Source organism: Amphiura filiformis, chromosome 12 (genome assembly GCF_039555335.1).
Source record: "Amphiura filiformis chromosome 12, Afil_fr2py, whole genome shotgun sequence".
Lineage (NCBI taxonomy): Eukaryota > Metazoa > Echinodermata > Ophiuroidea > Amphilepidida > Amphiuridae > Amphiura > Amphiura filiformis.
In genome coordinates this window covers 58,234,992-58,299,272 of record NC_092639.1, presented here as the reverse complement: position 1 = coordinate 58,299,272, position 64,281 = coordinate 58,234,992, and the positions used below count along the sequence as shown (strand labels likewise).

Here is a 64,281-nt window from a genome sequence, read left to right as displayed (position 1 = left end):
AAAACAGCCCATTTGTCAGAATGGTAACTAGTCCCAAAATAGTTAGTAGGTATAAGGTATTTTAGGTTGGGGTTAAGGTTAGTGTTGAGAATAGGGTTCAGGTGAGAGTAAAGCAGTATTCAGACTTTTTATTGTACGTACAATATTGTATGCAACATATCTACGTTGTTTAATCTATTGCCATTCTATTTCCAGTAATGTTTAAGTTCTAACGAATGTTTGATGACATAAAATCGATAATATATTTCTACTAGATATTACATGTAACATATTATCGATTTTTCCTCATCAAACATTCGTTAGAACTTAAACATTACTGGAAATAGAATGGCAATAGATTAAATAACGTAGATATGTTGCATACAATATTGTACGTACAATACTCGGAGTCTGTGGAGCGCTTTAAGATTTGAGTAGGCAATAGGTTGGCGTTTCCAGTTAGGGTAAGGATTGAAGTTGATGTAACTTTTAGTGGGATTTCCGACTAACAATCCTTTAATTTGGACGATTGATAGAACCTTTGGTGTTACTAATCAAATTTTGGAGAAGGTATTTGCAAATTCAGTTTTATGATATATTTCCAGTTATTATATTGCCTGTCGGATCGACAGGATAAAGGGTAAAAGCTACTTATGTAGGTCCTAAACTATGATTAAAATAATGACATGGCGATATAATCCAATATAAAAGATCATGAATCAATATAATTCGTAACGTGCATTTGAAGAAAAAGGAAGTTTTTATTTCAAACTCTAATGGTGACCCGCAGGTCAAATTGCTAGAATTTTACATTAAACACACCTGAACAGACACAATGCAATTTGCAGGCAGCAGCTTAATCAGCGCCAAAATTGCAACATACAACTTATTGGACACAACACGTTGGCACAAGTGGGGTTCAAACTTGCAACCTATGGATTATGAATCGGGCGCCTTATCCACTCCTTCAATTATGTTTTTTTTTACATTTTGGCCAACATCCAGTGGATACGTCTTTGAAAAAGAGATTTCTGAGGTGATTAGACAATTATTCAGAGTGCTTTAGTAGAACAATATACCCAATGTTCCAAATAAGGTGAAATCACTGCAAGGTTGTGAAATTTTGTCACCAAAGTCAGCACAGCAAGACTGACGCAATGCCGACTTAAACTTGGCATTACCCGTTGTTGATTTGCGAGACTGCAGTTCAAACTTTGCCTGTTTTTGTGCCTGTGTCTGTTTATATGCACAATGATTTTCATCAATTATCCTAGTGCACTTAAATGTATTCCCATCGATCCTTGTGTTTGCAGGTTTAGCACTTCTGTGGGCCTTAGAACTGGTAACTTTTGGCTATCGAACTTTGCCTACTTCTAATGCCTACATTTTGCTGTTATTGCCCCCCCCCCCTGCATACTGTCTTGTCTGTATTTTACTTGTTTCCCCACATCAAGTTGGTGTACCTTGCTCTTTTTCTTTCCTGTTGTTCATATTCAAGGTATCCTCTTGTATCATTTATTGATCCTTGATGTGTTTTGTGTCCTCTGTTGGATTCACCATTACCCACTTTCACAGCTATATAAACTCGCTGTCAAAGTGATGTGATAATCGGATTATAACTACCATAGCAATTATAAGTGAAAACAATTTTGAATATATCGCGCTGCACAACCAGGTTGCACTCATCACCTGTGTATGTCTGCAATCATAGATTGAACACAATACCGGCCTTTTCAAAGATATTAATCTTACAGGTGCGAGTGATCAACATGATATGGTTCAATGCAGAGGTACCTCGTGAACGATACTAATGCAGCGATATAATCAAAATTGTTTGTACCTATTGCTCTGGTAGTTAATCCGATTATTACATCACTTTGACAACAAATACTGAGAGCAGATTGTAATATATTACACTAAAATACACCAAATTCTCTTTAATATAAAGTGTGTTTTATTATCTTCATAAAACCAGCATACAGACATTTATTACATTGACGTAAATTACGTAATCCTCATTTAGAGCCAAATTGTTGGACGGTCATCCGAGTTCACTCAGGGGTCATCTGAGGTTAAATTACTAAAAACTGTCGTATGGGCATGAAACTTGATGGGTACAGTACAGTCAACATTTAGAGCCAAATTTTTGGAAGGTCATTTCGGGGTCACCAGGGTTCATCTGAGGTCAAATTAGTAAAAACTGTTGGATGGGCATGAGACTTCGTGGGTACATTCACATCAGCCAGGTAATCGTGTCCAGCCGAGAACCACCAAAATTTAGGGGTCAAAGGTCAAATTTCAATATTGGTCCAATCAAGCTCAACAATTTGTTCAATTTGAACAGGCAAATCACCATGGGTTGTTGCAGGTTCATTTACATCTACCAAAAGCAGGCGGTCGAGAAAGCAGGCGAGACTCGTGGTTCAAGAACCGCCTTGTTACTGATAGTGATGAGTACTGTATTTTAAAGAGATAAGACCCAAAGAGATATTAATACTATGGTAAATCTGCAGTATTTGTTTTGTCACACATGGAGACCAAGACAGTGTGCCTCTTGCATTTATTGACAAAACTCATAATCAAAAGATAATTAAATTAACTTAAATTTGCCTCTTTAAGCTTTGATGTGACAAAAATTTGCACAAGTTTTACTTAGTGCATGTTACTGGCACACTGCATGAGACACAGAACACAAACAAACACACTTTTGATCAGAGTTTAACAGGGCCATGGTAAAATAATCCCTTGGTGTACTATTTTGCCCTCCATGCTAGAGCGACATGCAAACAAAGCAGAGTCGGTTCTCTGAGGGTATTAGTTATTAGGTGAAGCGGAGGTATAGTGCAGGAAATTATCGATGCGCTGAAGTGTCATACTGGGTGAAGCAAGGCTGAACCCAGTATGACACTGAGCGCACGATAATTTCCCGCACTATACCGACGCTGAACCTAATAACGAATTTATCATACCACTAAGTCATTCTAAATATTGAAATAATTACGTTTTTAAACATTTTAATTCCTGCTAAATAGGAAAAATATTACAAAAAATAGATGACTGTTCGCGTATTACAGGTTGCGTGCATTTTACGCGCCCGGTTTACGTGATTCGCTTTTATACGGCGTACCTCGCCCGTACGCAGCGTATCGGCCTTGCGAAATACGCTCTCACTGACTAGATATAAAGCGTAAAATACGCACTCACTGACTAGATACGAAAATATATCAGGTTAGCGGTGTTCTTTGATGTTTACCTTAGTGGTATGATAATGTAATCTCTTGAATTTTTACAGAACAATATTATATACAAACAATGTCTTTGTATTCCATAATCTTCAAACTTTTCTACATGTATTAATAAAAAGCAAGATTACCGTATTCAATCCAATAAGCGCCCATACCCCAATAAGCGCCCACCCAGGGTATTTTCAATTTGCTAAAGGGTACCATTAATGTTGAAGTGACTGATAGACGTTGATACAGTGAAATAGCTTGAGGATTTGGAGTCCTGTGTAAACTTGCAATACATTTACTGCATCAGAAAAGCTACTAGATTGTCTAGGGACCCTATTATAACATAGGTAAATTTAATGTCTAATAAACGGCCCTTACGAAAAAATTAGGTAAACAAGGTAAAAAATAAGCGCCCACCCAAAATGACTTTTGTAAAAGCGCCCTGCGCTGGGCGCTTATTGGAATGAATACAGTACATGCTTTTGAAAACAACAATAAGGCAATTCCAGTTTAATCCATCCCCCCCATCTGCTCCTTTGATAGACATGACTTCAATCTTCTACACAGGGAGTATGAATTTCAAATGTGGTTACCTGAATGGGCGACTCCATATGAAATCTACACCCCCCTGTATGGGAGATTAAGGTCATGTCTTGCAGGGGTTGTATGTATTTCAACTGAAATTACTTGATATTTTGATCTACACCATGCACTGTCTTTGTTTTTCCGACTACATACACTTACGTACATATTATAAGATTTATGAATTTAATTTGAGAACTGTTAAATGTCAAAAATTTCAATTTTAATTTGCCATAAAATTTGTATTGTATCACGAATTTCAAAAAATCCAAATTAAAAATATATGTGATATCAGAAAGACATTCCTCGTATTCAGAATGCAATTTGGTGTGCCTGATATGCTCATAGGTCCCACAAAAAGTACTGTGCAAAGGTGGGTGACTGGCCCCTTAAGTCACTTTGTAACATTTCCATAAAAATAGATTATTATATCTTTTCCATAAAATGTTAGCGTTAGCTTTTACTGTCAGATATGTCCCCTTCTAATTTTGAGCTGAACAACTGAGGTAAAGCAAAGAACATTGGTATATACTACCAGCGCCAATGCGTGTCACTCCGTCGGTTATGCTACGGCACGTCCTCCACGCCATGTACGTACTGTGTTATGAACATCGACATACGTGTTCGACTAATATATCCATTGTAATAATAAACCATCTTTTTAAGACATTTTATTCAAAATATCAGATTTTGACAAAACTACAGCACCTAAAATCTTGATTTTTGCAGGATCTCTTAGTTTACTGTAGTGCATTACAATCGTGTAAAAAAAACAAAATAAAAAAAAGTGAGGGTGTCCTCAGCAAATGTTACAGTACGGGGGATGGCTTTAACTGGAAATAACTAATGATTAATTTCAATATGCCCTCTCCTCATGGTAGGACAGTATAATGACTCAAAACTATCCTGTTAGTCATATACATCTAATAGCATTTCATGATTTTTGTTCTTAAAAAATAAAATATCTCATGAGATGTCATCTGAGCTGTGGTCACCTAGTCATGCTTGGTGTTGATGTGAAGAGATTGGATGCTACATGTTCTTTGAGGTATTCTCCACCTTTCTCTTCATATTCCGCCTTAGTTACGAAGCCTGATGCGATTTGGTTGGCATCCTGAGCCCACTTCTTGGCACCGTTCCATGCATCAAGACTAGGCTTGTCTGTAACAAGAATTAAAAAAAAAAAAAAAACATAGTTGGTATATAGTGATTAAATGGGCCATTACAGGCTTCAGGGCAATGTACAGCATCCACTGGAAACAGCATTTACGGAGACCTTCCAAGACTCTCAGAGAAGATCAGGGAAAGAAGGACACGCTTCAATGGACACTGCTTCAGGAGTAATAGCACACCTGTCACCAATCTGATCAATTGGACACCCATGCATGGTAGACCATCCCTTACTTATGTAGATGTACTCAAGCAGGTGGACTGGAAGCATTGGACCTGGGAACTGTGATGCAGGACAGGAGGATATAAATGGAAAGCTGCTGTGGTTTGGGAAACTACAAGTACCCAAAATAAGCAAGTAAGCACATAATTTAGCAGTGGGATCATGAAGCTCTTGCTGTTTACTTATTTTTAGACACAAGCTGCACTTGGATAGCACTGCCCCATTTGATATTAGGGACAGCAAAAATATATGACACGATTTGATCCACCCAAGCAAATGAAGGATATCATCAACTTACCCAGAAACCAAGCTTGCTGGTGCTCAAATCCTTACATCCCCAGCATACTATGTAACAAGTTAGGGGCTTTTACAATGCTAATTTTCCTACATGTATGTACACTACGCAAAAAAAGTTTCTTTATGGTTAGGAAATTTACCCACTATTAAAATCTAGCGACTAATTTTGGATGTTTACTAAATAATCGCACGCGGGGGATTGTCCTGCGCATTTTGACACATCAATCACTACCCTTCGACACTCCCGAGAAAAGATATGAATGTTTAAGTAACACAAGGTCCAAAAAAAAAAAGTTGCAAAAAGTCCTATTCAAGCGTATTTCGGGTAGCTATGTTTATGATGGACACATCTTGATTTAGGGATGTGACCCTTTGACGGCCACTTCTGGGAAGATTATCACAGTTTCCATAGGTTGCATGGTGGTTTCTTCACTTGGTTACTGTTGGAGGGGTGGTGCCAACACTGCGGGTGGTTTCGGCGACCATTAAACCAGCTTGTAACATACCAACAATTCTCCATCTGTCATGTTTTGATAACATGTTGAACATACAGTATCTTCCATACTGATGTAATCATGACCTGTTTTGAATCTCTTTTCCAAAAACCCATCTCTCAAAACGTTAATGTCTTAGTACCCACTCACCTTTGTCTTTGATCATTCATCTGCACAATAAGCAAAGGATTATCCAACATGCATCAAGGAAAATGCTTTAAATTCAAATTGAAAAGGCGGGAATAATGAAACTGTCTTGGATCAATGAATCAGCTCTAAAACCTTTGAATAGGCTTCTTTGCCATTTTTATCTGTCGACCTCTTGGTACTTAAACATTCATATCTTTTCACAGGAGTGTCGTTGGGTAGTGATTAAGGTGTCAAAATGCGCAGGACAATCCCCCGCATGCGATTATTTTGCAAACATACAAAATTAGTAGCTAGATTTTAATAGTGGGTAAATTTCCTAACCATAAAGAAACTTTTTTTTGCGTAGTTTATTTCATTGAATTATTTATTTTGCTTCCTATATCTGCTTGTATCTAAATTAAACTATATAACCATTTATCATGAGTTGCCTCTTACCTGCTTTGAATACTTGGAATGTTGACTGAAATGGCCTCATAGCAAGTAACTCTGTCTCCAGTCTCTGCTGTAGATTGGGGTAACTCATGTTGCCACCAGTCAGGTAAATTCTCTGTGAACAAACAACGAAGAAAATTTATTAATAGAGGCAGGCACTGTATGTGAAATATCTGACTCACATTTTTGAACATCAGTACACTAATGGTTTCATCATATCCATCACATCCTGTAGCCAATCAAAGGAAGCAGTCAGATGTGACAGGTTGCCAATCTGACGAAACCACTAGTGTAGTGGTTTAACACCTTCATTTAAATAAACATAATTTTTCACCAGGTTTGCCGTCGCTAATATTAATAGAAAAATTATGTTTATTTCTATAATTCCTGTCGATCATGCCACTATTTTCCCATACACGTACCCAGGCCCGTACGCAGGATTTTTTTTGGGGGGGTGCTGATTTTGAAAAAGTGGACTTTTTTCCAAAGGAGGGGGGGGGAGCGATTTTGTAAAAAGTGGACTTTTCCCCTGAATTTGGACCTTTTTTGACCAAAAAACCGTAAAAAACCTGATTTTTTTGATCGCTATTTCGCAAATTCTTAAATTTTGGGACTTTTTGTATACTTTTGCAAATTTGGGGAGGTGCGGTCGCACCCCCCGCACCCCCCCTGCGTACGGGCCTGCACGTACCTTCATTTCTACTTGGAATTGTTCACAAAGAACAACAATTTTAAGTATCTGATTCACTGTTTGCTAATCTTTACACAGAGTATAATTCAAAGGGTCATTTTAATGTTTGGGAAGATTTTTAACTGTGAGTAACTATCTGGAATTTCTTCGCTGCTTTTCTTTCCTTAATGCAGGTAATAGTTTGTTTTGTATGTTATGGAAGACCAAGACCTTGAGGAATTGAGGTTGAGAGCATAACACAACAGTATTCTCACTTTATTTGGTAAGGCAGAAATTGGTTATCTATTTGGCTAATCCAGCCAGGGTATACCAATGCGGGGAGGGGTACTCAAGTTTGGTTTAGTTAGGCATTTGCCTCTGAGAATGTGAAAGTAGACCAATTGCTTTTTCAAGAAAATTGGACCCATTGTTATACCAAAAGTCAATATTTTTGCCCAAATTTAATGCAAATTGCCAACATTTTCAGCAAATTTTGGTTCTAGTTAGGCAAAAAAAAAAAAAAATGGGAAAATTTTAAAATAAAATGACCCATCCATACACCAAAATCGGCCTAGAAAAGGGGTAATTGGTTTACCAAATGTCCGAAAATGTGACCCATGTTTGTGACACATCCTGTATGGTCATTTGTACTGAGTACCCCACCCTTGGAATACCAACAAATTTGAAATAAACCAGAATCCCTGCAATATTTCCTACCTGTACAAGCCTGTCTTGCATTTTGCTGTCATACTTGCTAAGTACATACTGCAATGTCTCCGCCAAGCCAGCATGATGTAAACCAATCAATGAAGGCTGAAACATCACCTCAGGGGCACGGATACGTTCAACTCCAAGATGTACTTGATAGTACTCAGCTAGGTCAAAGGTCATACGGTAGGCAGGTTGTGGACTAGTTTGTCTATGTTGGATTAATAATAATTTAAAATATATTATAATGTGTACAAGTACATGTATTCACACTTAGTTATCAGAGAACTTAAAGTATTTTTTACCACTTTAGGCTAGCCATAGTTGTGTAATCCTAATCTGACCCATTCTTTATGCTAAGCATACGCCAGAAAGTGACAAAGTTTCCAGGTTGCAAATTAAGTGTACTATAAAGCACAAGTTTATTACAATGACTTTCTTATCTCTTGTCAAGTTAGATAGATGATATATAATATATCATCACTATTTTTTGATGATAAAATCCTTTCATAAATCACAGTACACCACTCAAGGATCACTTACTTTTCAAATTTGGGGTCAAAATCTCTCAGAATCTGTTCCAGCTCTGACAACTTTTCTTGTTCTGCTTCAGAGTCACTGTCACCACCATCTTTGTTCTGCAAAAAAATCAAAGAAAATCCTAAATTACTGAATAGCATAGGGTGTATATCATGTCTATTATATATAGGGAATGAAAACTGGAGAGTGCAAGGACCGGGGGCTCTGGTACCATTTACCCCAGGGAGAGGGTTACTGTTCTTGTATGTGCAGGGTGCAGTGCTACTAAGCCAGCTCTCCTTGATATGTTTCATAAGATTCCCACAGGCTTTAAGTCTTATAAAGTCCATGATTTTTCCATTCCACTATTTTGTAAGTCCAAATTCTAGAATTACAGCCCTACATACTTAAAATCAGCTGATTATTCTTCATTATAAAGCCAACCTTGTCTTACTAACACTTAATGAACAATGGATTTTCTTTCTTTCTGTCTCTTTTACATTAATAATTTTAGAAATTTTGCATTTTCACTTTCTTTTCAGATTCATCTTGCATGATGAGATGGCCTATTAAACTTGTACATTTGTGTGATTCAGTTCTGGTTTGCCTGTTCATAATTGGCAAAAAAAGATGAGACACATAACATTGTGTAATGTATTGATATAGAATGGCGTGCATGCAATTAGGCGTGGCACTTTCGCTAGTTGAGGGTTGCATAATGTGTGACTGGCGCACACTTATGTGAATTTACGGGAGCTTAAGGTGGGAGTTTATTGACTTGTGCGGTAACAATAGCCATACAAACTCAAATAGTCACTTTGTGGGCACATGGGACTGATTACTCTCAACCTCGCTGAAGTGGTTTGTTTTGTTAACATTGCCTGTTCTACCCCCTTACCCCCCCGTCATGGGGGTAAGGTTTTGTAAGATTGTTTTCAGGGTTATATGATAGTTTCTACAAGCTCATGTACATATATGATGAGTAATTCATATATCTTTTAAAACTTTACTTACAATTTCTTTGTATACATCCCAATCTTCATCATTCATACCAAATGTATCTTCTTTGCCTTTCTTTCCACCTGAAAACACACAAACAAACAAAAATGTAAAACATCAGTGCAGTACACAAAATACATTAATATATAACCAATTAATAATGTGTAGGATGATCACCCAGTACATCTAGCAAATATCTTTTTGAAGAAGTCAAGAGTTAAGTATTATTACAGGGGTAAATTTAGTGACCTTCAGAGTCTATTTTTAGACTCGAGGGGATTCCCGAATAATTCTTCACAACTTTATAGTGATTAAAAACATGAGAGACAAATCACTCCTTGGGATGAAAACTAAGAATCAAATATTTAATGACAAACCCAAATGCCAAATACCTGATTACCCGAGTAAAAAACATTATTACCACTGGTTCATTTATAACAGCAACTAGTATTATCAAGGACTATTACTTGAATATAACAAAACAAAAGTCTGTATTATTAAAAATATGATAATATTAGTCACTGCTTTATGGACTATGAATGTTTACTATTGTGATGATCACATGACTAAGAACTTGATCAGTTGCCATTATACATTTACCAGTACAAACATATGATTGTTCGAAGTTCAAAGGTCAGAGCTGCCGATTACAATTGGGTATTCACCCAAATATATTTTCAGAATATTCATGGTTTAACAGCAAGATCAACACTAATGCAACAAATTATATCAATATCTTGACAGCTTATCATTTATACAAGGTAAATTTAAAACCATAATAATATTATGTACAGTAGCTTATTAGTATACTTCTTCAGTCAGTAGATTTCAAATTTATGTATTACTTGATGATGATTGTTGGAAGTGAAGTTAAATAAATCAATGCACATGCAATGAGAGATGTCTACTCTACACTCAGTTTCAGAGAAGAACGGCAGTCCCTTGTTCAGATTGATGCAAGCGCCCTGTTAATGAGCAATATTGTCGAAGCTTTGTTTGCGCCGACCAACGTTTTGATGCATAAGTGGCCAATCAGATTAATTGAATCAGCTAATAAGAATCCCATTTCTGTGTTTACGCTGTGTACCCTCTCAAAATGTAAACAACTGACATCCTTCTTTGGCAGAAATTGTAGTCAGCACAACAAATAAGCCAGCAGTTCATGAAAATGACCTTATATAGTGAGGGTCCAAAATCAAGGTGGTGACTATAATGACCACAAGGATGTTTTCTTTAATTTGAGATACTGCCGGCAAATGATGCAGAAATAACCAAGTTATGAAACTAAAACCAATGAAAGGCACAAATTACAAAGTTGCATTCAGCAACCTATTGGTTTATAAACATCATGAGTTTTGACTTTCCGTCTGCATGGTCAACGTTTACCATAGCAAGCCCCATTGTCCGCTGTATTCACCATGATTGATCATTGAATAAAGTTATTGTCATGGGCACAAGTCAATAAAGATGCAACTTTTGAATCTGTATTTTATATCACTTTTAGTTTCATAACTTTGTTAGTTCTGCATTATTTGACATCAATGATATCTAAAATGAAAAACAAACAAACACATTCTTGAAGTCATTATAATCACCTTACTTTTTGAAATCGACACTCACTTTGGCTATAAGTTCACGATTTATGAACTGCTATACGTGTAATATAATTCAGCATATTTCATATTAAGCTTATGGCACATTCACATATAGGGTCCACGACTTAAGTTCCCCTAATACTTTTTAAAATAAGTCGAAAAATATTTTAAGAAATGTAAAAATGTAAAAAGATACATATAACCCTATTTGTTTTACCCCTGTGGGCCAATTTATAGCGTTACACATCGTTGCGTTCAGTCACAATGGTTCATTGTGTAAGAAAAGAGGCTGTTTTAAAAGTTGCACCTGAGCCCATATAGCAGTCAGGTTTTCTTTAACAAACACATGGATAAGCATGGCCTACTGTATTGTTTGACAGTCGACTCCTATGGATTCAGATGCAACTTTAATTTTTAACACTGTTTAAATCGGTCTCTTTTTTTACATAATGAACCATTGTGACTGAACACAATGACATGTGACGCTATAATTTGGCCCATATGTGTAAAACAAATATGTGTAAAACAAAATAATAAGGCTACATATTTTTTTACAGCTTTGCATTTTGTCAAATATTTTTGATTTATTTTAAAAAGTATTTAGGGGAAAGTTGTGGACCCTATATTTTGTGGGGGTAGTAGATTTACTTTAGAATGTCCTCGCATTATTTTACTTCATGATGTAGTACATTCTTACTTCAACCAAAAAGATTATTAGACTCAAAGAAAACAGACTCCACCATGTTTGCATGTCGCTCATGGGGGGCAACACTATGCACCTGTTAAACTTGGATTTAAATTGAATGCTTGCTTGCATAATGTGTCTAATGCATTTGTGCTGATAATATGCACAAAGTGCTACATGTTTGCTACAAATGTCAGAGGTACATTGATTTTGTGACAAACCAATATAGTTTTGCCATAGCATGAAGCACAGGGCAATGCTGAGTCAGTTGTCTTTGCGTCTAATCTGTTTGACTTTAACCTAAAATACCAAATGAAATATTTACGTTGACAAAACAGTGAAAATTATCAGATCTTATAACTTTCCATCAGCTCTTATTCACATTATTCACTACTGAAACGCATAATAAGATTTTGAAATCTGCCTCCACCAGCAATTGCACCATGCAGGGACCTCTTAATTGCGCGATTGCACCAGAGTCAAAGATCTTAAGGTTACACAAAGAGGCGATATAAAAAGCGTATAAAAGGCGATAAAGTTGTTCTCTAAAACAGAGTTTTCTCAGTAATCAAATATCATGGCGAGTGAAATGTTGGTGCATTGGATGTAGCTTAACATTTTGTGTGTGTTATATACAAATTATTAGAATAAATTTGAAAATCCTTCGTTTAAAGCATTTTTACCCACCATGTTCACAAGATCAAAAACACGTTCCATGAGGTTTTTTTTCAAATGTGCGCTCCGTATAAATCCACACCCGGCGATTGTTTTCTTCTTTTTCGTATTGTATTACAAATCGATCAAAGAAATAATGTTGCCATGGGGAAGAACCAAATACAGTACCGATTAAATTTTATAAGCCCGTTTTGGGGGAAAATTTTGGAGAATTTGCTTGAGAAAAAGCTGGTTTGTGAAATTATCGATATCTTGATTACGAGACGTTAATTTAGACATCTGAATACCTACATTATTTCTCAACATTCTACCAATTGCTATTCCATTTGATTTTCACTCCAAATTGAAGCTAGTTTTGCAAAAAACGAGGTTTTCCTCCATCAGTTCGTTCAAAATTTCAGCGCCGACATGCGTGTTTATTCTAAGAGCCATAATGCGGACGCGATTGTAATCATATGTAATTGCATCCAATTATAGTTATATCATCCGCTTTGAGAACAGTCAGTTCCGTAAGCTGATCTATGGCCGAGTGGATACAGCGCTGGACTGGGAATCTAATATGAACTATTTTTGTGGGTTCGAGTCTCTGTGTGGCTGAATTTTCTTTTTTTTTTTCTCTTTTCTCATTTTTACTTCCTTTCTTTCCTTTTTTCTTTCTTCCTTTCTTTTTTCTTTTCTTTTTTTTTCATTTCTTTCCTTCTTTCTTTTTCGTTCATTTTCTTTCTCTCTCTTTCTTTCTCTTTTTCTCTATTTCTTTATTCTTTCTTGCTCCTTTCTTTTTAGTTTTATTTGATTGATTCGCTGAGTGCAGTGAATCGTGATTGATTGTTTTTCACTTTATATAATTCAGAAATTTGTAGGCCTGCTAAGTCTGTCTTGTTGATTTTCATCCCAAATTCGATTTACAAATAATTGCTTTTTGATATTGTTGTTGTTGCCTACCCTTACATTGTAATCAGGGGAATAGCAGCATTGATTTCATCAAAGATATCAAGGCTATAAATTCAAAATCAACACATTTGCGTAGCTTGACGAAGTGCCCCCAATCAATTTTAAAATTTATAAAATCCTTGTGAAAATTGCAGAAAACGGCTTGTGCCCACCCCCCCCCCCCCGGCACCCGAGCTCCGGGCACGAGCTAAGCCAAGTTTCATAGCCTTTTCATGTCTTGACCGTGGATCGATATTCTATTGTAAGTAGGCCTCACGTCCCGCACGCTTGTTCATTTTCTGCATGGCTGTTTTTCTGTTATGAACTTACGCCCCTCTGAAATCAAGCGCATGAAAAACTCTCGGCTAACCTTAACCGCTGGGCCACAGTTCTACATGTACTATAATAAACTCATATACCCTGCATAAATCAAGGCTTTAGGTGTTGTATTCAAAATGTCTTAACGCAACATTTAAAATCCCCATCAAATGATTGAAATATTAGTCAAATATATGTCTGGGATGTTCATAATACTGTACGTACATGGTGTTTGAGATGTTCATAACAAATCAAGATGACTGACATCAGTCATGGCGCTGGAATTAAATAGCGATCTTCTTTGATTTAACTCATTTTTTCAATTCAAAATTATCAGGGGACATATCTGACAGTGAAAATTAATATTTGTGTGGAAAATACAAATCTATTTTATGGAAATGTTAAAATATTTGCATTTGCAAAATTTAATTTGCATTGGACCAGACCTTTATAATCAACATGTCCCATCAACACAAAACTAATAATTTTATTATCTCTTGGTTGTCACAGATTCCAGGATGCCAGCCTTCCATCTGTGCCTGATGGTCAGCCTTCTCTGTACTACTACAGGATTAACTCTTCCACAGCAGGGGTCCCACCCTGCAGCTGAGAAACATGCAATATTTGTTGCCAAAGTGTGGCAGCTACACCTGGTATCCCAGGTGCTTCAGGAATACCCGGACATAATGGTCTTCCCGGACGAGAGCGGAATAAAGGGTGATAGAGGCGACCCTGGCTTGAGTGTCAAAGGGAAAAGGGGACACAGGATTGGGGTTTGAAGGTCTTCCCGGTCCAGGTGGTCCAAAAGGAGAAAGAGGTGAACCAGGCTTGAGTGTCAAAGGAGAAAAGGGGACACAGGATGGGAATTTGAAGGTCTTCCCAGACCAGGGGGCCCAAAAGGAGAAAGAGGTGAACCAGGCTTGATGGGGTTACCTGGAAAGATTGGCCCAAGGTCAGTAGCAATCCCTGGAAATGTTGGTGCTCCTGGACAGGAGGGTTTGAAAGGACAAAAGGGTGAATCAGGACATAGCATCAGAGGAGAAAAGGGTGACACAGGATTGGGATTTGTAGGTATTCCTGGACCAGAAGGTCCAAAAGGAGAACGGGGAGAACCAGGCTTGATGGGGTTACCTGGAAAGATGGGTCCAAGATCAGAAGCAATCCCGGACAAGATGGTGCTCCGGGCAAGATGGAAAGAGAGGAGAAAAGGGTGAACCCGGTCTTAGTATCAGAGGGGAGAAAGGAGAATCTGGACACGCTACAAGATCAGCTTTCACAGCGGTACAAACTACAGGTCAATTTGGCAATATTGGAGATGTGATCACATTTCAGGAATTCCCCACAAATATCAACAATGCCTTTAATGTTGTAACCAACCAGTACACTTGCCAAACCCCAGGTACCTACTATTTTACCTTTTCTTTTGGCGTAGCTATTGCTCATGAAACAGTGATAAGTCTTTTGAAAAATGGTGAGGTGATTGTGTCAGCATTCCCTCACACTGGCGCAACTGACTCCAATTATGATCACATCTCTAATTCAGCCATTTTGAATTTAATAGAAGGGGACCGAGTCTGGTTGGCTTTGGGGTGGAAAGGAGGCGCCACCATGGCTAGTGTGATGTATAAATATTCCAGCTTCTCTGGTTTCTTGCTCTATGAAAACTGAAAACTCAACTCGAACTGCAAAAATATGTAACTGTATATCTACTTGCAAAATTGTGTGTCAAAATTTACTTCAATTTATATGCCCATATCATGCTAGCAGTAATTGCAAGTAAAATTGCTATCAAACACTGGTAGCATTGTACTGGTAGTGATTACAAAATGCTACCAGCACTCAGTCATGGGTAGTAATGTCGTTAGAAAGTTGCTTTGAAGTCAAAAAATCTTTTATAGAACCTTACACCGAAGTCCCTTAGAGCTGGAAAAAAAGAGAAAAAAACGTAACCAAAAGAAAGTATGATATGGGTTTTATAATTACGTGACACCCAAAGGAGTAAGGCTGAATTGAGCTCGGTTGCTTTTTGCAAAACAAATTAATTGTGCATACTTGATGTTTATGTATACTTAAAGACAAAGATACAAAACTGTTATGCGTCTGTCATCACCTGTCAATTAAACTCATCACAGCTTGTGATTGGTTATTAGCATAGCGTAACCAGGGAACTTATGCAACATCATCTTCCCTGGTTATACAGTACTGATGCTATAATTAAATAATCATCGGATGTGGGGAGTTTTGGAGTATAACCAAGGATTCTCGAGTACTAATATACTATAGGATAAGCCACTCGTTTGCGCAAATGAAGTCAGTCACTCAGCCTATGCGCGATCATGTGATGGCATACCTGTGTAGGAGTGTATTTCCTGTGGAAGAGATGATGCAAGTTTACGTCATCGTTTAAAAAAAAATTAAATTGCGAAAACCGACGAACATTTGGTTTTTTTTTTCCATTACTATCATATTTTGAAAAACCAAGTAGCTGAGAAGTTAGCTCAATATGATAGGAAAATATTATCTACGATGACCCCATGTTGACTTTGGCTAAATCAGCTGTATTTTTGCTGGAAAGCGTACGTAATTTAGCACTCGACGTCCGCCATCTTGGATAAATTTGGTGTACTGAAAATGCCCAGCAACTGTCAATCAAATACGAACTTGTCAATTTAATACGGGATAAGTCTGTTCCACTGTGGCATAAGTACGCTAGCGTTGTTGTGCGAACGCATGTAAATTTTAGGCTAAGGGTGCCTGAGCGTTACTAGGACGTTACTAGTGTACTGAAAAAGCCTAGCAACTGTCACTCAAACTGCCGATATGTCAATTAAATTGCCGTAAAGTGACTTCACTTTTTATACAGGGTTTGAATACGAGTGTCACGGCCCTGGTATAACACACCCACAGGTTCAGCATAAAGTATACAGTGCATGTTAACAGGGCGTGGCAGACACAAAACAACTTTTAGTATAAAAGATATTGTAAATAGCTCCTGCTTTCTACCTACTTTTTTCTTGAGCTAATTGTGCGATGGTACGCATGCGTTGCTGCGATGCCATGCTACGTCGCTTGGTTAATTCACTCTTCAACTCTTGTCTTTGAGATCGACTGTCAACAAGCTCCTGATAAAGAAAATAAATTTTAAAACAAATAATGCTAATGAGACTGATTATCAAAAATGAAAAAAAAATATATACTACAATCCATGTCATACTATAGCAATTGCAGTGTGTGATTCGCTAGTGATTGCATTTGCACAAACGCTACCAGTGTTTAGTCGCAGCTTGCTGCATATAGCAACAAAGTTGCCTTCAAGTCAAATGCTTGTGCATTGACGCTACGGCATGCTGGTGACTTATCGTTTAGATATCGGCAGTCGCTTTTATTTTCCAATAAATGACGCAAGGTACATCAAAACAAATGCTACCATCCTTGTGATTTGTGCCATCAACAAAGGTTATTACTGGAAGAAAAGTATTTTGAGCATATATATACTTTATACATTAGAACCTGTATCTCAAGATGCATTGATTTTGATAAATATATAGTTATTATTTTCAAGGGCATGTTTTAATTGAAAATGTTTATCTGGGTTTAATCTTTTAAAGGTCCGTAACCCGATCGACAGCATCATCCCCGATTTTTTCATTGTTGATGAGGTTTTTGTATCACATAATTGATACTATTTTTATCATTACTTTCCTGCAATTTGACGCTCCAACTCGATGTATTTCCGGAGTAATCATGAATCACAGCGGTTTTTACAGGTTACCAGTTTGTAAACAATAAAAATTTCTTGGATCATGGGAAGAGAAAAAAGCGAACCACGCTAAGTGTAGTCTCGCGGCCAGACTGTATGTGGCTATCACGAGGATCGACGAGTGTCAGACCGACATAAACTGGCTGTGTAGGAGACTACGCTAAGTGCTGAGGAGACGGTCCGCCGTATATAATTAAAACAATTCCTTGATTATTTCAGTTGGTGAAATAGCTCAATTGGCTAATAGCGCCGTTCTTTTACCGAGAAGTACCGGTTCAAAACCCGGTATCGGAAGGTTTTTCCTCTCCATTTTAACCCAAACTTTTTATATTCATTTGAAATGTACATATTGCAAGGGAAATATATTTTGTTTCCTTTTTTTCTGAAACGGTACGAAAAAACAAAAAAACCAAAAAAAACCAAATATTTTCCGTTCAATACGGGCCGGGCATTGCAGCATGTCCGCATTCGTTCTACGTACGGGAATTGTTGTTGTTGCATGCCTACCCAGAATGCAATTCACGTATACAAGGTATTGGATTGCAAATTTGGCTATTTATTCACATTTACGCTGAAAATGCTCTCGTTTTTTTCACAAAGCAGCATAAAGGGGGAGATATTTGATATTATTATGTAATTTTAAAGACAATCCATATCCAAAACCAATAGGGTTACCCCCCCTTTAATGGTGAAAAAAGACTGATTGAAGTTGATTTAGGGATGACAAGCAGTATAATATAACTTTAAATTCGTCCTTTTGTACATTTTCTGTTTGAAGAAGTGTGTACTGTTTCAATATTAATATAGTGCAGGTAGTGTGAATGAGTGAATCCATTTTGAAAACTGCATCCCCAGTGGAAGATTAAGGTTTCTTATAGATGTATTTTTGTAACCTAAATCTTATAGTAACATGTGTAAAACCCAAGGACTATAAAACACCCCAAGGACTAAAACACCTCAAGGACTATAAAACACCCCAGTTTTCCAATACCTGTCGTATCTTACGAACTCGCTCCACCCACGCCTGGAATGCATCTTCTTTATTCTCCTCAAGTAACTTCAAACCCTCATCCATCAGTTCCTTGCAATCCTCATGGGTTTGCTTGGCCCGTAAACGACTATCTTGGAGATTTTTCAACACACGTTGGCGCTTCTTCTGTTCCAGCTGTTCCTCTGTTAATTGCTCATCAGGGATGCTGAGTAAGCTGAAGGATTTCTGCTGCTCAACCTGTGTTGTGGACAAAGATTTATTTAACAGGTGACAAAAGCAATATCGATAACACAGACTACTACAGACTATTCGTCAACAGGCAAAGTCCCAGCACCATCCGCTAATGAGGGCTGATCATTCCATGAAGTGCACCCAACGACACTGCTATGCATACACCACTTTTACACATAATCTATCACGTAACGCAAAGGTATGCAATGCTTGTGTGGTTTGTTAGACATGCACGATCAAACAATCAGCCCTCACGAATATGCGAGAAATCACAGCATACAAAACACAGGGACTTTTGACTTTTGGCAAATCATCTGCAGTAGTCTGTAATTGATAATTTAGAACAGATGCATTATGGGTAATATCGAGATGGGAGAATCGTAGCTCAGTGTTTCAATGGCAGTGAACTTGGCACTTTGAGGTAAACTGATTCTTTTTATACCATAAACAGGGTGCGCATATCAGTACGTGCCAGAACACTGTATAATAATCAGCTCGTAATAGGTGAGAATTATTCAGTTTTTATACTGCACAAGCCAATCAAGTCCCAAGTGTGTGTCAGTCCCACACTACTGGCTTAGGTGCTGTACCCAGCTGTAGTATGCAATTCTATAGTCCCACCTATAATGAGCTGATCATGATAGTATAGTAAAACCTCAATAGTTAGCATATGTGCTTACTATTGAGCACTTTTAAAACATGCAAACATGAAGAGCCCCATCCACAAAAGTGTAAAGGGTTTTGAGCAAATCATCGATAAATAAATGTAGATATTTATATAGCGCTTTATGCCGTAAACAGCCTCGAAGCACTTTACATTTATTCCGCTGTCATTAGAATATGTCGGAACCACCTGGGTGGGGTGAGGCAAGCAAGGCAAAGCACCTTGCCCAAGGGCGCAACACGGTGGTGGGACGGGGAATCGAACCCAAAAACTTCGAGCAAGCTCTCGGATTATGAGTCCAAGGCCGTAACCACTGAGCCACCGTGCCCTCACATAGTTATATACGAACAAGTAAACCTGCAAATGTGTGTCTCAACCCCATTAGCTCAGTTGATAAAGCGCCAGACTTCGGTTTCAAAAGCGCTCAATAGTAAGCACGTATGCTAAAACTATCGAGTTTTTATGGTATATCAACTAACCTGTGGTACATTTTCTTGGCCTGTTTGTATTCCTTGTATCTTATCCTTCACTCTCTGTATAGAAGCTGATAACTTGTTGATAGCAATCACAAGCTCCTCTGCCGAAGTGTAACCCATCTCCTCAACAGCTTTCTGAAAATATAAAATAGTAAGAAAATTGTTGATGAACAAAGAGATGAAAACTAAATAAGTGACATGGTTTAGTTCTATATCATATTTTGTCAGATGTATGCCCTCAAATAATCATCATCTGAAATACATGTATACTTAAATTGAAGTCCTTCATGTAAGCAATCATGATCATTTCAAAATGCTAGATGCAGAACTTAATTCCCAAGTAGTGCTCATAATGTCTCAAATTTTCATGTGTACAGATTTATGTCTCTAGTAATTACTGCTTGGTAGGCTCTCTCTGAGTATCCAGCTATCAAAATAAGGCAATGTTTTCTCATCTGAGATTTTTGCAAAACCCCTGCAAGTTCAGTTTTAGTGCAAGTTAAAAATATTTTGGTTTACTATAGAATCATTTATTTTTAGCTTAGTACATTTGTTGCTTCCATTTAATCATGGTGCTGGCTTTTTGTCATCACACAGTCATGTAAACTGTTGGCTTGGGCCACATGTTTATTGTCTGTTCCCTATCACCATCAATCTTTATTGTTTACAGCTGCCATTTTGCCAATAAGTCACCTTTTTGCACACTTCCGAATGGAACCCAGACAGTTATGAATAACTACAGAGAGCGATTTCTGCTTCAAAACTTAATACCTAATAATTACATACCAAGAAAGACTCATCATCATCTTCTTCCTGTAGTTCCAGAACACTCTTCAGTTGCTGTAACTTCTCTTGATCACTTGCAAGCTAGAAAAATATGCACATATAATGATAATGTATGCAATTATTAGCACAAGATTCATGATGCCTAAAACAGGAGATATCAATAATCAAAAACTACAAGCAGGCAATATCTGCTGATGAGTGCAGTAGTGTCACCATGGCCACAATATCAATAATGTGCCAATGCAGGGAACAAAATTGCTCTACAAGCGACTTACGTGACCATGTCATTTACTGTATTTAAGTGGTTATTTCCACAAACAGAGAGGTTTTCGCAGTTTCCAGCATAGGGGATCTTTGCGCATGTTGGTATTTTTGTAAAACTCATGCCTTACAGGGATGTAAGTAACCCTGAAGAAAAAATACGGAAAAAAGGGGGAAAATGCGTAAATTCAGGCTAAAAAGCCTCAAAATGGGCTGAAAATAAAAGATATTGCGTAAATCTGGACTACAAAAAAACCGGAATTCTGTAAAAATACAGAAAACTTACATCCCTGGCCTTAACAATTTAATTATATGACAACATTTCATACTAGTGTGTTGTTTACTTCACAACCTATAATTGAAGACCGAATTAAAAAACTAGTTTGTGTATGACGTCCTGTCAACAAACCAAGAATGCAGTACTGCGCAGGTCAGCAACCAATCACGTTGCACCTTTGCCCTGACGTCAGAGGCAAACTAGTCTTTTAAATTTGGTCTTCAATTATAGCCTCTTTTTGCAAAATTTGGGACCATAAATTCATTGCAAACATTAATTACCACTTACATCACAGTATTAAATATCAGGAAAACCTTCATATAATTCTGAACTTTAAAGTGGCAATTCATTTGTCGATCCTTACCCTTTCTTGTCGTCTTTTTGCGTTCACCTCTTGTAACCTTTTGATTTGCTGTTGCCGTCTTTCTTTCTTGCCATCCTCTGCAGATGACCAACCAGGCAGCTAGAAAATAAAGAAGACGATTTGAAGATTGTAAAGTTCAGGAGCAAAACTTGATTTGTTTTCATTTTTGTACGGACAACATTAATAATAGAAAGAGGCCCTGCATGCTTTTATCAACTGACTTCAAACAAGGGACTTGATGAACTAGCATCCCAATATTGCGTAATGCAGTCTATTCAATAAACTGTTAGGGTCACCCTTCTGTGGAATAAACTGGTGTGTATGTAGCTAAGTCATACCAGGGAATGAGGATCGACGCTAAGAAACTCCATGCATATGATAAGCGATGTCGTTAGGTCTGAACGCTGTACCATAGCAGCAGCTGAATTTAAGTACACTTAGAGGGCATAGGCATAGAACATTCCAATCAAGAGATATTGGTATGCTTCTATTGAACAGAGTTGAGCATTAGCTGGGATTGCGGGTAGTACTATATGTGTTAGGATTACAGTGAATATAAGGATCAAGGCTATGATTAGCAGATAGCTTTAATGGAGTTGCTGATACCATTGAAAAGATGACTTTAAACTTAAAAGTTGTTAAAGAGTTTTATTTGTAGGATTGTTTCATACGATTGGTGATTTTTTGATAGACAAACCAATGTGTTTTACTCACTTTCCGAGCTTTCCGATAACCGGTTATGTCATCTTGATCACAGATGTCCAGGCTCACTGCCCTTCCCGCTGTGGGACTTGGTTGTCTCATTCTCAACAGTTGGTGGGGAGCAAGTTATGTTTCTTTTTAAGCAGAGTGATGCACAGGATGGGAAAACTCACAAGGAAGATAGTGAGCTTTAAAGTTTAAGTAATTTTCTACTTAATAATTAACAGTAGTGGACTTATGCTATTTTTGCTGCCTCATGAATATTTTAATTATTCTTTACCTGTGTTCTGGTTAATCAAATACTAACATTTATCATTGAAAACAAATATGTGACATGATCAAGGGGAATGAGTCGGATGTCGCTAATATTGTTTTTGAGATATTGGCAGAAACAGTTCAAATTCTTTTATTTTATATTGTTTTCAGCCATCGATAAATTGCTCACAACTCAGTAATCAGATGTCTGATTTTGATTGGGGGTTAGATCAAAATGTTGCAATTGTAAACTGCTAGTAAATGATGTAAAAAACTTCTAATTGAAAATTGCCGAAATGTGAATCAATCCCTTTGATCATGTCACATATGCCTTTTTTCTTACTGGAGTATACGGCAGTTGAATTTTATGTGCATTCTTGTTGTAATATTCTGCGCCCATCCACCTATCCACCTCAGCTCCGTAGTCTGTGGCCATGTATGTGTGTTCATTCATAAGTTCCTTTGAAGAGCAACATAATTATCAATTTGTGAAAGATTATATAACATAGATGCAGAATCATACTGAACGGAAAACCTAACCTTTATGGAATTTGAGTCATGATGCTATTTTCAATGGTTCATAGTCAATGCATTTCAATATTGTCAAAGATTAGTGTAACATGATGTACAATAGCTATCATAGACAGTGTGCCAATGAAGAAAAAAATCAGGTCATCCGGTGGATGACCAGGTCATGAAATCTGGTCATCCGCCAAAATTTTAATTTTTTTAAAGCTAAATTATAAGTTTGCATAACAACCACAAATGATCCTAGCAATTATTAGCTCTAAGTCAAGGGGCACTCCAAACCTGAAAAAATAAATAACTTAACTTAAAAAAAAAGAAATTCATAAAGTATAGGTGTCCACAGATAACCTGCAGTGAATTTCTGGTTATCCGCCAGCAAATCTGGGCTTTAGGATGCCCGGATTACCACTTAATTTGCACACTTATCATAGGTTAGGGTACTGATGGTTTCCAGTTTCCACTAGTCAGTCATACCACCAAACTCTACCTTTTGATGGGAGGGGGGGGGAGAGTACATAGCTCTAGGAATGATGTGGGGATGATGTTGTTGATCAGACCATTAACAAATGTGGCTGCAAGAAGATGTTATAAGTGCACTGAAGTTAAATACATGGCACCTGCTACTAGATAGGCATACCAACATAATACTTCAAATGGGATATACGGTATATTCTCTAATAAACGCCCCCGGCGCATAACATTTTCGATAGGGGGTGTTTATTAGATATCAATTTTCAATGATAACTCACAAAATATAACATGGCTGTGCCCATGCGGGGGCTACATATCTTTGAAAAATACTATAAAATTAGATCTTTAAGTGCCCTTTTATGCAAGAATGTGATTTAGTCATGAACATTATGAACATTTTACTATAATATGGTGATGAATTAGATGGAAATCTTAGTTAAAATAGGTTTTATCCATGTAATTTGTTTTTTTGGAAAAAGATAGGGGGTATCTATTACAGGGGGCATTCATTTCACATGCATTCTTTTTAAAGCCAAATAAAAATACATCTTGTTTCAAGTACACAAGTAATCAAGTTAGTTACTTTACCTCAGCTCTGCTAAGATTCACTGCAGCAAAATGAGCAGGATATTTGAGTTGAAGAAGCCTGTGTAAGAAACCAGTTGCCTGGCATCCACCAACGTTTATGCGTTTACAGTACTGAGCATCTATACGACCCTGTACTATAGGGAGAATGTGTGTGGTCTGGTATCCTGATGATAACACTAGTCCATCTGATATAGCTGAAAAGGATTGAGATTATATCATTATCAAGATGTCCCATACCTATTACCTAACCTTATTAACTAATGCTAGGTTGACCTGTAAACGCTTATTATTATTATTGATTATCAATAGACCACCTTAGTTATTGCCATGTCCACTATGAATGTATATACTTCTAGTGCCCGTTTCTATTCATCATTATGTATTCTTCTCCCGTGCATTATTTTTGCGAACTACCCTTCATAGCCCAAATTATATAAACCTGCACGCTAAACAATGCATTATCTAAAACCCATACGCTAAACAATAGATTCTAGATAATATGTGCACGCTCAAATACTAGAAATACTACTTTCACATAACTATATAGTAGAGTTAGGTGGCGCTTTCGACACAGAGGTCACATAACTATATAATTGTCTGTTCGATATATATACCATCAAAAAAGTACGAATATACATTCTGTGGTGTTAAAATGGTATAGTTACAAACGGTGTTCTATTTTGCAAATATCATTGTCATAAATTGTGATTAATGACCTCAAATAAATCAAACATCAAATAAGAATAATTGAGCTTCTATTAATTAAAAAGGGCCAAAAACAGGTGGATCATAATTATACAAGATGACACCATTGCAAAATATTCAGCATTTTACAAATGAAATACATGTAGGCCTATATCTAAAATGACATGGCCGGGCCCGGGAAACACACACTAGCGCATAATATCATGATCATGTTTTATAATACTGAACAAATTGTAAAATCCCAATGTCGTGTGTTTTAATATAGGCCTAAGTAGATTTTAAATTTCAAATTATTGAGCTATAAAGTCCAGTTGATATTGATATGTTTCTCTCTCATCTCAATTCACCGTAGTACTAGTTGGACATCTAAATCGATCGTTTCCAGGTGAACTGGTTCAGTGCTCTCTGTGTTCGAAACCACGATATTAAATGATCACAACATAAAGTCAATTGGTTACAAACCATGCGTGAATAAAGTATGACGTATGGCGCAATCGATACCATTGATAGCTAACTTATACAGGGATTGATTTTCTTTACCAAGTAAATGCTACCTACCTGGTCAATGACCTGACGGTGTTTTTAAAATGTAAGATATTTTCCCTAATATTAAAACTAATATAATGAATGCAGCAATTAATATCGCCTATTGTTTTAATACACTCAAAGTGTATGACGGATAATGTACTCGTGCAAATGCATTCGTCAAGATAATTGCACTTGCCATGGAGTTATTGCATTTAGCTCTCGAGCCTATCGGCAATAACTCCACGGCGCGTGCTATTATCTTGACGAATGCATTGCACTCAGTTCATTATCCTTATCTTAACTGAGTAAAGTCGTATGCAGAGTGCAGACTCCAAGTATTAGATGTATAATATTGTATATAACATATCTATGTTATTTAATCAATTGCCATTCTATTTCCAGTAATGTTTTAAAAGTTCTAACGAATGTTTGATGACGAAAAATGTATAATATGTTACATATAATATCTAGCAGAAAAGTCTGCATTGCATACTGCTTAAGAACTAATATTCCGGGGGGGCCACTGTAGTGGTGAAGGGGGGGTATCAGGCGCGTCCGTGGACTCTCAAAAAGCACCCTAAACAAGTATTTCTGAGACTGAAATTTTCACCCTTAAACAAGTATAAGTAGCACGATTTGCTACCCTAAACAAGTAGTTGTCTTTCACCCAACCCTAAACGAGTAATTTATGCAATTATTACCCCTAAACAAGTAAACACACAGAAACAGGTACTTTTAACCCTAAATAAGAAGTTGCTGCCTTCAGGAGCTTTTTGTCGATGTGCCGGCGGCTCTGCATAGCCAGAGTCTTGTTCAAGAAACATGTTAAAGCTTACCTCACAGGTCATGCAGTATGTCCAATATTCTCAAGATTTTTGTGCCAATAATTTCCCCTTTTTGGATCACAGGTCCAACCCTTTGGATTGAAATATTAGAATTTATTTTTTGGGATTGGGATGTACCCAATTGTCCACATTTCCAAGAGAATGATTTTAAACTGCAAGTCCAACGCAAATGACGACCATGACGATTGCAAACCATACATATTATGAAGTTGGGAGACAAACACGGCCAGTCTCGCTTGGTCTATTTCCTAATTGCGTCTCCATTTAAAACTAGAGCATTAATTATCATGCTGGATTTAGTGGTAAATCCAACCAACCCTGAAACTATATTAAAGGAAAGCCAGCAAATAGTTCCAAATTATTCAATCGGCGTGTTTGTAAATACCCCGGTAAAATGTAACACATGTCAAAAGTTCGTTCACACAGCTTGTTTACAAAGTTCGTGGTTGCATTGGCATGATTGGGCAGGAAGCTTATCAAGACTATCATGAATATTGATGAGTTTAAAGAGGTTCCGCCAATTGGAAAGTCTCTTATATTTTTCCTCATATTGACTCCACAGTTAAGAAAAAGGCATAACGCATGCTGATTGGTTGTATGTTCTGGCCAGGTTGTGACCTTGTCCGGGGACCTCGTGTTTTATGCTAGCTGGACCAGTAGGGATCTGTCATCGCGGACAGCTGAAGGCTGGCTTTTGGGGTGTAGCATTAAAGTAGGGAGAAAAGACCGCAGATTCTTCTTTCACTTTTCAAGAATGAAGGAGAAAGCACAAAATCCCAAACTTGGCAAAATTACCCTAAGTACGTAAGAGCTCCAAAAACATACCCTTTTACACGAATTTTACATGAATTTGATACCCTATTCACGTTATTCATACGCACGTAACGCGCCTTCAGTCTGAAAAAATACCCTTTTTACGTGAATTTACGGACGCGCCTGATACCCCCCTTCACCACTACAGTGGCCCCCCCGGGCTAATATTATTCAAGGCAATCTTATAGACTGAAGATTATGGTGTGAGAACTTTTGCAAAATTAAATTTCATGCAACTTTTTGTTATTATGGTAATACAAACCTGCATCCGGGAATCTGTAGTAATAGCTAAACAAGCTGTCTACTCCATAGGCAATCTTAGGGACATGATAGCACTCAAACAGAAGCTCAGACATCACTGCAAACAAAATAGATACAAAAGTGCTTTTTTATTTACTAGATCATAGTAGATGCACATGTACTTTCATTTTACAATAAATGTCAATAATATTATGCGACCTGCGCTCATGATATGAGCATCAAGTTGCAAACTTAGCTGTTATTTCCACGCATCATGGCTTCTGCGTTGGAATTTTTTGTTTCACATGCACAGCACTTGTTCATGCCAGATGTCTGTATCTCCTTTGTGAATGGAAGCACAATGGGTCAATCACAAAGGACATGCTTGTATATATAGTTGCACAGTAAACAAAGATAGAACATCAACTCAGCAGCCAGGAAGTCTCAAAACTACCAACTTGCGACTTGTTTCATGGTAGCAGGTCACATGCAATGTCCACCCTTTTTTCTTCCTAACCTTCTCTAATTTAATTGATTTTTATTTATGATAGACATTCATTTAATACTTTAGGAGGAAGTTTTAGAATGTTATAAATGTCACCCTACCCTGAGTTACACACATTTTGAGCATTTTATCTTTAAATCATGAGCTTACGTTGTCTGCAGTAATTTGGGTTACATGCTGTTTCTGTCAATACTATTGGATGGTGTATAGCGCCCTCTGTGTTGATTCCAAGGTGTGAAAACAAGTGGTCGAATATCAGTTCCTGAGAGTCATATTGAGTCACCACATCATGGTCAAACTGCGTCTTGAGAAGCCACCTGACTACCTCAATGTTGCTGATGTCATTGCCCACCTGAGCCTCCCAGTCTTTTTTACCTCGCTGCTTGGCGATGACATTACGAAAGGTTAACCGAGGTGATGCATCTGTAGCCCATCCAGCTCTGCAGAAACATGAACCTTGAAACACAAAAGATGAGAATGTTTGGAGTTTGAATGTTCAAATATTACAACAGAAAATAAATGAAACACTGCTTTTTTTTTCAACAGATGCAGACAAGTCGGGTGTATTACATACTGATAGCTGACGAATCTGAACAATAGGGTAAAATCCATAGTGATGTTAAGAAATGGTTATCAAAGTGACAACATTCTAACATTTTGAAAATAACTTTCACATGTCTACTTTTAATTGACACAAGAATTGCTGAACAAAGTTTTCCAAATGTCCATTTCTTGATACATTTGCGATCCGCATCAATATCCCTCACTATGTAAAACACCCCAGTTTTGGCATTTGTTCCAATTTCAATATATTTTTTTTCATAAATTCTGTTTTAAACTCAATTTGGCACTCTTTCCATGAAAAACAAAGTTTACATTATTCCCAGATAATGAAATGTGACCAGCTATAACATTGTGCACACTAACATCACCAGTTCTGGTTAGTGCTAGCCAGTCAAAAACATTTTAACTATTTAACAAATCCTAATGGAGGTTATCCACTTTACTCATGCGTGACTTCTAACAAAACATGCTGGTTCCCGTAGTATTCCTCATTCAGACCAATTCAATGCATGACCTCAAAGTTACCTGCATGACTTTGGCGGGATATTTTGAAACAGCTATGGTTGCACATGCAAGTACTTCTTTTGAAAGTCCTAAACAAGGTATAGCAGTCGCTGATAGGATATGCAGCTTATAGAACATGGATAACCTCTATTGAAGGGGATTAGGGAACAAACCAAAAGATCGATGACGTCCTATAAACGAAACTAGTTTCATTTAGGGGGGAGGGGGTAAAAATACTCTATTACGTTTGTACAAAAACATCGGTCTAAAGAATGTGTCATTATTATTATTACGTCAAAATTTTCAACATTTCATTATTACGTTTCTGGCAGGGAGGGAGGGGGTCGGCTGAGAAACGAAACTAGTTACGTTTATAGGACGTCATTGATCTTTTGGTTTGTTCCCTTAATAACCTACTTCTTAAGGGATGTATTCTTATAGTTCTGGGGTCCATTCCCTTTTTGGATTGACTCAATGAACCTATTTGACACAAATAATATTTCATGCACTACATGCAGTTCAGAGCTGCTTGAAAAGAAATGTATTTGTATTAAATATGCCTATTTAGTTTGATTTTCACTTGCATATAATTTTTGTCTGGGTACCCTGATACTAGTGGGTGTACAACCCCTGTTACTTTCCTATTCGGCGAGGATGACAATTTTGTCATCCATGCATGTTTACAAACAGAGGTACATGTACACAAAAGAGCTGTCAAAACACTCAAGTATCAGAAGGATGGTCCACAATAAAGTGATCAAGCAGCATAAATAGGGAATTAAAAAGTTGCAATGTAGTATATTTCCATGTGCTTCTATTGTCCAGTTTGCCATCAAAATTTTGAAACAAAACAGTTCAGAACCAGAACACAATCATGTCAGTAAATGAATATTTTGTTCTGTGATTGGTTATTCGGATTACCCTGATACCAGGTTACTGTGGATTTCATAGCCCTGGCTTTACATGTATATGCCCCGGTCCCTAATTATTTCTTACCATTGTCTATCACAAGTGGAACAGCTGAGTTCTTCAAAGATGCAGGATAATCATGGTTAGGGTCAGGGGTTACTTTCAAGTGGTAGTCCTGGAACTTGAAGATATTATCAGCCTGGGATTCATCTTGAAAAAAAGAAATATAAACAAGAAATCATAGTATTAACTTTTTAAAACTCGTAAGGGTAGACTAGGTATTGTTGGCCGAGGCACCCAAAAAAAATCTGTCTTTATTCTACCGATCAGGAATCTGTTCAACCATTAATGTATTATGTTCTTCTTTATATATTCACTAAAAACCATGCCTCAAAGTGGCTTAAATAGTAAGACATTAATTAATTTAATTATGTCGTATTTGCAAAACTTTGAAATGTCTGTATCACAAAACGGCATATTTGTCGAATACCGGTACTTTACTACCTATACTGTGCAAGCCCAGTATGTTGTATCTGGATTTTGAAGAATTTGTTGTTTCATATAGTGACGTATTTGCACGATACATTTGCGTGACTTTGTCTTTGCACAGTAAAATTGCTGTTTTGTCCTTTTCACATAGTGACGTAATTTGCGCGAAGTATTTGTCATTTGAACCGTTTGAATGGCGAAATTGTCATTAATCATTTTCACATAGTGATGTATTTGATTTAATATTTTTTTTGCAGAATAAGTTATGCTCTGATAGTGATAGTAATATGTGAATTACATTGAAAATATTACATATTTGCATTACTTTTAACCAGGTTTTAATCGACAATAATGTTTTAACATTTAATTAAGATATGCAAATGAGAATCACTAAATTTTCAAATTTGATTTAATTTTCTCAAAATACGTATTTTGCAAATACGTCAGTATGTGTTAATCCCCATAGGAAAACACAAAATTTTGAAATTTGAACACCAGAAACATGGAGACGTAGTCTAAAAAGTGCTGGTACTTTATCCTTGATACAGAAGTCATCATGCAGTGATAGTTAGATTTCATAAAATAAAATTGCCTTTGTGTAAAACGGATCGCCGTGGTGAAAAATATTGCATTACTTGCTTTTTTGTACAGTAAGCCACACACCGACATCGCCCGGTTAAATTACATTATACAGCAGAGACACTGAAATGAATACCCGGGATCGATTCACATGAATGTGCTATGCACGATTTGATATTCAGACAATAAATCTTTGGATACCAGGGTAGAAAATGATGAATATCTCCCGTAATTTATTTAGTCTAAAAAAAACTTATTTTGTTCCTTGCACTTGAATATATTTGTTGAACGGATATGATAGTCGTTAGCTTGTGTCTTGAGAAAGAACCGTGCGTCTTGAAATAAAAAACTGATTTTATATATGAGCCTGATCAGTTAAGGGTTAGCATGGTTGAGAAAAAATAAATTTTGTTTTCTTATGATGAAACCTATCTTATATTTTTGGCACACATCTGCAGTTTATGGAACAAGAAAAAAAACTCTGAAAGTGGTTGCGTTGATTTGGAACACACCATTTTGTTCGTAGGGGTCCAGAACACACCGTGACGGACGGACATTTGCTTAATTTTTTTATGGTATGGTAATATAAAACTTGTTATAATTTTTTTGATGTTTTGAGTGTGTTAATGTATAGTTTCAATATTATTTCTTTAAAATATCAACAAAAATTGGAAAATTTTAACTCTCAATTAAACATACTACACGCGTGTTTGTATTTTGATGCTGTGCTGTCCGTCCGTGACGAGAAAAATAAACGAAAAGTTTTTTAAATCCCCCACTTAGTAATATTTAGAAAAACAAACCTGCTGAACTATCTCACCAGTACCTAGTCATCACTGACCAAGGTTGAAACCAAATAAAAATACATCCATCTTAATATAATCTCACAATATATGTATGTCACGGACGGACAACAAATTTGTCACAGACGGACATTTTCAAGCGTGCCATGGTCCTGCCACCCCTCTCAATAGTGGACAAACCCATATGCAAATGAGGAAGTTTCACATTGAGCTGAGCTTGTGTGCAGTGAAGCACAAACCCTTCTAGCATGTTCAGTCTTTCTGCCTGCAGCCATTGCCAGAAGCACATGCATGCATGGTGGATATGGAGACATTCTAAAAGCCAAAAAAAGGTTTGTTGTTTATATTACTTCATAAGATAGACCTATTTATTTAATTCCTGCTGTGAGGAATCTCTGCTTGAAACTCATTCTAAATGTTGGAAAGTAATAAATCATCATTAACAATTAAGGTGAAGGCAATGATGATGATTATTATTTGATAATAGGCCTAATTATATGTATGATAATGAAATAATAATAATAATAATTGTTAATAAAATAATGAATAGAAATAATCATCAATAAGGCCCTTTGCAGTTGTTTCTTAACTAGTAAATTCCTGTTAACATTGCCCTTCCAAATTACAAAATGATTGTTTTTATATTTATTTTGGACTTTCTCCTTTAAAATGACTTTCAATTACTTCTATTTGCCATTTTCTGACTTTATATCAACAATAATGATGGGGAAAAAAGAGCACAACTCCACCCTTAACTTATTTGTAAAATAAAATAGGCCCCTACATTGTTGTGAAATAATTATAAATGCCCGCTTTAGTGAAAATGAGTTGATAATTGGTTGTAATAATTAAAACTTAATAAAGAAAAATAATAGATTTAATTTAATATTATAATTTAAAGTCACCTTGTCCCTTTTTTGAAACCTTTTTACAAGAAACTAAAAATTAAGTGTGAAGGGCCTAATTGGTACTAGGCCTACACTAGCATTGAACATAAAATACGATATATTTAAAAGTCTAAGTCATGAATGATGATTTTTTTAAAAAATTTTCTTCAGATTAATTCAACCAAAAGATCAGAAAACTCGACAGAAGGAGTATTATAGACGGCATCATGCAAGATTGACGAGTAAAGATCGTTACCGGAAAAAATCTAAGCGAATCGATATGAAAAGAAACAATCCAGAGCTTTGGGAAGAGTGTAAAAAGAAAGATGCTGCTCGAAAAGCGAGAAGTTAGAGCCAAGGCTAAGCGTCTGCAGAAAGATAACACTGCACAAACTGGACGAGCAGGCCACCAATAATCCGGCAGTTGAAGAGGCTGGATCGGGATCAACTCCTCCCAGTTCCTATGCACATAAACCTTCACTGGTCAGAAGTTTAAAAAGAGCTTCACTTGCCCTCCCAAAAAGCCCACGGAAAAAAGCAGTTGTGTTAAAGAAGTTAGTGTATGACCTCAGTCCTGGAAAAAGAAATATGTTTTGGGAAGCCCTTGTGCAGAGAAAAGGGCACGTAAGTTGACACCAGGAACCAGTGGCAGTGCAGCGACCAATGATGATGACGATTCAGATAGTGATAGTGATACAGGGAGAAACAGTGAAAATGGAGAAGACAGTGACACAGCCATGGATGACACAGAGACCAGTGAAGTGGAAGAAAACAGTGATAGTGACAGAGACAATGATGATGATGATGATGATGACAAAGTAAGTTTAAAAACATCTTAAAAATGCAACCATTAACAATTAACAATTCATCAATCATTCATTATCATCGAATAAAAATAATAAAATGAAATAAAAATGAATTAAAATACAATAATAAAATAAAAATCAACCAGTATAAGAACTTTTTATATTATTTTGTCCAATTTTTCATTCATTTACAGACTGAGAACACATGCAGACCAGTTTGTGGGGACTTTGTTGCTGTCATCCTAGTTGGCAAGAAGCAGAAAAAACTCTATGTAGCCCAGGTAAATACTATAACTCTCTGTTCTGATTTATCCATTGTTATTTTCCCTGCTGGCAGTTTTATTTGTAAATAAGAAGTGAATCTTATGAGACAGATTTCATCATGTGCCAAAACTTCAGACAAAATTTAGCAGAATCTTGCTTTCAAAATCAATTTAGACCCTTAATTCATAGTAAACATTTTAATTGATGAGCTCTGTGTTGCTGATCTCTCATCAGGTTACAGACATCACTCCGCTACCAGAAGACTTTGAAGAATGTGTCCAACTGAAGTACATGGAAGCTGTAAACAATGATGGCATGGTATACAGATGGGCACGGGATGATGACTACTCAAGGGAACCATTACCCAGCATCATAGCTGTGCTGGACCCTCCTACAGCTGTTCAAGGATCAGCAACCAGAGAAACATTTACTTTCAACATGAAAGCAGTACTTGAGAAATTCAAGCAAACATAAACTTTGTTCAGTTCAGTTTGTCCATTTAGCAGTGTTGCATTATATGTTACATAAACTTGAACTGGACCACACGCGTCAAAGAGTTCTGTAAATAGTTTTGAAGGATTTTCTTGCATGTAGGACTTCAGCTATAGTTGTGTTTTATAAACTGTTGTGTGCAAAATACCTTTTAAGGTATTGTAAAAGTTAAAAAACTTTTACATGCACAATATATTTTGAAAGTTTCCTCAAATTGAACTATAAGGGAGTCAAAATTGAATTTTGAGAAGTTTCAACTGAGAAATATTTGCATTTCATTAATCAGAAAATCATACTTTTCTACAATGGGCTCTTAAATGAGCATTGGCATTCAAAGATTGATTAAAAAGGTACATTGTAGCACAGTAATTGACAGTAAGTATGATATAAAGCATTATTAAAGAGTTTATTAGATGTTAAAACCTATGTTGAATAAGAATAATTGGTAGGAAGGTCAACAATCTTTCTCAATTGTTCATTTAGACTCACTTGTCCGTCCATGACAAAAAGATGTCCGTCCGTGACAAAGTTAGTTTTTGCCCTGTAAACTAAGTATTCTAAGGATTTTTCAAAAATCATTCCCAGGGTGAGATGAAGGTACTAGGTGGTCTTCTATTAATAAAAAAAAAGTTCATGAATTTTGAAGTTGCCTCTCTTGTTAGCTTTGGGTGTCCGTCCGTGACGTGGAAAAATGTCCGTCCGTGACATTTTTGATTTACGTCGATAAAAAAAAATAAAGAATGTAAGAAAACTTTTTCTATCTGGCATGCAAGCCACTTTACATAGTCACATTATGTACAGGAGTAGAATTGTAAATCTGCAAAGCGACGGATAGAAATCATAAAAGAGTGGAGAAAAGTGGAAACTTGCAAATTTATCTATGTCCGTCCGTGACGCGGACATAATGGTGATTCTATTTTTAGTAACAAACGATGGCAACCCAATTTTATGAACAAATGGCCAAGTCTACAATACTCTTCAATATGAAACACCAATATGTCATGTAAATTCATGCAAATATTTTTTACAGCCTTTCAATCTATCAAAGTCTGGAAAATGTCCGTCCATGACAAACTGATCAGGCTCATATATGTGATTTTATATGTGCCGAACTATAGCGCAGCGTAGGCTAGCTGCACTCACAGTCTAAAAGCAGATGACCATTGACCTCATCATGGCGTATACATGCTCACTCACACACACAGAGGTAAATTACCAGGCTATTGTCAGTAGTCTTAGTCGGATGTCCCTCGGCTCATTATGCGTCTCAAAGGTCAGAACAAAATGGCCATGCGTGGCTGTGGATTCAACCTACCATGGCAATTTCTGCCATGAAGATATTGGGGCGATGACACTGCGAGTCATTGTAAGGCATTGTCAATGATGGCCGCAGAAAAATGCAGAATTTTTAAAAACAGACATTTGCCCATAACTTAGCTGATATTTGAGCTACAGACATGGTTGACCCCTCATTTTAAAGTTAAATAATCACCTTTTTAAACAAAATAAATGTGAAAAAACCTACTTGAAAATTTTGTGATCATGCCTAGCTAGATGTAGTGTAACTATTAAGTTAGTTCTTTATTACTTCCGTGGTCCAAGCTGTGCGCCAAACGTAGACGAGCGTACACACAGAAGAAATAAACAATCACACTGATTGGCTGATCAACAGACTTGACAACAAGCCGGTTGACCCATTCGTTGTCGGTGCAGCGCGTAGTAGGCGACCTTGTCACTTCTACGCGATCGCAATTAATTCACCAGCGTGTACTTTTAATTTATATATATCATATGAACGCAGTCGGGGATAAGCTCTCGATACGGCGACCTCGCTCAACCAGGCGACCTCGCCGAACGGGGCGACAATGTATCGCCGTATAGGGCGATATTGGGTTTGGCAGTACTTTGTCCCCCACTTCGCAAAAGCACTACGTTCTCATGAATGACATGAATGATTTGGAAAGTCACATTTTTATAAACTAGCTCTGCAACCTGTGCACGTCAAAGAATCAGAGCTATTGCAAAGAAAAGGGGGACCCTCCCCGTTTCTGATATCTGTACAATCACTTCCTCTAAATTACAGAGGGCCCTGGTATTTAGTAAGCTTTATTTATCCAGGCAGTGACAGTGACAGTGTCATCATGCCATTGCCATGATATAGGTATCCCAGGCAAACCTTAGTTAACACATTTGCTAGTCAGCGAAATTCGCCGAGACCGGGACCCAAACACAATGCATATTTACATAGAAATTTGATTTTTTTTCGAGAATAGGTCGGTGAAGGAAACCTACATAAATATGTTTTCTATACTTCACTTGACCCAAATATATGATTTTTTATGGTGATAATCAAGTCGCACATGGAATTTTGGAGGGATTTTGATAGCAGTTCCATTAAAAAAGCTGCTATCGCCATGAGACTAAGATCTAGAAACACCCCTAAATGCCGTTTTGGGAATTTTGCTATCTGAATCTTTTTGATGAAAGTCAATCTTTGACAAGATGTAACTTTGTTACGGAAAGTGCTATGACAAAAATGTTTTCAGTTTTGGCTTTCTTTACTCAAGGGCTTTAATTTGATATGTAAAATGGTGCAGTTTGATGGCAAATTTGAATTCACCTAGCATACCTACATGATATGCATGCATGGTCATGGGGCAAATAGTCAAATGGCAAACCCAAAATTCAATAGGGCCTGGGTAACGCCATTGATTAAATTCTTACCCGTACTTATGGTGGAAAATGATGCCATTTATTTGTTTCTAGTAATGCAAAATGTAAGAAACAATCTCATGATCTTGAATTACTGTTGCAAAAATATCCGCAGCCAGTCGTCCAAACGCGCGATCAATTATTACTACGAGCTGTACAAACACATGCGCGGAAGTCACGGAACTGACGGAAGTGAAAGTCCTTTTTTGTCCTTTTCCATGGTCTGCTGATTTCGTCGGTTCATTGTTCAAGTGCGTGCTGCTTGCTATTGACAGTTCAAGGGTGATTTCTGTGTTCATTGTGTGACCGATTAATCATCAGAAGTCACCGGCAGTACTTCACGGTGACACACAAAGCACATGGGAAACACATGGGAATCCACTGACTGACAGTCAGTGACACTCAAGAAAAACAACTGCATGACTTGTAATGTTTTAAGCTTACCGTCCTGAATTTTTACAATTTGCTGATTTCACTCACTCACGTTTCAATTTTCATTGCTTTCACAACTAAACTGTGGCATCGTACATCTTGACGGAGTCAATCATTGTTCACATTGTATCTGAAAATTGGTAAGTTTTCTTTTTTTTAAATGATTCAAATAAATTTGTCTTGGCCATGAATCATGGCGATCTTTTCCTTTAGACCACCCTCGCTATATAGGGACTAAATTATTACTTTTGCATCAAGGTTTACTTTTGCATCAAGGTTAAACAGCTGCCAAACACTTTGAAGTCAAGGTTTAATGTATTGGAAGGAGGGCAGGGCTTCGATAAATGAGGGAAATTATGGGGTAAAAAAACAAGGTTAAAACAACTTTTTGAAAACAAGTGAAAACAGCTATTCTGCAAAGAAGTTTTTGACTCAAAAAACAATTAGAAAATAATTGGAAAAGCAAGAAACCTACCTTCATACAATCAGCATCACTTCCGTCACATAAAAAGATGATCAGATGAGTGAAAAAAGGCAAAGAATGTGTGAAATAAGGGATTTTTAAAAAGAAAAATACATCGTGTTTTTGAAGAAATTCGCCATCTTGAATAAATGCAAAATTGCGTCATGCAAAATAATACTGTCAAACGCGCTTGAAAATGCTTGATACGCGAGCGTAAATCACCGTCAAAACGAGCGTACATCAAGCGCTCGTGCTACGCTGAAAGTTTTGGAGTTTGCATCACCGGTTTTGTATTCAGCTCTTTACGTCAAAAATTGCGATAAAAATGTGGATTTTGGAACAAAATAAAGCTTGTTCGACGAAATAAAAGGTATGTTTGTATAGCTAAGAACATGTTTAACCTTGTTGCGAAAGTTTTAATTAATAAATTCGTAATTTTAACCTTATATAGCTCGGGTGGTCTAAAAGAAAAGATCGCCTGAATCATGATGAAACAAGTTGTAGGCCATATTTATGATATTATAAACATGTTAAAAGCTACATTTTTACTAAAATTTCACATATTTTCCATGTCGTTCGGATGATTTTCTATATTGGTAGTAGGCCTACGGTCCGGTACTTGTACAAGGAACTTATGCAATGTCCTCATTCACAAACTGATACTATCTGTCCATCGTATTTACTGTTACCGTACGGCAATGTGGTGAAGGAATATTACACAGTCAAGAATAGGCTCCATCATTTTTTTTATTATGATCCCTCCCAGTCTCCCGAAACATCAAAACATCAAAAGCGTTGCACTTATACTTACTCAAGACTGTCCTTTTTCACATAACGCAGACAAAGTAGGGCCAACTTGCCTAGAAATGGTCAAATTTTGGCAAGAAATATCTCTTGTGTAATCCTATGTAAGTCCCCATATCACATTGTTATCGGCGATCAAGGTTTTTTTCTTCTGAAGTTTGGTTGGTACCCACCAGCGTCATGCATGTGACGTGACACAGCTAAAATAATCGACCGGGAATCGGGGATCGTTAAAGCGTCAACAAATTTCAAAACACAGAAAGCAGTAAACTTAATGGCGAGCGGTCCGAATTTTGAGCCATACAAGTTTACGTGGTGAACTAGGTCCGGTACACCAAGTTCGAATTTCACCAAAAGTAGCCATCTTGTATCACTTCCGTGTTGCGCATAACTACACTGTTGGGAGTGTTTTTCTTGTTATCTTGCGATAAAAATAAATGAAAGATCAAAAATGTGCCAAATATAATTGAAGACAGAGAAAACAACTAGTTTGCATCTGACGTCACTGTCAATCAAATTCCCTATGATCCTTGATTGCAGGGGCGTAGCCAGCTTTCTTGATCAGGGGGGGCAAAATCCAATTTTTGGGGCACAGACGAAAAAAATTGCAGTTGCATCATACAATACAGAGACTGTATGTCTTTGAGCTTCCCGAAAAGGGCCTTATTGGGCACGGTGGCTCAGTGGTTACGGCCTTGGACTCATAATCCGAGAGCTTGCTCGACGTGCGTTGGATCGATTCCCCGTCCCACCACCGTGTTGCGCCCTTGGGCAAGGCGACTTGCCTCACCCCACCCAGGTGCAATGGGAAGCTGTTAGGGGTAGTCACAGTTGTTGTACTGATGGACCCTGCGCCACTTGTAGGCTGCAAACATGGTTCCGACATATTCTAATGACGGCGGAATAAATGTAAAGCGCTTTGAAGCTGTTTATTCTAATGACGGCGGAATAAATGTAAAGCGCTTTGAGGCTGTTTACGGCATAAAGCGCTATATAAATATCTACATTTGGGCAATTCCGCACCAAAGTGGACATGAGAAAAAAATTGAAAAATGCTTAGAACTTTGAAACTACAAATGCTACAATGACACATTTGGTATCAGATGAAAGAGTTCAATGTGCTCTGTCATTTGAGCTATCTTACAGATAATTAAAAATATGTCTACAATGAAATTTCTTCAAAAAACCTGTTTTTTGGCCAAATTTTGGGATTTTTTAAAGAAAAACTGCCTCACTTTGGATCCAATGTTGTTACAGGTTTTTTGTACAAAATTGCTCAATGAGAGTTAAAAGTTTTACTTACTGTGGTGTTTTTCATGATTTTTGTATTTCTTATGTATTTTATTATCCTCTAAAATTTAGTAAACCTTTTGTCCTTCCGTTACTGTCCTTCCGTTACCATGGCTAATCCACTTACGGCATTGTAATTATATTACCGAAACACATAAATTCAAATGAAAAGTGATATTAAGTAGCTAACACTCAAAGGATTACATTTCCCACCTTGAAAACAATGTTGCCTTACAAAATTCACATAATTTATGCAAAAGAAATTTAGGTAAAAAATCCATGTCCGTTTTACCGTCCTTCCGTTACCGAGCTCATTAATATTCATATTTCATACGCGAAAGGTATCTCTGTGAAAAAAAAAGATGTGGAATTTGAAGGTAGCAGTATTAGTAATGAAATGGTAACATTTGTTTGATATAACTAATAAAGGTGTTTTTGATATCCAAGTTTGAAAAGTCGTTTTAGAGTGCAAATGTCCTTCCGTTACCGTGGAATTGCCCATTTATTTTATTTTTTATTTATGTAGTAATGCTGACAACAATTGTGCACAAGTAACCATGGCGTCATTGCACTAGATTCTAACAAAAAAGGCATAATGTTGTGATTACCGGAGTCATCCTTCAGGATTTTACATGTTCTAGATTATACATGCAAATATAGGGCCTATATAAGTCATAAAAAACATCTGATCATTTGATTAAAAAGTGTGCACATTAGTGTGGGCACCAAAACCCCAGAATTTTCATGTGTAGCCCCTACATTTATACATATATCTTTTCATATCGAACATTCAAATGCAGCAGCAGTGGCGCCATGAGCAGTTTGTCGCAAGTGGATTGCTGAAGGTATGACATATCAGCAAAGCTACTAACGAGTACAAAGCCCTGGGTACAAAGCTTGACTTTAGCACAATAAGATAGAGGACGCTCCCATCCCAGGGCTCCCACCCAAAGCCTTGTTGAAAGGCCACACTAAATGTAGGTCCATACAAATGCAGAGGCATCAGCAGCGACCCATATACAATTTTTATCCATCGTATGATCATACTGTGCATACGTTAGGCCTGGCATTTTCGGGTAATTTTGTACCCGGGTACCCGCCGCAATTTTCGGGCGGGTAACCGGGTACTGAAATACAAAAAAAAAAAAAAAAAAAAAAAAGTATTTTTTTTTTTTTTTTTTTTTTTTAAGTTTTTTATTTTTTCGGTTTTGTAGTGTCTCTGGACCTAGACCTAAATGCCAGGATCATTCATGGTTGACCTAAAAAAAAAAATTAAAAAAAAAAAAAAATTTCAAGATATTTTGTTATTTTTTATATGAAAATTGATAATTTGTATTCATGTCATAGTCTATTAATGATTTCAAAATGTATTGAATTTGAATGCATTTTGAAATCATTAATAGACTATGACATGAATACAAATTATCAATTTTCATATTAAAAATAACAAAATATCTTGAATTTTTTTTTTTTTTTTTTTTAGGTCAACCATGAATGATCCTTTTTTTTTTTTGAATTTGGTACCGGGAGGGTATTTCCTACCGGTAATGTAATCTCGGCGGGTACCCGTTTACCCGACCGAAAATGCCAGCCTTAGCATACGTTTATGTACTGTTATCATTCATGCAGCATGCACTACATACATGCTCTGATACACTTCCTACAATGTACAATACTAGCCAAATGTTCTCCTCATGAAATTGACAGGAAATATAGTGACTTTCAGACAAACAATGTATAAAACACTTAAGTTTATGGAAATTAATTAAAACCCTGGAAATCTACAGGAAACTGTATTTCCTGTGATAAATGCCCCTCTAAACATGCCCATTAGCCCAAATTTTTTCATGAAAAAGTCCCACCACCGTGTTGCGCCCTTGGACAAGGCGCTTTGCCTCGCTTGCCTCACCCCACCCAGGTGCAATGGGAAGCTGTTAGGGGTAGTCACAGTCGTTTTACTGATGGACCCTGCGCCACTTGTAGGCTGCAAACATGGTTCCGACATACATTTTGTATTCTAATGATGGTGGAATAAATGTAATTATAAAGCGCTTTGAGGCTGTTTATTCTAATGACGGCGGAATAAATGTAAAGCGCTTTGAGGCTGTTTACGGCATAAAGTGCTATATAAATATCTACATTTATTTTATTTTTTTATTTATGTAGTAATGCTGACAACAATTGTGCACAAGTAACCATGACGTCGACGTCATTGCACTAGATTCTAACAAAAAAGGCATAATGTTGTGATTGCCGGAGTCATCCTTCAGGATTTTACATGTTCTAGATTATACATGCAAATATAATAAGTCATAAAAAACATCTGATCATTTGATTAAAAAGTGTGCACATTAGTGTGGGGCACCAAAGCTACTAACGAGTACAAAGCCCTGGTTACAAAGCTTGACTTTAGCACAATAAGATAGAGGACGCTCCCATCCCAGGGCTCCCACCCAAAGCCTTGTTGAAAGGCCACACTAAATGTAGGTCCATACAAATGCAGAGGCATCAGCAGCGACCCATATACAATTTTTATCCATCGTATGATCATACTGTGCATGTTTATGTACTGTTATCATTCATGCAGCATGCACTGCATACATGCTCTGGTACACTTCCTACGATGGGGTACAATACTAGTCCAAATGTTCTCCTCAGGAAATTGACAGGAAATAGTGACTTTGAGACAAACAATGTATAAAACACTTAAGGAAATCTACAGGAAACTGAATTTCCTGTGATAAATGCCCCCTCTAAACATGCCCATTTGCCCCATAAATTTTTTCATGAAAAAGTGATATTTTTTCCAGTCTAATCACCCTATATTTATTGCCACATGCATGCATTTATTGTAGGTATAGTAAAACATATCCACTTGTCCTGCTGGAACTAAATAAATTATAATTGGGCGGGTTGCATGATGTTTTAGTTTCATTGATATTTGGTGTATTCCCTTTTAAATGCCTATTCTGTTTGCTCGTCCGGAGTAAACCTAGGGAGGGGTAACTCAATACAAATGACCATACGAGTATGTGTCGCAAACATGGATATCATTTTTAGTCTTATCAATGACCCCAATATGAATAAAGGTCCTTTTTTCAAATTTTTTTTGGAAAATAGCCCAATTTTATCTCAATCTAGCCGGCAATCTAGGGAATGTTTTTTAAATTTTGCTCTACATGGAGGTCTTACAACATTAATTATTTCAAAAAAATATTTTAAAAGTTGTCCTACACAGAGATGCCAGTTTCTCGAATAAAAGTTTCCTGAATTTTTTACAAATTAAAAAACAAATTTCTGAATTTTTAAATTAAAAAAAATAAAAATACAATCTTTTCAGATTTGGAGATTCCCTTGACCTAGAGCCAAGTGCTACAATAATTTTTGCTTGATTTTTTAAACAATTTGGGGAAAGATTTTAGTATCTTAGAAAAGGGACTACCAGCCGTGAGGTGCAGCGCTCCGGTACGCTCCCTATGCCTCACAATTGGAAGTCACTGGCAACTAATTTGGCTGATTACTAATATGAATTTCATTATAAAAGATCACACCTTGTGGCTGCAATATGTATTATACAAATGAATATGACTCACTGATGTTACAGATGTTTTATCTATTACAATAATTATGTAAGCCTACTTGGGCCTAATAAAAAAAGATTGTTTGATTGGCGCAACCCGACCGACCCTAAAAATATGCCCAACCCTGACTTTTTTTTTTTTACAAAAAGATTAAAAAATAAAAAATAAATAAATTTAAATTTAGTTACAAATGAAAAAAATGTGTGTATTTGGTAGGGGGTAGTGCAATAAGGCCACAAAATTATTGTTTGATTGGCGTAACCCAACTGACCCCTGGAGTTTTTTATTTTTTTGCAAGAAAAAAATAATTAATTTAATTTGACAATTAATTGATTGATTGATTGATTATAATAGGACAGTTGAAATCGATATATGTATTGTACGCAGCACAGTACACATATTGTTGTATTTCTATTCTATAACCTATAAATGTTGGAGTTGCCTATAGCCTACTATATGTGACCATCCACCACAACTGAGCCCGGATGTCGCCAGTGCCACTATTGAGATATGCTCCATTGAACTTAACAATAAACAAAGGATTTATTGACTGTTTTATTGATTTTTCACTACTTAAATGTCAAGTACTATAGACATGATATACATCATTTTAAAGCTAATGAGCAGAATATTTTGGTTGAATATCTCAAAAATGATGATTGCATGGCGACTTCAGGGCTCAGTTGTGCACATATGTTTAAAATTCAAGTTGGCTACCAACAAGTCGTGTGGTCCAATGGATTAACGCACTGGACTTGAGTATTCTGTATGTAGCTGCGGTGTGGGTTCGAGGCCCACCTCTGCCAAACTGAAATTCACTTTTTTTTTAAATTTCATATTTGGGAAATGGGACTGGGAGAATTTATGTATGACGTTGGGAGGAGTGAACCATCACTTGCCAAATATGAATTTGGAACAAGTGATTTTCAGCAAGGTTTGTCATACTGGCCATGTGTAGAGCATATATGTCAAGGGCTCAAGGGCAAATAATTATTTACTAGACTCTTGACCTGTCAAATGTCAAAGTACAAAAGTTGCAACAATCATGCCACAATTAAGATGAAAACACTATGATCCATGCAATTCATAATAGTCTGCAACCCTCTATTCATTGCCATGTTTCAAATTTGTCCTCATGCATGCTGCGGAGTATGACTTTTTCCTGTATGTTACCCTGACAAATCCATGTTTAATATTTTATGATGTGCAATATTGACTATAATGAGGATGCATGTAGCCTTTTTTACAGGGTTGAAAATTTAAGGTTAATTTCTCGGGAAGCAAGGTAAATTTCCCACAATTTATAGCATATGTTTTTAAAAAGGCACAATTTCCTTCCAAATAACAGAATTTCCCTCCAAACACCAACATTTCCTGCATGGGAAGGAGCTTCCCAAATTCCCCACTTTTTCAAGCCATGTGGTTAAAATTGTAGCATTGAGTAGTACTGAAGCAGTAAGCAGAAAGGGTGCATTATTCTTTCACCTCCCCCCTCCCCCGATACTTAACGCCAAGCTATATCTTTTTCATGTCACCTCAGCATTGACATATTTTCGACACGATTTGCAACCTTCCCATCTTGATCAGTGACCTGGATAGAGGAATTTACTTATCAAATGTTGGCATGAAATCAAGTGGTATGACAAGGGTATCATACATGTACATGTAGTAGCTTATTTATCTTGTCTTTGTCATGGTTTCAATAAATTTATTTACACCGAATATTGTGCAAATAATTGTTATTATTATGGTGTGATATTCGAACTTTGTATTATTTACATTTTCATTTTGTAGCTATGATTGTGTGGATAATGTGTGTACAGTGGTTTATTTTAAGCTCTGTCAGTAGTGATATTTGAAAGTTCAATTCCGGTTAAATGTCTGGGACAAATGAAGTGGGCCGATAAGAGACCTTTAAAATTAGATTGTTTTCATATGTGCATGCAAAAATGTCAAAATCTGAATTTTAGGGTGTGACTGAGTTCAGGCTGATGGGAATGAAGTTTCCATTTGCCATAATGTTCATTATTTTGAAAAATATGCACAGATTTTCCAGTATATTCATTTTTAAAGTTCTTCAAAGTTCCAATCAGTGGCGGCACCAGGAATTTTTTCAGGGGAATTGGGAGGTGAATTTCAGGGGGGCAAAATTGACCAATTTTATGCAAAATTGCTGCAAAAAGTGGAAATTTCACGTAATTTTGGGGTTTTGCTTCAAAAGTGGGGGGCAAACTGGGGCGGAAGAAAAATATTTGGGGGGTAATGTCCCCCCTTGACCTACCCCCACCCCTGTAGCACCGCCATTGGTTCCAATGCTATATCTCTTATTGATACACCCAAGTATGGAGCTGAGAAACCTCATCTAAAAGACTTCCAGCTTGTGCTTATGCTCCTGTCAATTGCAGTCCCGCCCCGGACCCGGGCAATAGCGGGGACCTAGCCGGGACTTCGCCTGGGATGTAAGAGCTCATTGGGTCCCCGCACTGCCGGGACATAGCCGGCACTTATACGGGGATGTAATGCATCTCGAAAAGGCCGGGGATCTACCCAGGACGTAAGAGTCATCTCAACTGTGCAGGGTCGTAAGCGGGGGAAACACTGATCTGTACTATCCATTTACCAGGGGAATCCAGGTTCTTTGATATTATGATATGAATCTCGGAATTCATGCACATTTTGTGGGTTTTTTTTCAGCGGTTGCCCCGGGGTTAGGGGCAGGAACTTGCCCGGGGGTGTACAAGAAAATATTGCCCCGCCCCGCAGGGACTGTTAAATGTTTGTAACAGTTTCCAAAATTACATCCCTGCCTAAGTCCCCGCTTAGGACTGCAACTGACAGCTGCATTATAGTAGATCTTGTGAGGGTCGAAGAGTCTGCTCCATATTGCAATTGATAGTACTATGAGCCTGTGAGGGGTACGTATAAGATCTACATTGTATGTAATTCCGGATCTTTAAAGATCTTGTCAGGTTGTGGTTGTACCAGACAGTTTATTAGCTGACCAAATTCTTGTTAAAACTAGAACTAGATCTAGTTCCTCGAGGGGGGGTGTGCGCAAAGCGCGCATGGCCGTGAAGCGGCCAGCGAGGAGCGCCAGCGCACTGGTATAGGACTGGTGGATTTTGTAATGTCAGAGAGGGGTTGTCATGGTCCCATATACTAGGCACTGAACAAGTGCTAGTTAAGACTTGTTAAAACAATTCCACATGATTTTATCTGCTGTCAGATAAAGCACGTTTTAAGTCAGTGCAACGAGTACATGTACACCTTGGACCAGTGCAATATGAAGTTTTGCCCAATAGTGAATATGAAAAGAAACCTTGTCCTTATTTTTTGGTGTATGTGGAAGCTAATGACCCATAATTTCCATTAGCTTTTACTGCAAATCAATGAGTGCCCCTTTAATATTCTCATTAGTCAATACAACCACTGTGATACAAAAGTGCCTAGCGCTACACAATTTTCAATTACTGTTTGTTACTATGGTAATGATATCTTCTTAGTTAGGTTGTTTCTTCACTGCTGTTGACTTCATCTATACATGTATGTGTTGTCATAGTAAGACCAGTATATTTCCCCAGTATATTTCTTGCATAGTATGTAATTTCTAAAGAACAATTAATAACTAAAATATCTATTTTTTGACCTGTCAAAGTAACACCAGTATTATTTCATGTACATGTCATTTCTAAAGGTAAAGAAAATAAAATTAAAACTGAATATTAGATTTTTGTTTGATGATTGGTTGGTAGGTTGGTTGGTTGGTAAATTACCTCTCATTTTGGGAGCTCTTTTTTTTTTTTTCTTCTTTTTTTTCAGATTTAGATTTGTAATCCTTGTCTTGAGTTGAATTTATGAAAACTAAATCAGCAAATGTCACATTCACTTTTCAAATGACTTAATTTCCAAAGGAAATAAGTGGGTGTGATTTTCTGTAATTTTGTATAATTCATTCATTTATAGTACACTATTTTTATAATACACCATACCTGTCGAAAGTTTTTTGTGTCATGAAATAACACATCATAAAATGCAACTCGTGGGTGGCTTACAATTTGTTCAGGGGAAACTTGTTGCTTTTTTTCCCCCCCCCCCCCCACATGTGCACATTATTACATTTACGACATGGTCTCAGATTTGAAGCAGGTTTCACTGCCAAAGTGTGTAAAAATTCACCCCAGAGTGAAAATAGCTATGTTTAATTTCTAAGGTGTCTTTTCTAGGGTAAAATTGTTTGCAGAACATGTTTTTTTTGTCAAAACGCGTGCATTGTACATCGTTTTGCTACAAAATGTTGATTTGTGGCCGATTTTGCCCGAAAAACGCACATTTTGGGTGACAAAAATTTTCACATGCCAACTTTGTATATATACTCATAGAGTCTACAATATACATAGATATGGCCCTTTAAAATGTTAACATATCAGCTGAGGGTACTATTTGATGGATTCAGGTATTTGTTTTGTGATTGACTTAATCATTTGTGCGCCAGAATCATTCAAATATGACATGCCTCGTGACAATTGACATGCCAAAATAAGCCGTTTTCGGCAAAACAATTGATTTGAAAAATCGTAACTCTTGATAGGAAGGTGCTACAGTGATGGTTGACCTACCAGTCTATGTAGTATTGAATGGGCTTTCATGTGATACCTAACTTTGTTCATTTTAGCTAAGGGAAAGACTTGCAAAATGTAAAAATGTTTCCCCTACCCCTTAAAATTTTGATGTGTGTAAAAATTCCCGCCATTTATAAAAATCAGGATTACAAGAAAACTACAAGAGCTATAGGCTTGAAAAACTAATCAGTTATGCACAGTATAAGTTCCTACTTGGGTATAACATTAATATCTTTCTCAATTTTCTTTTCTAATTTTTTTATCAATTTGTGACATCTGTAAATTACGTAAAATTTGGCATTTCGAAAAATCGCAACAAAAAAAATATGAGGGCAACATGTTTAAAAAACTAATCAGTTATTCCCATGATACAGTACTACAGGGATATAGTACCAAACTTGTGCTAAAATGCATATTTTTTGAGTTCTAATGATACGGCGACCACCGAGATCGCCACCCCATTTTTGAGCAAAATCGGGAACAATTAGTACCTGTAATATTGCGCAATCATGTGACCTATATTCAATGTGTGTGCACCAATCAGATGTCAGACTTGCACTACAACTGATGTGAGCCTTGCAGAGCCTTTATCAGTGTGCCAATAGAGTTCAAATATGTTGTGATGATGTTGTCACTTATGGATCTCATATTTTTATTTCCGTCAAAAGCATAAGCCTCTACTGTAATGCTCATATCAGGAAAACAATGATAGATTTTGCATTTCTGACTTCAGAAAAACTAATCAGTTATTCCTATGATACAGTACTACAGGGATAGTATCAAACTTGTGCTAAAATGCATATTTTTTAGTTCTAATTTTTTTATCAAATTGACTCGCCACCCCATTTTTGAGCAAAATCGGGAACAATTAGTACATGTAATATTGCGCAATCATGTGACCTATATTCAATGTGTGTGCACCAATCAGATGTCAGACTTGCACTACAACATGATGTGAGCCTTGCAGAGCCTTTATCAGTGTGCCAATAGAGTTCAAATATGTTGTGATGATGTTGTCACTTATGGATCTCATATTTTTATTTCCGTCAAAAGCATATGCCTCTACTGTAATGCTCATATCAGGAAAACAATGACAGATTGTGCATTTCTGACTTCAGAAATGAATTCTGCACAAAATTTCAGTCTAGAAAACATATTTAAAACAATATTTTTTGAAACTTTATATTTTGCCATTTTTGGCAGTCAAACCTGCTTCAAATCTGAAACCGTGTCTTACCCACTTTTTCCCATTTCTGCTATTTTTTTAAAAAGTTTTGCCTGAAGTAAAATTTTTATGGACATACTCTCACACCTGCTACTGTATAGGCCCAATATTGAATTGTTGACGGTTTCAACCTGTGCCATTGTATTCTTAAGTTTTCCACAAAATTGATCATAATGAATGAATGCCTAATATGCATACTGTCAAGATGACTTCAGGTGGATAATAGTTGATTTTACAGGTTAAATAAAACAATTAAAATAATTTAATGATAAGAATCTTATATCGCTTGGACTGATTTAACATTAATTAGAATACATAATATTGAAAATATTGATTGTGATTTTTTAGTGTGATATTAAAATACTGATACTGTAGTTTTAAACCAGTGGAGTTGAATTTATGTCACTGGTTTAACTCACTAGGTTCTGGCTCATTATTCACAAAATAAGTTCTGTTTTTGTTTTGTTTTTGTTTTTGAATGAACACAAAGATCACAGCGTGAGAATTGTCTGAGTACACTGTGTGATGAACGCTGGTGCGTAACACAGAATTGAAACCAACCATGCTAACTCACTCATAATTGGTTAGTATTTTCATTTTATGTTTCCAAGGTTGTGCGTTTTTCGTGTTGTATTCAAATACAAAACATACGACCATGGTCAGACTCAGACCACATGTCAGCTGTTGGTAGCTGTTCATTCAAATGAAAGTTTTTACTAAGGGACCGTTCACAAACACTTGTTAGGGGGCCTGATGCAAAAAAATTTCATTGTGAAAATTTTTTTGGGCCCCCCTTTTCAGAGCTCAAAAATTTCAGAAAATCATGGGTCAACAATCTAGAAAAACAGGCCCCCACGGTCAAAACTTTTAAGTGCACCCCTTTTTGCATTAAGTGTTTGTGAACGGTCCCTAAAGCTAGTGGTGCCATGATTTTTTTGCCAATCCTGGCTACCACTGATGAAAGTTAATGCAACAATTAATTAGATGTACATGTACTAAAAATGTTATATTTAGGAATTATGATGATAGAAAAACCAATAAGAAAATTGAAATGAGTATTAATTCCAAGTGTAACTTGGGGAGTACATACATTAGGACATGCACATAATTGTTGACATAACAAATGTGGCCTGAACTTGACATATATACCATGTGTACACAAATCACACAGATGATGCAATAATGGTTTCATCTATGTATGTATATATTTAACCGGGATATTTAATATGCTGGCATCATTTGTTGATGTATTTTTCCATAATGCATGCACAATAGTATTTGTAGTAGACTTTGATTGGTAAGGTTTGGTGAACTCTTGGCAGGTTAGTACTAAATATAATCAGATATGATTGATAATAGGACAATAGATTTGTGGTAACATAAGAAACTTGGCAGTGTGAATTCAGCAGTGTGGGAAGGACACATTTACATATAGTAGGTCACTTAGTTGCCTGCTAGCTCTCCTACATTGTACATCGTTGATTTTTTATCATGAGTGGATGCAACAATTAGCGCAACAACAATTGATGAACTTTGTAAACGCATTAGTGAGTATTGATAATCAATGATTTTATTAAAGACTTGGGGTTCAATTATGTTTATTAGGGGCTGTTTAAAGTATCTGTCCCCCTGGGGCAAGAAAGGGGAAGCAATTTTTGGCAGGGCAAATGGGGAAATGCAATTTTTGGGCAGGTCAAAAGAGGTGGCAGACAAGTGATATTTGGTACACATTCATGGGACACCTCTTTAAAAAAATGTTGGAACAGTTGCAGAAATGCTTGAAAATGTGCACATTTTCCTGCTCACATTTTATACCAAAGGTTTGCAAATTGGTATCCCATAAATTTGGCATACAACAGATCTAGAGGCAAAGCTTTTTTGGCGGGCCAAATGAAAAAAGCAATTTTTGGCATGCCATGAGGAAATTTAGGATCTATTAGGGGCTGTGCAATAATTATGAGCCCTGGGCAGGAGGGTAAAATTGGGGAGGGGGAGGAGACATTTTTGGCAAGCTGAAAGAGGTGAGGCAAGCAATGTTTGGCAAGCTGAGAGGGGGGCAAGCAATTTTTGGCACACATTCTTGGGGCGCCTTTTAAATAAAATGCTCTAAAAAGGCTTAGGAAATTGAAAAGCGTACGGAAACGCTTAAATATGCAAATTTTCCTGCTCGCTGCACTCGCAACATGTACAATGTATATAGACCATTTAAAGTTGGCAAATTGGGATCCCAAAAATTTAGCATGTGCAAGGGGGGGGCAAAGATTTTTTGGCGGGCTGAGAGGGGGTGGGCAAGTGATTTTTGGCAGGCCGAAATTTTCCCACCCCCCCCAGAATCATAATTATTGCACAGCCCCTTATATGATACCAAAATCTCATCAGCAGTGAGGTAAATCGGGGAATGAGGCTGTTAATCAGGTCACGGGCCTTAAACTGAAAATTACATGTATATTTGCTTTTGATCTAAGTTCACTGAACTAATGTGTTGAACATTTCTACAATCATGAAAGTATAAATAACTTATGTGACTGCTATCATGGTGCAAATAAAAGATTAAATGGTTATCATACTTTATACACATAGTTTTCTTGAAGGATATCAGATTTCTTTGAAGCAATGTTTTGGTCATTTGTTTCTGCACATATTCTTGAAGGACATGTGATTTCTTTGATTTTGAATATTATGCATACGTGTGTTTGAATATGCTGTACAAAAGCCCAGAAAGTTTGTCCCTGTTTTATGGTCTAAGGAAATGTGTTTTGATTTTAGGATGTGTGCATTTTTATACAATGTTGCTCCTTCACATACCTTTTTTATTGCAGTACATACATGTAGTGACAAATTCTTGAGTGTGCCATAGAAACTTAAAAAGTAAAAATGGTAAAGAGGACGAACACAGGCCAGAGTGCCTATCTCGTCTTTCGAAACTACTTGGGCCATGACTCGTCCTTCATGATGTTGCTACTAGGGGATGTGGTGGGGTTGCTACACCACCTCTTCAGTGAGTCTATTGCCTTCCTGGCATTGAATAACGCGGGTAGCCCCCTATCCATTTGCAGTGGCGGCACCAGGAATTTTTTTTGGGGTGGCATTGGGGAAAAGTAAAATTCCGAGGGGGCACAATCGACACATTTTGCGCAAAATTGCCGCAAAAAGTGGAAATTTACGTAATTTTTGAGGTTTCACCTAAAAAGTTGGGGGGGGGGGCAAACTGGGGGTGAGAAAAATATTTGGGGGAGTGGCAAATGTCAATGTGTGTTTTAAAGATGAGATTCATACTTTGTTGGACAAATTTCTTCAGATTTGGTTATTGTGTACGTGCATCAGTAGAGTCCCTACTGACCTGCACCTACCATCCTCAAGTACTAATAAAAGTAACTCTTTGTCATAAACACCTGTTTGAGGATTGGGCATCTGCACCATTGGTGCTCTTTTTTTTAAGTGTACTCATGTGACAATAAGACTATTTGGCATTGAAGAGGCATACAATTACATGTAGCATACAATGATGAAGTATTCTCTTGCATTTTGAAGCATGTACATGTATTTACATTTGACACAAAGCCAGGCAGATCCAATATTGAAAAGACAAAGGAATGCCATTGCATTAAATCAAAACATTACAAGAAAATACTAAAAGCAAGACGTCCAACATGCCATATAAAATAAACAAAATATAAATAAGGAGAACTGGTTAGAGGAGGTAGAATTGAATGGCCAATGGGCTGTGGGAAGATGCATTGAAATAGCTTCAGGGAGATAATTCCTGGTAGGAGGCAAACAGATAAAATGATCTCATACATGTAGGTGTTATTAATTTCTCTGAATGATAATCAGTTGATATTTTTCTCTCAGTCTTTGAAGGCATTTCCAAAGCTATCCAAGTTGAAATGACATGAGAATTTTTAAATGACATCCAGGCCTTCTTCTATTGGCTAAATTGTCATTGAATCATATAATCTATGTATACATGCAGCTTTATCCTGACATATATTTGTACATAAAAAGTTTGTTGACCATGTTGACACTAAAATGGACATTCAAATTATATCAATGACATTTCATACAAAGTTTATTGACCATGTTGACACAAAATGGACATATTCAAATAATGTCAATGACATATTACCATACAAAGGTTGTTTACCATGTTGTCACTAAATGGATATTCAGATATGTCAATGACATACATTTGTGTATAACATATAAAGTTTGTTGACCATATTGAATGGACATTCAAGGTCTGTATCGTAGAACGTGACTTGTGATACACAATCTTCTAAATTAAGACCTGTTGAAGCTTTTTGCTGGGAAGGTTGGGTTTTAAACTTCTACACATCAGTGCTTATCGATTCACCTGTTATATTTGTTCGTCACAGTGTGGCGTAAGCTGGGAGCAACATTTGCTTTGTTCATATCAAAGGTAACTGAATCATGTACAAATAAGTTTGTTTCTATAGCAACCAGGTGAGCAAATAACAACTGTTTTTATTATTTTGCACTCGGTATCATAATATTGCATTTCTTTTGTTTTCCTTCTGTCTTTAGATTAAAGTCATCAGCCATGAGTTCAACAAAGCACAGAAATCCTCCCGTATTGGACAAGTCAACAAAGCACAACAAAACCAAAGATTTCAACAGTAAAAAGAGACACATTGAAGAGGATACATCATTAAATGATGATTTATATGATCCTAAGAAACCTACAAAATCATTATTTGATCAATTTTGGAATTAGATTTACAGGTACGTATCGTGTGGTCTCATCAGGGATAAATAATTGCAAATTTTGCGCGGCACATTCATTGTTCAAGTGATTCATTGAAATGGGTTTTTAGGTAAAATAACCTTGTAGAAACAATACTAAAATCTGCCAAATATTCTTACAAGGATCATTTTGAGGTTGCGGAGGGCAGCCAATATCATAATATTGTACTGTAAAATTTCATACAAGCATATACCTGAGTGGTTTTTTTTATATTTGATAAAAGAGATGAAAGGCAGCCACCCTCCACAAAAACATTACAGAAGATTGGTATTACAATAATAAAAGTTTGTTTGTATCGCTGCCTGTATCAGAAATATAGTTGCTCAAACTCCAAATAATATTTTAGTGGTAGGTGTCTGCCTTTTGTCTCTTTAGTCATTTAGAGGCACAGATATGGAACTATGTGCTTGTGGATTTATATGATATTTTGTCCCACAGAGCAGCTCCAAAAGTAAGTGTACCAGGATAGATGCCATAACAGATTTGGGCTGTGATTGAGGACAACGGCCAAAAACAACATTTAAAAAACAGATTTATATTAAAACTTATCCTTCAAGTGACCATGAGTTGATTTTGTCCTGTAGTTTGAATCACAGAGGTCAAATAGCCATTCCTTTATGTCCTGTTGGTATATCACTGTATCTAGGGTATAGAGGAGAGGAAGGGAGACAGAAGAAAGGAAAGGAGAAGGGAAAGGAGGAGTGAGGGAGGAAAGAAGGAGATGTGGAGAGAGATCATAACTGACATGATGTGACAATCTCCCTCAAAGGGAGAAATTTGATCAATTCAAGTTTTCTAAAACAGATTGTGCTCTCTTTATATCAGGCTTGCTCTCTCCATTTTGCCTAGGGTTGCCAAACTTGCGATTTGGTAGCCCAATTGAGTGACTATTGAAGATTTTGTGTGTGACTGTTTACAATTTCCTATTGCATAGAAACCAGTGGTTACAAAAAATATAGGCCACTTTCCAACATTGGCTCCTGTGATTTCCAGTAGTTTCCAGTTCTAATCCTGTAAAAACCAATGGTTAACAGCAAAATTGGGCAACTTTTTGATTATTATTTAGGCAACCCTGACTTTACCTGTCAGCATAGCTCATAAATTACAGCATATTCGTGTTGTGAGATGGGTGTTCCATGCCCAACAGTTTTGGGAACCACTGACTTATACATCAATGCGCCTAGAGTTGGTCACTGTATCAAATCGTGTGAATGAAGCTAATCGTGCAATGCGTACACACATACAAAGGTGGTTAGTCAGCACACTTGCAGCACAACCGTGAAAAAACATTTATGTCACTATGGAACTTGAGGTGAACCAAATAATTCTGCCATGCATGTAAAAGAAGTTAAGTGGAATAGAGAGAGACCAATACATATTACTACTAATAACAATTTGTCATTATATCTTCCATTTTACAGCTTAGCTCCATATTCTTTGTATGTGCCTCGCCCAACTCAAGATGGGGATGGTGCCGTCCACTTATCAAAATCATAGAGATCTTTGGAGATGGTTTGGTTTGGATGTTGGTACCAGTAGCATTTCTCATAGTAACAGAAGAAAAATGGCTCATAGAATTCTGTGTCAATATACTTGCAGGTGAGAATGACAGTGTTTTACCTTCTCCTAAAAAGTGAAAACCCAAGGGGCCACTCAAACCCAGAGAAGATTTTGTACCTTCCCAGAATCCTTTGCAATTTATGACGCATCACCTCATTTCATTAAACGACACTCGCATTACTTTGTACAGGTTCCCTTTGTTTTCATTTTGAGAATATAGACTGGCTAATCATGGGTCGATAGTTAACAATTAAACATATTTTGTAAGATCTGGATATGATCTGTTCATTGGGGTACATTTCATACAATAAACAATAAACAGAATTTATATAGCGCCTTAGCATAAGTATGAACAAAGCACTTTACAATGATCTTAAAAGTACCAGTTACACTACATCTTAGGCTACAATAAAATGTACAACTTAATTAAAAATAAAAAACTTAGTTTGGAAATAAATGGGTTTTCAGATTAGATTTAAAAGTGGCCAGACTAGGTGAAGTACTAAGTTTTACAGGTAATTGGTTCCAGAGAGCTGGCACAGAATTGCAGAAGGCATTATCCCCATATGTTGTGTGAGTTCTATTACATTCAAGCAGACTGCCATCACTATCAACCCATGTTGCACTAGATAGCAAATCATTGCAGAAAATTGAAATGGGAGAAATGCATTATGGGAAGTAAGATGTGTTCAGTGACTCAAATCCAGTTTCCGTAAACAGATGCATCGGTAGGATTGTAGATCAAATTATTTAGATTTTTGTGTGACAAATCCAATAAAATATACTCACTGACTTGAGCTTTCGCCATCCAGGCTGATGGCTTGATCACAAGTGATCTGGTCCACTGCATTTCCCGCGGTGTTTGGATGCTAAAACAAACTGCTAAAACAAACTTTGATCCCGAGGAGTGAGAGTGCATCCAAACACCGCGGGAAATGCAGTGGACCAGATCACTAGCGATCAAGCCATCAGCCTGAATGGCGAAAGCTCAAGTCAGTGAGTATATTTTATTGGATTTGTCACACAAAAATCTAAATAATCAAATCCAGTTTGTTGTCATCCTCAAGCAGGAATTAATGGGAAATAGTAGGGATTTCACACACCATGGAACCATGGGCTCAATTTCAGGTTCTTTTGTTGGAAATTGTTTATGATACAAATGCATGGGAAAATTTTGTCATATTGAAGATGAAATGGTGAAATATCGTGCAAAAGTGCACTTTTGAGGCTAAAGTGGACAAATATGAGGTTAATTTGGTCAGAAACCCACACATACAGGCATCGACATGGGGGTTGATTGTATGGACCATCCCCCCTTATTAAAACATTAGGAGGGCCTTATCCCCCATGCCCATGAGATCTATGCCTATGAAGACAATAAATTTAGTCTAGGGTGTAGAGCAGTGCAAAATGGTGTAGTAAATATTTTCTTAAAATGGAACACTACATGCACTTTTTTGGAGTGGATCCAGAAAGGGAATTTGATAGGGAGGCAAAAAATAATGGAAAGAAAACAATAACAATAACCTGTTTTTCTTCCGACAGCTACTGCGTTTGATCTCTGTGTTTTATTTCTACTCAAAATGCTTGCCAGTCGACCAAGACCAGTCGCTAACAAAGGAGACATGCTCATCGTAGTTGCAGTTGATAACTACTCATTCCCGTCAGGCCATTGTACCAGAGCCGGCATGATGACGTACATCATCATTGAATACTTCAACCTGACTGGTGGATACATAGCTCTAGGGGGCGTATGGGTGGTTGTCATGGCAATATCGCGTCTAATGCTAGGACGACATTACATCACCGATGTTATATGTGGTACCGTTGTAGGCTTTATGGAAGGTGCCGTTGTTATAGCAGTTTGGATAACGGTAGACAATTTGGAGAGTATTTTGTCATTATTTTTAAGGACTTGAATATAAGTATGGTTAACATTCACATTATATTACCCAGGGTTAGAATTTTGTCATGAATCTGTGAATTAATTAGGCTATTCCAGATGAAGTCCACACACCCTCCTATGGAAGATATGAACTTAATCTCCCACACACGGAGTATGAATTTCAAATGGAGTCACTCATTCAGAATACCCCGTTTGAAATTCACACTCCCTGTGTGGGAGATTAATGTTATGGCATCCATAGGGGGTGTATGGATTTTGACTGGAATAGCCTATTGTCCTAAAGATACTTTTGAGTGATTATAATGCAAGAAGACCATTATCTGCAATAGCTGCCCTACATAGACATTTATAGTAAGAATTCCAATTGAATGAACGCAGCTTTTAACAGCTGCACTCGATCCAACCGCGATCGTATATTGCGTATTTCAAACTACAACGCGAACGCACGACCTTGGATACAAAGCTATCCAATCACGAGTGCGTTGGCATGGTTGGAGTTCACTTCGCGTTACTCACGCACAGTCGCTGCACGCTGGCGTACATCGCGCAGTGTACGCAAAAATTTGTCACGCTATTGAAAGCTGCGTTCATTCAATTGGAATTCCCACTATAATAATTTCTGCATTCTATTCTGTATACATTTAAAACTATGACATGTGGCAGCTATCACAGATAGGACCTTCATGTACTATCCCCTCGGCATGTACTTAAATGTGAAATGAGTCCGGAAATGAGTTGCATGGATCAAAATTGATTCTTATAAATTTGCTAAGTTGACACAAATGATCCTGGCCAAATTGCTTCAAGACAGAATTCTTACCCTGTGTTCACTCAGTATATGGGGCCCAACACATGTTTTTTAGTTTAGTAGGGTCGTATCATTTCCATCCATCCAGTATCTTGAAATGAATAATTATGCAATTGTTTATACACTTCATGTGACACTGACCTACCCAACACAGTTTACATTATATTTGCGTGAGATGAAGATACCTAGTTAATATTTAGGTATATTTCGTCTCAAATTGTATTGTTTTGTTTTAATTGATACTTTATTTAAGCACTGCAGCCAAATTTGTTTGATCAAAGGATCAACCGTCAATGCTACTTTATTAACCCCATGAGAACTACCTGCTGATTGGCCAAAAAAATGTTTCATTATCAATTGACCCAATCAGCAACATTGTTAGAATAATTGCACCACACAAAAAAATTGGGGTGAATTATTTGCAAAGCTCCATTCTGATTGGTGATTAAAGTGAAAAAATGATGTAATTGACCAATCAAAGGCAATGTTAGATCGGCAGGTAGCGCTCAGGGGATTAATGGACTATCAACTAATTTAATTAATGGTCAAATGTAATCACAATTAACAACAGTTAATAAATATCAACCACACTTTGACGGTCAGTCGAAAGAGCGAACAAATTTGGCTCCAATGTCTTTACATATTAAGGAATTGATTTGATTGCAATATTGTATGCAGATATTTTAGATCTTGAACATTAACAATGTTAATGTACTTATTGGAATATTTTGACTGTTGTCTTAAGAATCTGTGTGTACGTACAACTTATTGAACTAAATATAAGTGCAATATTTAAGTTTACTTTCATTAAGAATAAATAATCTTGAAGAAAAAAAAAAGATTACTACTTGCCCAGTCAGTGTCACATGAAACATGGTTTGGATTTGTCCAATACTTTTATGATAAATTGTGTGAATTTTGTTGTTGTTGTATTATATTTAATACTTTGTTATCTTCAATGCTATTTATCTTTAGGCAGAAAGCTGTTGTATAAATGAGATATCTTTAACCCCCTCAACGCTACTGATGATCATCTAACAGCATTTCTGATTGGTTGATAACTTGAAATGCTTATTTCAATTGCCAATTATGATTAGGCTTTAAACTATTTATGGTCAGATTTGCATTTGCAGATGATTTTATTAATACCCTCCTTGATTGGTTCAAAATTGGACACAGTATTCATTTTGGCCAATCGGCAGGTAGTTCTCATGTGCTCCTGAAGCACAGTGGAATAAATACTATGAATAGCGCTGCTTAGAGAATATGTTGTGCTCCAGGAGTACAACTTGTTGAAGATATCTCAAATAATTATTGTAGCACATTACATATTGTTAACTAAACATGTCAATAATAGATTTCTAACAGAGAAGTGAAACTGAATGTGTTGAAAGGGTCATGCTGAACCTTTCTGTGCAAAATTGTGTGCCTAAGGGACCAAACCAAAAGATTGATGACATCCTCTAGAACCAGTCTGATTTCATAGACTCACCTCCCTGTTTGTAATGAAACCAGAAATTGGGCAAACTAACATTAATGTTTTTTCATGAGTATAATTATGAGAAATGTAATCAACATTTTAACATTGTCCCTAACCAAAAGAGTTATGTTTATAGGATGCCATTGATGATTGGGTCATTCCCTAACTGATCCCAGAATTGACCAATAAGGAGTAAGTAGGTCATTATGATGATAATGTCTTTTGCTTTTCAAAAAAAATTTCTTTCAGCATCTTTCTGCCACATACTTGAATGAAGTGACTCTTATGCACAATGTAAAGTTAATATGATACGCACAATATCTAATATTAATATGCCACTTTGAAAATGTAAATTGATGTAACATTATAGTCTTGCCTTTTTTTCGACCGATAAAAGTCCATGTAAAATAGTAATCACAAGTTGGGCTATTCCAGTTGAAATGCATTTAATCCCCTATGGAAGATCTCCCACACAGGAGGTGAAGATTTCAAATGGAGTCTACCATAATCAGGTAACCCCATTTGAAATTCACACTCCCTATTTAGAAAATTTAAGGTCATGCCTTCCATAGGGTGTGCGGCTTTCAATTGAAATAACCAAAGTTACCTTTGACCCGAATATGTGCAATGAACCCATAGTTTAAATGAAATTTAAGACTGTTGATGTATAAACCATCAGGGTTTTCTTTAAGCTTTTTCCTGAAGGGATAAAAAACCCCATATCTAAAATTGTTTATCCCTTCATGATGTTCAACATATATGTAAAGGAAGAGCATTTGAGGAGGTAAAGTGGGTAGCTGAAGGGGTATTAAACCCGCTTTTAAGCATAAAGAAAACCATGGTAACCATGTATTATTATATGGCAAACACATCCATAACAGTGTGTATTTTGATGTGCAGTATGCCATTTATGTTTCATAAGTATTAACTTTTATGAAGCTACATTCCAGTATAACTTGTACTTTAGCATTTGTACATTTTTATGATAAAATTGTTGCTGTAAAAATAGATTTCTGCTGGTATTTTATACAACCTTTGGTATTGCCTGCATGTAAGCTTAGTATCAAGACATGATGATACAGCTTATGGAATAAAACTGTCTAATCCCTCAATGAAATCTTGACAATAGGCTCCATGTAAAGTATTAACAATAAGCTAATTTCATGTAGATGCGTACGTGAAGGCTATTTGCTGGCGTAGTGCATGTTAGACTGGTTCATGCTTTCATTGTTACGAACCACTGATCGAAATGATCACAACACAAAGCCTATGGTATATCATAATTCGGAACAGGTGTATGAGCCCAGCCTTGAACCAGTAACCAATGGTTACTAACATGCTCTACGACAGCGATTATCCTACCTGTCATACACCCAAGCATTATTTTGGCATTTGATGCCAATGCCATTGCTGAGACAATCTGACATAATGCCAATATTTCACATTTCAATCTTATACAAACTTTTATTTATTTGCTTATTATTCTTTATGGGAAATTATGTTTTTACAAGAATAAGATCAAATTAGAATTGCGCCTTTGTACACAGGGATGGAAATCAACATCCGTCCGGTCGCCAGAATAAATATGAGACCTGGCGAGGAATGTTTCAAATTCACTAGCTTAGTTGGTGAAGAGCGTACTTTCTACTGCTTGAGCCCACTACTTAACAGTATTTATTACTTGCCAAATGTGTATACATCTTGTATCTAGGTTTCATACTTAATGTGCATTGTATATAGAGGTTTGAGAACCAGAAAGCCGTAACTAACAAAGTAGTTAAGGTTTCCTGGCTCCCAACCCTCAATGTAGTGGGAAAGAATTTTGAAACTTTATTTGTAGGAAAGTTCCAAACCATTTCCTTCATATGTTGTATTAAATTTCTTTATATTAACAATAATGATTTAATTTAATTATAATCTACACAAAGATATGAAATATCAATTGGATATTTACTTTGCAATAACCATGTATAGTGTTTCAAAAGTGATATCCTGTTGTTGTTTTTCAAAAACATCACCTCATGCTTTTGTATTTCTATTATTATCAACATATATATCTACACATTTTTTGTAAACAAATTTATGTAATATTCAACTTTGAGGTAATTTTAGGCAGCATATAGTCCTCCCCTAACCCTAACCTGATGTTAGCTACGGACTATATTCTAGAATTATGCTGCAACTTTGTACATGCTGTAGATATTTATGAATAATGCACAAAATGCAAAATAGTTGTGAATAAGTTGAATTTTAGTTGTAAAACTATAAATTATACAGTATTTTGAACAATAAATATTGTGCATGTGCTTCATCAAACCAGAAACAAAGAAAAATGTAATGTAGTATGCCACAAAGCAAATACATTGTGTTTATCTAGTTGTATAATCTTCATGGTTTCCAAAACTTGCATAGTATACCGTAATATTATTAAAAAATTTTAGAAATATTTCAATTTATCAATTTTTTTGTATTATTCAGATTGAGAATCTACATATTGCTTTAGTATATGAGAGAACCCCAGATGATGTCATCAGGCTGGTAACTTTGCTGTCAAGCTGGTCAAATTTCAGCATGACTGAAATTCATGTTGTGCAATTGTGACTATTCCCTGTGTGGTGGATTCGAAGAGGTTCAACTTAAATTAAAAGTCCCGACTCTGAATAGCCCGGAGCGTAACAATGGTTGTGTCTACACAAAAAGCGGGATCTTATCCACATTAAAACGCATTCTTGGGGTGACCTCCTCTTGTGCATGTAGACCGCAACGCGTCATGAGCAACCTACCTACACGCACACAGCATCGCGCCAGGAGTACCCTACATGCACTCACACTGTAACACACATACAAAGAAACACACTCACTATGTGATCATTTCCCGAATGCGGACTCAAATGCCATTTCCCGAATGCTGACTCAAATGCCATGTAGACACTGGATGCGGATCTGTGGTCTGGGCTTTTTAAGTCATATCTCTTCGGTTTGGATAGAGTCGCAATCTTACACAATGTCAGTATTGGAAATTTCCATTTACTCTTCTTATACCATTAATATAATGTATATTATTGCATGCACAATTTATGAGGGCATTATGAAAGAAATTAACACTCGATATCTGTAGAACCCTTGAATTCTGCATAATGAGTGTTAATTGCTGCCAAAAATGTAAACCAATCAAATTCGTAATATAAATCAATTCGCTGTAGAAATGACGTAATAAATCGGATTAACTACTATAGCAACAATTTTGACTATATTGCCCTGCACTACAAGCAGGTTGCACTCATCACCTGTGTATGTCTGCAATGATAGATTGAATACAATACCGCTCTTTTCAAAGATACTAATCTTACAGGTGCAAGTGATCAGGGCAATATAGTCAAAAATTGTATTCATCTATTGCTATGGTAGTTGATCCGATTATTATGTCACTTCTCCAGCGAATATCATCGTAACTTTTGTCTTCTGCAGATTTCATCCCAAAGAGTGGCATTTAAAAAAATGTATTCAATATAATTTCTGCAACCTTAGTACCATTGTAATAAAAATTAGTGTGATTTTAGTTCATTTTATTTAATTTTTTATATTATTTAATTTATTAATTGTTGCTTTATTAATTGAAATTTCTTTTTGCTGAAAACAGTAGGGTAGTCTACACTGGAAATCAAATGCATATCAATGTGTAGGCCTACTTCAGAAATGCAGATCAATTGGACCTGTGTAGCGTGCTTTGGTACTGTCTACACAGTGCAAATGTTAAGCAGAAATTGTGCATTTTGTGATTTTTTATTTAAAAAGAACTAGACCATATATAATTGACACCGTCCTGCAGTTGATGGAGTGAACATCGACACCACATCCATATCACTTACTATAAAACAATGAAATCACGGTCAAGAAGTTATCACATGATTATAAAATGATAAAATAATCATGTGATACCGTTGTTTTATAGTATGTGATATTGATGGTCACCCCATCAACAGCAGGAATGTACCAATTATGGCAATGGTCTGTAATATGTTTTAACACATTACAGACATGCATTTAAAAATGCATGTCATGTAACACATAACAAAAGCACCTCGTATAATGTTGCATAATTTACAAGATGCACAATAAAAATCATGCTGGTTGAGTACTTTTACACTTTCACTATGTGCACTGTTCACATACAGGGTGAGTCAAAAAAAGTGCAATAGAGAAAAGAATCCATTTTTATTTAAGAACCGAGTTGAACTTTTAAGGTTTTAAAACATTTTATATATGGTATATTCATCAGTGACCTTGTGTGAAAAAAGTAAGGAATTAGCATTTACCGTTTTGTTTTTATGACACATTTTATAGCGCTACCCAATTTTAATGTTTGTCCAAGAGACATCTAAAATTTGAATGTCAACCCACTCTGTATTAGGTAGATTTGGAACAACTGCCATTTTCTTAACCTCATTGGCATTAAAATAAAATGGAGCACCCAAAGTGTTATTGCCCTTGGTCTTGTTTAAGAAGAAGAAACATTATTTGTTGTTATTTTCATTTTACCTTTACTTTAAAGATGTTTATTCGCAAATTTGTAGGCGGGGTTTTCAAATGTCAAAATGAAATGCACCCAAATTGAAGTGGAGTGAATTTCAAAATATCCAAAAAGTTGGACATATTGGGATTAAAAAACTGGTGTTGGAGTCGAGTGAGG

The 64,281-nt window shown here is 36.7% G+C and overlaps 3 protein-coding genes across 4 annotated transcripts; 2 read left to right on the top strand and 1 right to left on the bottom strand.

Annotated features, from left to right (window-relative positions):
* Window positions 1-3,639: 3,639 nt before the first annotated feature.
* On the bottom strand, window positions 3,640-36,817 carry LOC140166490 (actin-related protein 5-like). 2 transcript variants are annotated; one of them, XM_072189968.1, is made up of 16 exons: window positions 36,677-36,817; window positions 29,714-29,836; window positions 27,800-28,105; window positions 27,167-27,262; window positions 24,014-24,207; window positions 22,770-22,886; window positions 21,470-21,568; window positions 20,568-20,648; window positions 19,785-19,916; window positions 18,411-18,647; window positions 16,667-16,781; window positions 9,472-9,539; window positions 8,482-8,576; window positions 7,948-8,149; window positions 6,564-6,675; window positions 3,640-4,955 (listed from the first exon to the last, which is right to left on the bottom strand). In XM_072189968.1, exons 1-16 carry the CDS (start codon window positions 36,696-36,698, stop codon window positions 4,786-4,788), a joined length of 2,169 nt encoding a protein of 722 aa, XP_072046069.1. In that variant the 5' UTR covers window positions 36,699-36,817; the 3' UTR covers window positions 3,640-4,785. The 2 variants fall into 2 exon arrangements, with proteins under 2 accessions (XP_072046069.1, XP_072046068.1); XM_072189967.1 differs by having other exon boundaries at window positions 3,641-4,955; window positions 36,671-36,817.
* LOC140166489 (uncharacterized) lies at window positions 32,970-34,618 on the top strand. Its single transcript, XM_072189966.1, has 3 exons — window positions 32,970-33,202; window positions 33,385-33,471; window positions 33,689-34,618. Exons 1-3 carry the CDS (start codon window positions 33,122-33,124, stop codon window positions 33,926-33,928), a joined length of 408 nt encoding a protein of 135 aa, XP_072046067.1. The 5' UTR covers window positions 32,970-33,121; the 3' UTR covers window positions 33,929-34,618.
* Window positions 36,818-54,962: 18,145 nt separating the features above from the next.
* Window positions 54,963-57,645, top strand: LOC140166940 (polyisoprenoid diphosphate/phosphate phosphohydrolase PLPP6-like). Its single transcript, XM_072190424.1, has 3 exons — window positions 54,963-55,022; window positions 55,259-55,436; window positions 56,943-57,645. Exons 1-3 carry the CDS (start codon window positions 54,963-54,965, stop codon window positions 57,314-57,316), a joined length of 612 nt encoding a protein of 203 aa, XP_072046525.1. The 3' UTR covers window positions 57,317-57,645.
* The last annotated feature ends 6,636 nt before the right edge of the window (window positions 57,646-64,281 follow it).

What these genes read in the sequence shown, in the direction of transcription:
- LOC140166489 (XM_072189966.1), top strand. Translation starts at nt 33,122, where the DNA reads ATGGATGACACAGAGACCAGTGAAGTGGAAGAAAACAGTGATAGTGAC. An exon ending in ATGATGATGATGATGACAAA is followed by an intron (nt 33,203 to 33,384) that starts GTAAGTTTAAAA and finishes ATTCATTTACAG; the next exon opens with ACTGAGAACACATGCAGACC. An exon ending in AAAAACTCTATGTAGCCCAG is followed by an intron (nt 33,472 to 33,688) that starts GTAAATACTATA and finishes ATCTCTCATCAG; the next exon opens with GTTACAGACATCACTCCGCT.
- LOC140166490 (XM_072189967.1), bottom strand. Translation starts at nt 36,698, where the DNA reads ATGGCATCATTTTCCACCATAAGTACGG. An exon ending in TTCAACTGCCGTATACTCCA is followed by an intron (nt 21,569 to 22,769) that starts GTAAGAAAAAAG and finishes TTTATTTTCTAG; the next exon opens with CTGCCTGGTTGGTCATCTGC. An exon ending in GCCAAGAAAATGTACCACAG is followed by an intron (nt 18,648 to 19,784) that starts GTTAGTTGATAT and finishes TCCACAACACAG; the next exon opens with GTTGAGCAGCAGAAATCCTT.
- LOC140166940 (XM_072190424.1), top strand. Translation starts at nt 54,963, where the DNA reads ATGGGTGTTCCATGCCCAACAGTTTTGGGAACCACTGACTTATACATC. An exon ending in TATACATCAATGCGCCTAGA is followed by an intron (nt 55,023 to 55,258) that starts GTTGGTCACTGT and finishes TCCATTTTACAG; the next exon opens with CTTAGCTCCATATTCTTTGT. An exon ending in CTGTGTCAATATACTTGCAG is followed by an intron (nt 55,437 to 56,942) that starts GTGAGAATGACA and finishes TTCTTCCGACAG; the next exon opens with CTACTGCGTTTGATCTCTGT.